Source organism: Tenrec ecaudatus, chromosome 16, assembly GCF_050624435.1.
Source record: "Tenrec ecaudatus isolate mTenEca1 chromosome 16, mTenEca1.hap1, whole genome shotgun sequence".
Classification (NCBI taxonomy): Eukaryota; Metazoa; Chordata; class Mammalia; order Afrosoricida; family Tenrecidae; genus Tenrec; species Tenrec ecaudatus.
This window is the reverse complement of record NC_134545.1, coordinates 8,790,495-8,860,545: the sequence shown is the minus strand read 5'-3', so window position 1 is coordinate 8,860,545 and position 70,051 is coordinate 8,790,495. Positions and strand designations below refer to the sequence as shown.

The window sequence follows — 70,051 nt, the reverse complement described above, 5'->3', positions numbered from 1 at the left end:
GGATTAATTAACATAACAAAGACACCCCAGTTCTAAATGGGATTCTATGTCCAGGCATAGAGGTTAGGATTGACAACACAGATTAAACATGACCCAATCCATAAGTTTCTTTCCTTTTAGGCAAGTAAAACCAATCATTGTATTTTAGATGGCTACTCCAAAGCTTTTAGGACTCAGAGACTGCTCACAAACTAGGATGTAGAACATTACCTTCATCAGCTACATTCTGCTGCTTGGCAGTGGTCGGTCCTAAGCCTTTGTACCCAGCAAACAATCCCACGAGGTACTTGGGGCGTCGCGGAAGTCTCCGTAGCTGTGCCCTCTATAGGCTTTATTACAGAAAGGACGACTTTGGCTTTTTTGAAATTCTTCCAAATTTCAACTTCTAGAATATTTCTCTCAAATATACTATTACTTCTATAATCCATCCAAAAAAAGTTTTTTTAAAGGGCTCAGGCTCTTCCATCTGGGAAGCCTTCACATACTCAACAACGCTGCACATAAAAATGGCTTCAGAGTTTAAATTCTGAGCACCTGGTTTGCAGAAAGCTATGAACAACGGTAACTACCCCAAATCCACTTGCAGAGTCCCATGTGTATTAGCCTTCACTGAATGCCTTCTGGTCCTTAAAGATGTAGATAATCTTGGCCTCAGACTGCCTCCATCCCTCTCCAGTGGTGATGGTGGAGTCCACTGACAGGAAGTATCAGCCCGCCCAAGGTGAGTGCACATGGGCCGGTTCATGAGTGGCGACCAGGCAGGCAGGAGGGAGCAGGGAGAGGGACATATTACTTAGGAGACACTGAGCTTCTGTTCTGGGTGATGGAAAAGTTTGGAAACGGATACTAGTGGTGCTTGCACAATGTAAGTGATAGGGAATGTCCTTGAACTGTGCATGTGAAGTGTGTTGAAATGGCAAATGTTTTGTTACATATTTATCACACACACATACACAAAAGGGGTGTCTTGCAGCAACACCTAGCCCCAAGTTCACTGCCAGCGAGTCAGTTCTGAAGCGCAGCGACTGCTGCTTTGGGTTTTAAGGCTATGTAAATCTCCAGGGGAAAAGAGAGCCTCCTCTTTCTCCCTTGGAGCAGCTGGTAGGTTTCAATCGCCGACCTTGGCGTTATCAGCCCAATGTGTAACCAATCATGCCACTAGGACTCCTTGCAGCAACGTGTGGGAAATATTAAAGTTAGAAGCAGTTGGACTGGGCAGGGCAAGGCTGTAGAGGGCAATGCAGGTCTGGCCGTGTCTCCACCCACTTCCTAGGGAACTGAGGAGCCCTGGTGGTGTCAATTGCTAAGTACTAGTCCTAAAAGGCTGGTGGTTCAAATCCGCCCAGAAGCTTGGCATCAGCCAGGAATCCCTATGGGCTGTTTCAATGTGGATGTGCCGGTCTGGCAGTCTCTCAGTGCAAAGAGCTGGCCCTTGGCAGGTCTACAAGTGCTTTCCTTACTGGATCCCAGCAAGCTACTGCTCAGCCTCCACTTCAATCGCACTACGCCAGCACTGAGGAGGGATGGCGTGGCAGGAGAACAGGTGTCTCCTATGTCATGTGGGGTTGGTAAGCCCACTCATGGAGTTATGTAACAGCACACAAAATGAACTCTGCCACACAACTTCTCTTCCATTCTGCCTAGACGTTTCTCAAAGTTGGGAGAGAACGTATTTCCACATTCTGTCTGACTTTAGGAGTACGCTCTCCCCCCACCCCCACACTTCCACTGGGGTTACTTTCAAAGGCCTTACCTGTTTTGTAGCCTTGAGCCTGGGCTTTCTTCTTTCCGACCTTGAGCATCTCCTTGTTGATGTCACAGACCATGACACGAGAACCACCCAGGGGGTCCTCGTCACTCTGGTATTTTTGGGCAATTTCTTCCCAGGATAAATTTTGTTGGGCTCTTAGCTGCTTCTTCTGCTTCCCCTTATACTGAGCCTGAATATACTTAAGGAACCGGAACGCAATATCACCTGCAAGAAGCCAACAGAGGAAGGATTCAAGACGGCAAAACCAAAACAACCGCACCTCCTAAACCCGAAGTGAGTGAAAGAGTAAAGGTAGTTGATGACCAGTGATCTCCTTTTTAAGGTGACTTGGGGAGATAATTTGAATTTAAGGTTTAAAGAGTATTTCACAGTGATAGTCTCACGGAGTCCTCTGTCTCAACTGGTCCACTAAACCTGGAATTTTATTTTTATTTTATTTTTTTTCTATTTTTTATTTTATTAAAAAAAATTTTTTTAAACCTGGAATTTTAAAAGAGAATTTAAGTTCTGTTTTGCTCCTGTTTTATCAGGGCCCATATTTTGTGGCCTTGATTGGAGGAGTCAACAGTGACAACAGGGCACCCTCTAGTTGTCCTGGTCTCCATGCAGATGGGGTAACAGCTCTCTAGCCAATCCTCTATTTTCCAGTCAGTGTCTATTTAAACACGTTGACATGCAATCATATGAAAACATTAAAAAAAATAAGCACGGATATTAATATTATGCAACTTTTTCTTCCTATTTTAATGTCTTTCCATCAGTTATTACAGGTTTTCCTCTTTCTTTTAAGCCAGTGGTTTTCAACCTTCCTTGCACCGCAACCCTGTCATATAGTTCATGTGGTGGGGACCCCCAACCATGAAGTTATTTTCATTGCTACTTCATAACTGTCATTTTGCAACTGTTATGAATCAGGCGACCCCTGTGCAAAGGCCATTCGACCCCCAAAGGGGTCACAACCCACAGGTTGAGAACCGCAGTTTTAAACGGTTCTATAGTACTTCAGGGTGTCCTCCCCACTGTTATCCGGGAGATTCTGACTCACAGAACACTCCTCAGGGTTTTTCAGGCTGTAAGTCTTCACGGGAGCAGGCAGTCTAGTCTCATCTTTCACCCTTGCAGCAATTAATGAGTTTAGCCACCCACCTTCCAGTTAGCTGCCCAAGCCATAACCAACTGTGCCAGGGTTCCTTAGTTCATGTATAAGCCACACTCACTGCCATCAAGTTAATTCTGACTCAGTGATTCTTTAGGAGAAGGCACTCTTGAGTTTCTGGAGCTGTAGATTTTTACTAGAGGAGAAAGCCTCCTCTTTCTCCTGGAGAGAGGTGGTGGGGTTCAAAGTGCTGGCCCCACCATGCTACCAGGTCTCCTTCACAGTATAGATAGGTCTTAATTTAAAAGGATGTTCCTTAATAAGGCAGAAATAAGTTGCTTTCAACTTTGAACGATTACTGAAAATGATGCCGTGAGCATGCATTTTCTTGCAAGTTATTCTTACCTAGAGTGGGAATTGCAGACTCAAAGACTAAATGCATTTTAGATTTGAGTGAACTTTGCTAAGTTGTCTTCCACAGGGCAAGGTGTCTTACTGCCCCTCCAAGATTGTTTGGGAAGAGGACCACACCAACAAGGCCACACAGAGACAAGTCTCAAAACATGGACTTCATTTCCGTGTCATTTACTCAGGGACTGGACATCACCAAGATGCATTTAGAAACCCACAGCATTCTTCTCACCAGGTAGCAACGGCCCATCCATAAAAAGATTCAGCCCCTGACAGTTGATGGTACAGCAGATTAGGCAGAGAAGGTTGCCTGGAGAGTTTGTTTGTATGGTAAGACCTCTCCCCAGATAAGAAGAAAAATGGGCTAAAAGTCATTTGAAGGCAAAAGAGCACTGGAGGTAAAAAATAAATAAAAATCAGTCTTATTTTATAATTCTATGAACTTTAGGAAAATGAAATGCACCAAGCTTGATATCCTGTCCTTTGGATGTGTACTTCAGTTCGTTCCACTGAGACAGTAAATTAGGCGAGAGAAGCTCAGTGGCCCCCTTGACGATGGAACAAAATTCTTACCTGTGCCTCCAGCCACGTCGAGCAGCTGGGTCCCAGGAAGTGGGTGCATCCTCCAGAGCAGCAAATCCTTCCAAAGACGGTGGATCCCAAGACTCATCATATCATTCATCACGTCATACTTCTTGGCCACACTCTCAAACACCTGGTAGACTGATGGGGAAGGGACCCCACACAGCTATGAATCGGGTGACACAAGGATAAGCCCTCCATGAAAAAGAGGGTGCTTTCAGGCGCAATGCCCAAGTTTACACCTTTAACACTACCCCTTCATGCAGACCTGAAGAGCACTTCAGGTGAGAAATCCTGCTCTGCTGCTGCTTCAGTTATCTTTAGGAAGCCCTGGGGTGCTGTTGCTAACCCAAAGGTTGGTGGTTCAAATCCACCAGCCGATCCACAGAAGGTAAGATGAAGCTGCCCTCCTCTTCCATGAGATCGACAGCTTTGGAAACCCTCTGTAAGACCACTATGAGTCAGAATCAACTGGACGGCAATGGCATGGATTTTTAGGCCTGCTAATTTGGTACTAGATAAGTGTTCTATTTCTTAGAGAGGGAAGATGAAGGGTGGATCGTTGGAATTCAGTCCTCTCATTGTATATGAACAATAAGCATCCTGCTAGATGGTGTACCCTGAAGTTGTTAAGGATTTTCATTTTACCCAGATCAACACGGAGCAGCCATGGAGGTAGCATTCGAGACACTAGATAGAGGTCTGCATTGGGCAAATCTGCTGCAACAGACCTGCCAAAAGTTCTCAAGAGCAAAGAAGTCGCTGTGATGACTGAAGTGCACCTGACCCAAGCCATCACATTCACCTGCCTGACATGGATGTGGATAATGAAACACGAATTAATTCATTTGAATTGAGGTGTTAGTGAAGAATACTGAATAGACCGTGGACTGCCGAAAAATGAACAAGAAAACCAAGTCTAAGAAGCAGGCAGAGCCAGGCGTCGAGAAGCCAGCGCCGAAGAGGAAACAGCAGCAGCAGGAGAGGAAAGAGAGCACAGCGGCCAGCAGACCCAACCTGGAGTCCAGCCAGGCGGTGGCGAAGGCCTGCAGCAGGACTACGAGTGGGCCAAGAGCTGGCAGCACAGCTGGGGAGCTGGCCTCGACCTCTCTTGCACCCCAAACAAAGTCTTTTATGTCGACAGACTGCTTCCACGTCCATCAAGTTTGAGGACTCAGCTCTTGTTGGAGAGAGAGGAAAATGAAAAAAAGAAAAAGAGCCAAAGTTGCTTTTACTTATTCACTTATGCAGATTATAGCCACTCAACATCTGTCACCAATGGAATGGCTGATTTAGGGCAACTATCTTGAAGTTCATTCCTTGTGTGACTTATTTCTCAAAATCCAGTGCTACGATCACTTTCCTCTTGTGGAGGAGAAAACTTGGGTTCAGGGAGTGTAATGTAAGTGCCCGGGGCCACTCGGCCAGGAAGTGAAAATGCAGTACTCTGGTAGCCCAAACCCTAGACCACCATTCACGTGACGTGGCCCCTCGGGGTCTCACACGTAAAACACCCCGAAGGTGGAGCAGGGCTGGACACCATTTTGCTCTGCGATACCCAAGTGTGCCATGAAGTGGAGCTGGCTCTAGGGCGGCCAACAGCAAAAGAGCAATGGTTGTTCAAAACAAAACAAAAAACACAACCTACAAAATCCAGTTGGAAGCCATTCGACCAATCAGAAGACCTAACTCTCCTCTGGCTACATCACGGAGAAGAACCTCAGGTACAACTCGGTGAGTAACAGACTGAGAGCAAGATATGGACCGCGGCCCATCGTATGTACACTCAAGTGATCTTCGTCACAGGAGCAAGAATGTGGCATCCAAAATGCTGAGAACCCCTTTCAAGCACAGCCTACATTTAACTTTCCACTTGTTTTTTCTCAATGATGAGCCTATCGGGGCCAGCCACCTAGCTCCCTGCAGTGAGGCTGAATTAAGAAACCAAAGATAGATGCTTTGCCTTCCTCGGATGAAGTGTGCTGCTTGGATCTGCTCTGAAACTAGCAAAGGGCAGACAGAGCTCAATCCTGCCTCCACTCTTGTCATCTCCAAGGTGTTTAATTTGGAATTGCTTCCAGGGTGTCTGAGAGACACTGTGTCGCAAACAAGCCACTTCCCGCAGGCCTCACTTTACACACCACAACGTGTGCAGCTTTCGGTTTAGTTGAGGAACACCAGGCCAGCAACTCCAACTTCACTTACATGGTGTATTTACCGACGACTTAGTAAGGAATACACTTCATCGCTAGTCCTTCAGGCCACAGATCACTATGGTATATCACAGATGCACATCACGATCAGTAACCAATCACATCACTTTTTTTTGGAAATCATTTTATTAGGGGCTCCTACAATTCTTATCACAATCCATACATACATCAATTATGTAAAGCACATCTGTACATTCATTGCCCTCATTATTCTCAAAACATTTGCTCTCCACCTAAGCCTCGGGCATCAGCTCCTCGTTTCCCCCCTCCCTCCCCACTCTCCTCTCCTTCATGAAACCCTTGATAATTTATAAGTAATTATTTTGTCACATCTTACACTGTCCGACATCTGCCTTCATACATTTTTCTGTTCTCTATCCCCCAGGGAGGAAGTTATATGTTGTAGATCCTTGTAATCGGTTCCCCCTTTCTACCCCACCCAATCACCATGATAGTGCAGAAAGGAAGTTAGAAGTGCTAATGCTGGTGGTGACATTTGAATCGAATGTCAATGGAGGTCTGCAACAGAGAGTCAGTCATGGGGGTGGCGCTGACACTGTGCCATTCCAGGGACAAAGCATGCACCAGTGAGATGAACTCACTGACATCAATGAGGCATGTGGTTGCTGACCAAGATGGGTGAAGACCGTCCCAGCAGGAGGGACAACAGCAAACAATTTCAAATGAGAGAAACTCTTTAGACACACCTTAGAATAATCAGCCATTTGAGATAGAAGGAGCAGCATTTACCCAAGGGCAAAGTTCCAAAGGGCTATGTATGAAAGGAGGACCGGAAATGGGAGACACAAGGGGGAAGTGGGATACTGACTTTCCATGGCAGGGATGGCCATCAATGATATGACATAAAATGTGTGTGAATGGGGAGAGGCGGGGTGGAGAAGAGGAGCCGATCCCAAGGGCTCAATGGAAAGTAAATGTCTAGAGAAGAATGATGGAATATATGTACGAATATGTCGGATACAATTGATGCATGGATTGTATAAAGAGTAGTAAGAGCCCCCAATAACGTGATTATAAAAATAAATAAATGTGGGGCAGGGAATGTATGGATGTGCTTTATACAATTGATGTATGTATATGTATGGATGGCGATAAGAGTTGTATGAGCCCCTAATAAAATGTAAAAAAAGAAAAGAGGAGAAAAAAATGATTAGGGCAGGGACTGTACAGATGTGCTTTATACAATTGATGTATGTATATGTATGAACTGTGATAAGAATTGTATGAGCCCCTAATAAATTGTTAAAATTAAAAAAAAAAAGAGTAAATTGTACTACACCTTAGATTCCCTTCTTCTAGCATTTTATAGTGGAAGGCAACCAGTAATGATTCAATTTAAAATAATTCATTTTTATAGAAAAACTTTTCAGGAACACTTTATGTTTTTCTAAACAATAATTGTAAATGATCTAGGCATTTATGCTAATAAATGAAAAATACCTCAAAAAAAAATAACCCCCCAAATCAAGCCCAGTGTCACTGAGCTGATTCTGGTTCATGGCAACCCTATTTAGGGTTTCTGGGACTGTAAATCTACCGGAGCAGATAGCCTCATCTTTCTCCTAAGAGTGGTGGTAAGTTTAAACCACTGACCTTGTGCTTAGCAGTCCCACATGTACCCAACAGCACCACCAGGGCTCAGCTTTACGATTTTAAACACTTCTTGAAAAGCCCTTGCTGTCAATGACTCCTTTCCAACTCAGAGAGAGTCTCTACGGCAGGGCAGTTATCGATCTATAAGACAGAGCAGAACTGCTCCTTAGGGTTGTTTTCATGGCTTGAAACCATTACATGGACAATCTGGTAGTTCTTCCGAAGACCTGCTAGTGGGTTTGAACCACCGACGATATGAGTAGTAGCCCAAAACTTAACCTTTTTGCCACCAGGGCTCCTTTGAGATATTGTTACTATTGCTGCTTTTAAGTAGCAAGTACCAGTACAAATTCTGGAAGCAACCCACTTGGATTCAAATTCCACTTGGGTAAGTGACTTTTAACTCTGTTTTACAGTTTAAGTTGTCCTTGGGTGGAGCAGGGGGTTAAGTGCTAGACCAGTGGTTCTCAACCTTCCTAATCCTGAGACCCTTTCATACAGTTCCTCATGTTGTGGTGACCCCCAAACATAACATTATTTTCACCTTCCTAATCCCGAGACCCTTTAATACAGTTCCTCATGTTGTGACCCCACCATAACATTATCTTCGCTGCTACTTCATAACTGTAAGTTTGCTACTGTGATGACTCGTAATGTAAATATTTGATATGCAGGATGTATTTTCATGGTTACAAATTGAACATAAACAAAATTAAAGCATAGTGATTAATCACAAAACAATATGTAATTATATATTGTGAAATATTTGTGTTTTCCAATGGTCTTAGGGGGCCCCTGTGAAAGCGTTGTTCAACCACTGTGCTAGACAGTACAAATGGGGTCCATTTCTTAAAGGTCACAACCTTGAAAACACAATGGAGTGGTTCTGCTCTGCATACATGGGGTTATCGTGAGTCAGAAACGACTCCAAAGCAACTCACATCGTTTCCTCAGCTACAAAACCAGACTAATAGTTCCTACCTCATTAGGTTATAAGACTCACTGCTCAAGGTTTAAAAAAGCTTCTAGGGCCTAAGTAAATGTTTGCTGTCACTGTACTTGGTATACCTTATTTCCGTCCACATGAAGTTATGAGCTGCTAATGTGTCAGACCTTGCCTCAGGCTTTGATGATAAATAAATAAATGAGCTATTGTTCTAGCTTGGGGATACACAGTCCAGTGAAACAAATAGCCATTTGAACTCGATGTTGAAAGTTGCATGAGAGCTGTGTGTTTAGTAAGGTTGAGGTGGGAGGCAATGCAATGTAATCTTTGAGGCCAGAGGAAACTGTGGGCGCATTATCTTGTCCCTATTCCTATTCTTATTTCCTAAGGCAAGTGACTGAAACTCAGCACCTCACCTTAGGCATCTATGAAATGGGCATATCTTTGCCATGATAAATGGAACAACAGTTGGAGTTTAAAAATAGTTATGTCCCTCCTGTCTGTGGCACAATGCTGGGCACAAAGAATTTCTCAATGGCATCTGACACTTATTGAACCACAATTAAGCACCAGGCACCGCTGAAGTGCCTCAATGGTTCAAGTCAGCTAATCCTGACAAGATCTCAAACTAAAGGGTTACTATTATTCCTACACCTGGAAGCTGAGACACATATTTTTAATGGTTTCTCCCTTTATCAAGAGAGCATCAGCAGGTGCCCTAGGGAACCAAACTGGACAAGAATACTGTTTCCACAATTTATTATTACCTACATGTGAAGCCAGGCATGCTCTTCCTTAAAATGGGGGTAGAAGTAGCCACCACCGGAAAGTTAAAATGAATATTAGAAATAACGTCCGCAAATGACGTCCCGCCGGGTGCCTGGCACACCTTGATAGTTCGATTGATGCGATTTAACGAACAATTTCTCGGCTTACAAAGAGCAGATCAGGGTGGAGGGGACCCTGTGGGGAGCTTAAATGCACCTGCTAAAGGGACGTCAAACAACCTTTAGTTGGGCGGAACAAACTAAGCTGAGGGCCCTCAGATCCACCCACCGCCTACCGCGCCCCTCACCTTTGCCTCCTTTCTCCTGCTCCGACACCGTCTCAAAGCCGAAGTGCGTTTCCGCTGCCGGCTTCTCTTGGGACAAGAGCCGCACACCGATCGGGCCCCTCGGCCAGGAGCTGCCAAGCCCGGGGAGCCGGCCCGCCAGCCTCGCCCGCGACCACCCCCGGCCGGGGGCGCTCCACAGAGCAGGGCTCCCGAGCGCGGCCATCTTCGGAGTCGTGTGTCAACGCCCGATGACGTCACGCTGGTGCCGACGTCGCTTGACGGCGGCCGACTGGAGACAACCTTAGTCGACGGCGTTTTGAAACCTGCTCTCTGGGAGCTCACAGTTGTGGAATGGGAGAGCTAGTTGTCTTTGGGTACCCAAAGCCCCTTCCTCTTCTCAAATTGAATTTAGGATTCATCAGGAATGAGTGGGGTCTGAGGTCCCCTCCCGGATCTCCCAAGCGCTTTCCAGGACCCTGTTTCACAGGCATACTATAGCCGGTACTGTTGCTGCTTTTCTTTTCAAGAGCATGTTTTCTGTTGCAGCAGAGGGAAACTGAGTGAGGGCCGGGGTCCTAGAGGTCGAATTCGCGATCAAATTGTTGCACACCATTAATTGATGTGCATTTGAATCACCCGATGTGATCTTTGAAATGCAGATCGCTGGCCTCTAAACACCACCGATTTTGAGATTTTGAATCACTCGGTATAGTCTGCATCGCAGTAAATCTTTAACAAGCTTCTCTGGTATATCTGGTGCAAGAGATGTACAGATCGGTTTTTGAAAAAATAGGCTAGACTACGACACTGGAAATTAAGCACACAACACTGCTCTTTCATCTTGTCTTTTTTTTATAACCTTAGGATGCCATAAAGGTGAATGGAACTCTGTAATCTATTTAGCAAGTCAGAATTCAACAGCACTCCTGCTGTCACTGACACTTTCGGCTCCAACTTGGCATAGCACAGGCGTTTTGCTTCAAGTCCAGATTTCCACAGTCTGTGTTCATGTCGAGGGGACTGAAAACCATCTTGTGCAAATGAAAGAAGGGAGGTGGGGCGTTGTGCTTGCATTTCTTTATGTTTCTGCTTTAATTTAAATGTATGTTTCCTATAAACGTTTGCCAAGGGGAAAAGTGCCAAAGGTCCCCCAAATGGAAAAATGCCATCTTCCTTTAATATAGTCTTACTGCTGTTGTTAGGGGTAGAGGGTGCGGGCCACTGCATCGGGATTTTTTTTTTCTCCACTATCTCACTATCTTTTTTTTTTCTTTACTTTGTTGCTGTTGAGATGATATACAGCAAAACAGACACCGATTTAACCATGTCTATACGCACAATTTAGTGATATTGACGACATTCTTTGAGCTTGGCCGCTGTTCTCACCTCCTTTTCTGGATTGTTCCTTCCACATTAGCACAAACTCACTGCCCAGTAAGGTTCTTGCCTAGTCATTCCAGTTGTCGTCAATTTGATTTATTTTTCAGGATGACAGAGAAAGGAATGGTTCGTTCTGATACTCAGAGTTCTCACATTTTTTTTGCTCATTGAAGGTGCATTAAAGAACTCAGTCTATCTTCTACACCTAAACCTGTGTTTGTATAAAAACAGACCACTTTGGGACAGCACATGGGGTTTTGAGGCTGTCATGTAGCTGTTCTCTCATTTCAGTATGACTTATGGGTAAGAAACTGTACAAGGTGAAGCAGGCCGTGAACTGGTGGAGCATGTTAATGAAAAAGAATTAAAAATACTGAGATTAGACTTGAAACCAGAGCAGCACTCCTGAAGAGGGGAATTAGTGGCAACCAGACAGTCAGAGTGTGGTGTTTTTAGGTGGCCTGGCCTAAGACAGGACCTCAGGTGTCTGGCAGCTCAGCATGACACCAAGTTAAATAATCAAATACATTGATAACCTGGTGAGCCTAAGAAGACTGGTATCACGATACAAAAGCAACACACACACACACACACACACACACACACACGGAGCCAAGAAGGGAACAATAAGAGTTCTTGGGGAAAAAAAGAGAAAAATATATAAATAAAATTTTTAAAGGAAAAAAAAGAGTTCTTGGGTTTTCTTTATTCTTTATGACTGTCTAAGAAACCCTGGTGGCACAGTGGTTAAGCAGAGTGCTGTGCTGCTGCTAATCCAAAGCCTGGCAGTTCAAATCCACTGGGAGAAAGATGGAACAATCCGCTTCCATGAAGAGTGTAGCCTTGGAAACCTTGTGGGGCAGTTCTATTCTGCCCCGGAGGGTGGATACAAATGTGACTTGACTCAAAGGCAGTGGGTTCCATTGGTTTGTTCCACAAGTTTTGAAATTCCACTTATTCTTCTATGCTCAGTTCAAGTGATGTCACCTTTGGGAAGCCTTCCTTTAGCCCTTGCAACTGTGTGTACTTCTTTCTTGAGGAACCTGTACTTTGTGGCTAGAGTCACACAGTGTTTTGTAGTTGATTTTCTTACAATTCTTCTTACATTTGAGTTCTAGTTTCTTACTAGCTCATCTAAGTCAAGATTCTGAGTTTATCAAAACCCTCAAACTTCACCTCTATTGGTATTACTTGCACCAGTACAATCCCTGGTACATAATGGGACTTCTAACTAAACAAGGGTGCCATCGAGTTGGTTCTGATCCATTGTGCAACCCCTTGTAGAACAGAACAAAATACTGCCTCATGCGGAGCAATCCTCACAACTTTTCCTGTGCTTGATTCTAACTGGAAAGCATTATTGGTTCCTCCCTTTAACAGTGTGTATGTGATCCTATGGACTCTCAAATTACTATGGTCAGAAGGAATCGTTTAGAATTTTCCTAGGTATGTATGGATGCGATTTCTAAAGTATAAGTGTGATGTTCTAAGTCTGTGCCCGTACCTCTCAAATGCGGAACTGGGATCTCACAGGTTGTTGTGACCATCCATCAGTTAATAACTACGTAACCTAGGTCCAGGACCGAAATCTGTTGCCTGGTCTTTCAAACTGAGTTATTGTAGAGATTGAATGTGACATTTATGCATGCAAGCAACACAACACAATGTGTGCTGATAGTAAGCACTGGGTGATAACTATGATTTTTGGCGATGGAATGGTGTACTCACAATTTATGGGAGTAAAGGGATGAAAATAGAGTGAGGTATTGTATGAGGACGACATGTAAGAGAATATTTAAATAAGGCATAGTCATCAATGAGAATAATTGATGAGAATTATTGAGAATTATATGAGAATAATATGAGAAATAAATCTCATATTATTTCTAATATGAGACTGAATAAGAGCCACAAAATTAATATTAAGAATTCAAATCATAGATCAGAAAGCGAGTTCACAAGAAATTCTGCGGGTATTCTAATGTTAAGCTGTATCATCATTAGCAGAAAATACTATTATTTATGCACTATGACTAAAATGGTTTTTGGAAGGAACGACAAGTCCCATCATTCCTCGCGCCCTCTCCGTGGGGGAGGAAGTCACGGGAGCCAGATGCAGGCAGAAAACTACATTTCCCAGAGCCCTCCACGCCCACCCAGGCACTATATATACTGCATCCGGGTTCTTTGAAATGCTGTTTGGCGACTCGTCGCCATTCCCGGAGCTGCTCGGCCTCGGCCTAGAGGCGGGTGTCGGTTGCAGTGTCGGAGACCGAGGTCCCCGGCACCAAGACAACCAGCCCTCTCCCCTGCCCCGCGGCGGGAGAGCGTGTCCGGCCGGCCGGCGGGGCCCGCCTGCCCACACTCGCCTCCCCGTCCCCCGCAGCCTCCGCCCCGCCAGGCCCGGCCCGGACCTCCGAGCCCCGGCCTTCTCCTCCCGCGCCGTCACCGCCGCCGCTGGGCCCCGCAGCCCCGCCCGCCGCTTCTCCGACCCGTTTGAGAAGCCCAGGAAGGAAACCAGGAAAAATGTCGCCATGAAGGCTGAGTACCGCTGCCGCCGCCGACCCCCGCCGGCCCCGAACGCCATGAGCCTGGGTCCCCGCCGCGCCCGCTCCGCTCCGACCGCCGCCGCCCCCGAGGCCCCCGTTGATGCCGCAGAGCTCGCCCAGCGCCGCCGCCACCGCCTCCGACATGGACAAGAGCAGCGGCTCCGGCAGCTCCTCCGCCTCCTCGGGCAGCAGCAAAGGGCAGCAGCCGCCCCGCTCCGCCTCGGCGGGCTCGGCTGGCGAGTCTAAACCCAAGAGCGGTAAGGGCCGCGGCGCTGCAGATGGGGACAGAGCCTGCTCTTGACCCCCGGGGGACCCAGGTTCTCTGCCTCCCGGGGCCCTCTGCATTCGTGGCGCCAGCACTCTTTACAGCTCGCAGAAGTAGGCGCTGCGCGTCTCCCTATTTTGCAGATGAGGACACAGGTGCAAAAAGGGCAAGGCCGGCCTGTAGGTAGCCTGGGCCTCCCAGCAGGAGGGCTGGCGCATCTGGCCGCCTCATTGTACCTTGAATTCCAGGGTAGACGGCATGGTGGGGCCCACGGGCATCCTCTGGCCCTAGACCCACACCTCCGTTGAAGAGGACACATCCCTAAGTGTTCAGTCTGGCCTCTGGTTGAGAGCACGACTCAGCATCCCCTCCTACCTCCCACAAGTGTGCCTAGTGCCTTTACCTGTAGAGGTGGATTTTATAGTGGGAAAGATAAGAGCTACAAAAATGAAAGACGTAGGGCTTTGTATGTGACTTTGGAGATAACAAAAAAAAGCAAAGGCGGGCCACCCAGGTGGTTCCTTAAGTCCCTACCCTATGTAGGGTTTCCGAGAAGGTACATTTATGGGAGCAGACAGCTTCATGTTTTTCTCGTGTGCTAATTTGCGTTTAGCAGCCCAGAGTTTAACCCACATTACCACCAGGGGCTCCTTAACTAAATTTGTAAGGGGGCTTCAAAAGGTTGATCGGAAAATAAATGCCCTTATCTTTTAATTCCATGTTTGTTTATTTTTAAGCCCCCTGGTACATTATGTTGATTGCCTGTATGTGAGACTCTAATATCAGCCTTTTAACTGGGAAGATATTGCCATATTTGTAGTCATGCCTCTGAATATTACATTTTAATCATAACGATGATCCCTCAAACCAAACCAGACCCGATATAGGATGTCCAAGATTGTAAAGCTTTCTGGGAGCAGACAGCCTCATCTTTCCCGTGCCGTGTGGCTGGTGGGTGTGAACGGCCAATGGTAATGTTAGCAGCCCAATACTTAACTCACAGCACCACCAAGGCTCCATTTAATAATAGCTATGTTTTTTTGTTGTTGGTTTTTTTTTTTTTTTAAGGACTTAACTATATGTCAGGGACTTGGCTAGGTTTTTCTCTCTTGTTTACCTTTAATATGATCCTCAGCACTAACCTGTCCAGCCAGTTGAAGTGATTCAAAGACTAATAATCTGAAAAAGACTAATCTGAGAGGCTGTGAGGTAACCAGTTGACTGAGTCTGGAATCCGGTATTTTCTAACTTCAAAGGCCATCTTTGTGATTCAGACGAATCTTGGTTATTATTCATAGCCAGAACATGGTGTTTTCAGTGGCGCTTAAGGGTCTGTAGAGAGGAAACATCCAGTCACCCAATACAGCCCTGATTCTGTCAAAAAATGTTAAGGTCACAAGTGGTAGGCCTGACTTTTTCAGAGTTTACCTGGTGGGCATAGCAAACTTGCGGCACCAGTATGCCCCTGACCCTGTAGAGATTGCTGTGTATTTTAGTGGAGACCAGTTGTGTCAAGAATGCCCTTCAGGGTCCATGTAGGGATTCGTGTGGGCGCCCAGGCCATGCCAGAAAGTAGTGTGTAGATTAGTTCTGGGGTCTTGCACATACACAGATTTATCAAGGATTTTAAGTAGATTGATCCCTTTGGGGCCCTCTTGTCCAGCATTGGTAACTGGTTAACATTGTGGTTGGTAACTGGTTTATAATGATGTATTTCCTAGTGTAGTTGATAACTAACATTTTTCTACACCCTTTCCAGATGAAATGCTAAAAACCTTGCTCTGCGACCATATGAATTCTCAACTAATTGTTCTGGGGCTCCTGTTTGAGCCATTCATGCACATTCACGAGTTAGCTGCTATCAAGGCAGTTAATGCCTGCAATGATAGCTTAACTATCTCACCGAGGCAGTCAAGTGAACGGTATGACACCCTGAACAAAATAACACAGACACAAAAATGAAGGGATTTTACTCACATGTTCCTAGTTTTCGATGTACTAGCTAAGGTGGAACTTAATCTACCCACGAGAACAATGCAGAATCCTTTTGTCCTTCGGTCAAAGCAAATATTTGTCAGTAGTCATATTTCAGACAGACAGACATAGAATAAATATTAAGTTCTGAGTTCACTCTGACTACTGAAAGTATCTTCAGTTTGTACTGTTTTTCCTTCTCAGCCCTCTTTGGATGGGGAGAAGCCAAGAGCTGCATTGTAGCTATGGCCACCTGTTAGCTTTGGTACCCCTTTTCTTTTCTCCCACCTCACATGAGGGAAGGAAAACAGAAAAATCCCCAAACAATGAAAACCTTTGATCTGTTTTCTCTAGCTATGTCTGTTAAAAATTATTTACTCCCTAACTACATAGTTAATACACTCAAGTATATTAACTTTGTTCGTGTGGCTGGCTTAAGTTGGCTTTTCATTTGTACTCAGGAAATAGGTCAACTGAGCTCTAGTACTTTCTTGATCTTTCTTGCCTGAATAGCATACCACAGCTTCTTTACCTGAGTCCATTGCTACAGACATTCATTCCAGCTCTTGGGGATATTCCTACAGCTTCTTTCCAGTGAGGTCAAGGTGCACTTCTCAGAGCTGTCAACAGTGACTATCCCGTGAATAGAACCCAGAGGGAGAGAGGTGGTCTAGGGGTGTAGGGAAAGTCATTTTGAAAGAACAAAGACCATAAAAGAGGCAAGAGAGAGGCCGGGCAGTGTCTGAGCCAAACAGTGGGGCCTGGCTCAGGCTCAGGCTCAAGCTCTTGCCCCATCTCCCTGTCCCAGGGGGTGGTGTTGCTGCGGAGGTTAAGGGGAAGGTCAGGTATTAGGAAGCACTTAATTTGAGGTTATTGGTAGGAAGCACTGCCCTGACTCTCTTCCGGTACCAGAAGCCAGATAGCTATTGGTAATCGGCCTTGAAGGATGCTTGGAGCTGCAAATGGACCTGGGACTTTTAGTGGCATTGGAAATGGAGGGGACTTGGAGTCTTCAATCCAAACCACTTATGGCAGTTGCAAGAGTGCCCCACTTGATGGCTGGGGTCCAGTGTCACTCTTGACCGAATGATGTGAATCAGTAATTGGCTTTCAAACCATAGCAACTAGGTGCCCCCCACCCCAAGGCTGGATATTTACCAGGAGCTTTTGCTTCAGCCTCACATCCCTGTGAGGAGGGAGGGTCGAATTAGCTTAGCTTGAAAAGAAAACCCTGGCTTAGGATTGGAGTCCCAAGTAAATTTGTACCACTCATTGGCCATTTTATTTTAACACTTGGTGAAAATTCCTTTAGCAAACAGTCTCGGGCACACACGCCCTTGTTTATTTGCTCTCTTCCTTTCATTCATAATTAGCTAGTTTCAGCCGCATTCACTTTGTTGTCAGTTGATACTTGTAAAGTCACATTGATTATTAAATCAGACCCTTCTGGAGGTGCTTGTCAGCTACTTTTGATGACTGGTAAGCAACGTGCTTGTGATTACAGCATGAATCAGCAGCAGAAACTTCTGGGCTGGCATTCTGACCCCTGGGCTGTGCCACCTGTTAGAGCTAGAAGAAATGTTGATGCCAGGTGATTTAACCGGGAAGACAGACGGCTGACTCTTAGCTTGGCGATGGGGCAAAGAGATGGAGGTATCAGAGGGGCCTTTGAAAAGTATAAGAAACTTTCATGGTCTTTCTTTCAGTAACATTTCCCATGGGCTTTCTGAAGCCCCTCAGCTGCCTGCTGTTACCTAGTGGAGGCCTTTCATTTAGCATGATGGGAACAGTTGAGATTCGATTAAGTTTTTAAGTCTCCTCATGCCTCCAGGCTTCTTGAGTTTTGGATATGAGCCATTTAACTAATGGTCTTTCCCCCTTTGGAATGTGCCCAGACAGTAGCGCTTGGCAGTTGTCCTGGGGCCTGGTTGGGCATCAGTCCCTTGAGGATCTTTTTAAAAATAGAGGGCTGCTGACCTGCCCTAGCCCTAGTCCTAGCTGGCCTTTGATTCTGTAAGTCTGTCCTGGGCCCCCATTGTTGTTTAAAATGTCTGCAGGTGATTTGGCATATAGCCAGGATTGGAAGGCCTGACTCAGATTACAAACTTTAGTAATTCGTTTCTCCAGGAATTTGCCTTTTTTGGGTCTGCTTCCCCAAATTGAAAGCAGAGCATCTCACTTGGTCATGTGGCTATCTCCTGCCCAAGAAAGAAGGGCAGAGTCACTCACATGTCTGCCCTGGCAACTTGTCTACAAAACATCTCAAAAATAGTATTCAGACTTTTATCTTTGGGCCCCAGGCCTGACCGGGTTGGGCTCTTGAGCTGCCCATGGTCTGTGCCTGGAGATAAGAGCGGTTGAGAGAGGTAGGGCTTCATGCCCTGAGGTAAGCAGGACAGGATTGGGTAGTTGATTGCAGCCCCTAATGTCCCCAGCGTGTAAAGTGGCTGGTTGTCATCTCTTTCAGAGAGGGGCCAGCAGTTCTGTCAGCATTGTGAAAGGCTTCCGGGCCGGTGTGGCAAGGAGTGAAGAAATGGACTCAGCCCTCTTGCTGAGTGCCAGCCTGTCCCTTTAAGCGTCTGCACTGCCAAATCTGCAAACCAGGAGCGCTGCTGCTCCTGCTGAGTCATAGCTGAATTCTCTGTCAGAAAGCAAGTTAGGGCCCCTCTGGGGTCCTGGGATGGAGGTGGGTGTGTTGCTGAGCATGCCCATTCTTTTCCTAGACCTCCCAGCCGCTCCCGGAGGGTGGGAGTGGAGTGGAAAAAGTAAAGCAAGGATCTGGTGCTAAGGCTAGTTTTCAGGGGAAAAGTTAAACCAGTTCTGTATCCCATTATTTTCCATTTCTTTGAAATCTTTTTTACCAAAAAATGATTGTGTAAAGGGGCCATTTCAACTTTTTACATGCTTAAATCTTATAAATAATCCCCTGGGCTGGGGACTAGGCAGCAGTTGCATAAGACTGTATAATTTTATAGTTTGTTACCACTTATAGTCAGCTAGGTGCTTCATTGTTGCTGAGTAGTACTGAGAAGGGGAGTTCTAAACGCTTACTTCTGGTGAGATGCCAGTCATAGCCTGGGGCTGGGATTCAGAGCTGGCTGGTAGGATTGCAGGGCTGTGGGAAAGTCTGGCCCTAACCCACTCCTCAAAGGAGAAAGGGGAGGCCATCCACTCCCATAAAGATTTCTGATCTGTTGCTTTGAATCAGAATTGACTTGATGGCAGTGGGTTTGGTGTTGGGAGTTTCAGTTACTTAGTTGTGTCTGATTTGCGGATAGGTATTATTTGATTATTTTGAGCTTGTATCATTTGGCACATGCTATGAGTTTCAGATCAGGATTCAATTTGGGATCAAAAAACCTCCCCCCAAATCCATGCAGATCATTTGAGCCAGCCAGGAGGAACAAATGAACAAGGAGCACAAACAGGCGCTGTACACAACCAGCAAATGGTTTGCAGATAGAAAGGATGTTTGCTATTAGAGAAATTCCACTCTAAATCGAACCTTCTGACCCATCAACTGAACAGTTAATTAAACTTAATGTTAGTAGTAGTGAAGTAGACATTTTTTCCTATTTTGAACATTTTTTTAAATTGGGGGCTCGTACAACTCATCATCATCCATCCATCCATCCATCCATCCATCCATGTGTCAAGCCCATTTGTACTTTTGTTGCCATGTGAAGTAAACATTTTAAGGCTCTTTCTCGGCACAAATAAATGGGTATACTAGTTCTAAAAACTAACTTGGGAACATGTAAAAGGTTTAAATGCCCATACATTACTTTCGGAATCAATGTTGAGAATGTTACAGAACAAAATAATCACAGACACAGGTCACTAGTACTATATATTAAACTAACAAAAACTAGAAGCACAAATAAGAAATTGGTTACATAGTCTGGCATAAGCATTTGGTAAGATAGTACAATTTCTAATCCTAGGTTGAAGACGTAGGTATGCAAGCAGATGACAACATCTCTGTGCTTGTAATTCTGGGTCAAATGTGCTCTTTGTTAGGAGCCATTGAGATGGCTCTGAATCACAGTGACCCTGTGTCGGGCAAATGAAACACTCCTGGTTTTCCATCATCCATACAGTTCTTGCTGTGTCGAGCCCATTGTCAGTCCATCTCCTTGATGGCCCCAAGACTGCCACGCGTGTCTTTCTCCAGGGACTGGTCCCTTGGGATACCAGGCCTACCGTGCATGAGACGAAGCTTTGCTTTTAAGCGCCCTTTCATCTGTTTCTTCCAAGGCAGATTTGTTTGCTCTTCTGACAGTAAATGGTATATTTAATATTCTTTGTCATTAACAAATTTGTTTTTGTTTTTTATCTTTTTATTGGGGCTCATAAGGCTCTTATCACAATCTGTACATGCATCAATTGAGCAAAGCACCATTATACATTCGTTGCACTCGTCATTCTCATAATTCACCTTCCACTTGGGTTCCTGGAATCAGCTCGGTTTCCCTTTTTTTGCCCCCGGCCCCCTCCCTCCCCGATCCCACCCCTGGTCCCTTGATAGTTTATAAATAATTATTATATCATATCTTACACTCCCCGACGTCTCCCCTCACCCGCCTCCCCATTGCCCATCTCCCAGAGAGGAGTTACACATAGATCTCCGAGATCGGTTCTCCCTTTATACACCCCCTTCCCTCCTGATGTCGCCACTCCCACCGCTGGTGTTGAGGGGTTCGTCTGTCCTAGATTCCCTGTGTTTCCAGATCCCTACTGCACCGCTGTACATCCTCTGGTATAACCAGGTCTGCAAGGCAAGGTAGAATTGGGGTCATGATAATTGGGAGGGGAGGAAATGTTTAGGAACTAGAGGAAGGTTTTTAGTTTCATTGTTGCTACACTGAACCCTGAGTGACTCATCTCCCCACTACCCCTCTGGAAGTGATGTCCAGCTGTCTACAGATGGGCATTGGGTCCCCATCATGTACTCCCCCTCTTTCACGGTGATGTGATTCTCACCACCACCCCACCTTTGTTGTTGGAGACCTAGTCTCCTCTGCCCTTCACAATCATCTATGTTGGTGTTCTGCTTCCGTGTGGGCTTGATTGCTTCTGGGCTAGATGGCCGCTTGTTTGCTTTCAAGCCTTTAAGTCCCCAGACGCTATATCTCTCAGTAGCCGGGCACCATCAGCCTTCTTCACCACACTTGCTTATGCACACTTTCGTCTTCAACGATTATGTGAGGAAGGTGATCACACAATGATTGTTTTTGTTCCTTGGTGTCTGCTACATGGTCCATTCAACACCTTGTATTCGCTTAGGCCGTGTGCTTCTTCTCTGTGGGCTTTGTTGCTTCTGAGCTAGATGGCCGCTTATTTGCCTTCAAGCCTTTAAGACCCCAGACGCTATATCTTTTTGATAGCCGGGCACCATCAGCTTTCTTCACCACGTTTGCTTATACACACGTCTGTCTTCAGTGATCATGTTTGGGAGGGAAGGTGGGTATCCTGCAATGACTGTTTAGCAGGGCGAGGTGCTATTGTATTGGGGGATTATGCATGAGGATGCCCAATGTCCATCTGCTACCCTACTACTGAACCTATAAATATATGCACATAAGTCTATTGCCCCATAATCATAAATATATTTACATATGTACATGTCTGTATTTAGGCTTCTCTGTATGCACTTTGCCTCCTACTCCTTTCCTCTATTTCCTTTTGCTTTCCTCCCGTCCCATCACCATGTTTAGCCTTCATTCTGGTTTCAGTAATTCCTCTCAGTTACCTTGCTCTTGATCACATCCTACCAGTCCTCCCCTCCCCTCCCTCCTCTGGTTTTGAATCACTCGCTGTTCCCTTGTCCCTGTGTTGGGCGACACCTCCTCCCTTCCCCTACCTCCCATGCGCTCATGTCCCTCCGGGACCGTTGGTCCTGTTGTTTTCGTCTCTCATTGTTTGTCCAGCCTATCTTGTCTAGCTGGACACAAATTTGCTTTTATAACAAATTCTAAAGTGCACCAATTCTGCATCTTCCTTTATTCACTCCAGCTTTCTCATGTATATAAGGTGTTTGGTAATACCATTGTTTAGTCTTCAAAGTGCTCTCCCTGATTTTTAACACTTTGTAGCAGATTTGCCCAATACTCTTGTTTGATTTCCTAATCACCCCTGCCGTGGCATTGATTGTAGATCAAAATAAAATTACATCCTTGACAACTTTAATCTTTTTTCTGGATAGTCTTGATTGGCCTGTGGTGAGGACTTCTGTTCTCCTATGTAGCAGTATAAACCATATTGAAGGCTGCAGTCTTTGGTCTTTATCACTTAGCTCTTCAGACCCTCTTCACTCCCAGCAAGCGAGGGTGTCATCTGTGGATCCTCGGTTTCTAACTAGCTCTCTGAATGTTTCATAACGCCTCATCTTGTCTTCTTGAGCTGCCCTTTGAAGTCCCAAGTTCTTTCACCTTGAATGGTATCTGCGTTCTGGACCTCCATTTGGTCTTTTTAACCACTTGTCTGTTTCCTTGTCTCTCACAACTTGTCTGGACTTCAGGCACTACTTCTGAGGCATCAGATCTAGATTGTTTCTAAGTTCACGTGAAATGCACTCAAGATTGTATTGTGGTATTTGCGCACTTGCCTTAATTTTCTTGTTTCAATTTCAACTTGAGTATGAGCAATTGATGGTCTCTTCCCCAGTGAGCTGCTGGCCTTGTTATGACTGATATTTAGCTGCAGATGTGTAGTCAGTTTGATTTCTGTGCAGTCCACATGTACAGCGGCCATGCATGTTGTTGAGAAAAGGTATTTGTAATGAAAAGCTGTTGGTTTTGCAAAATTCCACCGTGCAGTGCCTGGACTTGTTTCTATTACTAAGGCCATGCTTTCCATCTGAGTATCTTTTTTTGCTTCCAACTTTGACACCAGTCACCAGAACTTATCAGTGCTTCGTGGTTGCATGTTTGATTAACTACAGACTGACAGATAAAACATGGTAAATGAGATAAATGAAGGTTAAAAGGTAGTGATTGCTGTTCTTGAATACTGGCAACTCTAAATTTATTCTTCTCAGAGTAAAACAAAATGGACCTATATCTTCTAATTGGACCAGAAAAGCAAGAAACATTTTTTGTTTGTTTTAAGAAGTGAACCTCCTTCTTTAGTTTATTTATAACTATTTCATTGGTACTTCTACATATCCTATTAATCAGTAGTTCGGTCATGTCAAGGAGAGTTGTACAATCCTTACCACAATCAAGTTTAGCACATGTTCTTCTTCCTTGTACTCTTAGTGCAATTATTTTTTTTTTACCTTGGGGGAAAAATACAACAAAAACCTCCATTTCAACACCTTCTAGATGTATTTGTCAGTGCCATTGAGTATACTTGGTTATGCAACCATTCCGTCACCATTAACATTAACACAATGCCCCCCTAAGCAAAAACTCTTCTTCCTTCACCCATGGTAACTTTGGGTTTTTGTTTGTTTCTTTGGTTGTTTTTAAAAAAAAAAAATTTTTGTGATATAAAATTCACATATCATACATTACCATTGTTGTCACTTTTTAAATTTATTAAGTCACTTTTAAAAATAGTATACCCTTCATCACAATCAATTCTGGTGCTTTCTTCCCTCCTCCTGCATTCTTTGATTGCCCCTCCATTCTGCCACCCACCCCATAAACCCTTGCATGGGCTGTTGTCTCTGCTCATCCATTTCTTCTGTTTTTCATAAACTGGGAAACACAATAAAAAGCAAAAGAAGAAAGTAATGTTATAGAGATAATTATATAGAGTACAAATGAAAAGACCACCAACAGTATGACAATATTAAACAAGAAACAAGACGTCTTTGTCGTGGAACAAGTGGCCAAGTGGCATGCCGTAGTTTGAGCTACCATAATCAAGTGTGCACTGCTCTGTCAGGTGTTTAAGCTGCTCAAGTCCCTCGCCTATGGTCAGAGGGATATGTCAGAGGCTTAATCTGACTAGATACTCTGCACATGGATTTTGGGTTCCCACTGCTCTCCATAGCCTTCTATAAATTGGGTGTTAACAATTTAAGCTCAAATAATTTCCCCTTGTCATATTTGGATTTTGTTTTCGTCATCTTTGGATCACACAGGATGTATGCTTCTTCCATGTGGACTTAGTTGATGCCTCCCTTAGATGCCTGACAAGCTTGTAAGTCCCCAGACACTGTTTCAGTTGATAGCCGGGCACCAACTGCTTTCTTCACCACACTTTGCTGTAGCACCCTTACCTTCAGTGATCTCTTCTTACAGGCGAAGATCAAGCAGGGCCAAGTTATAAGAACTGACTCTTTTAGGATTGAGGGTAGAATTAAGTGTGAGCTCAGAATCCATCTCCTGGTCCATAGATTATGAACAACTCTGGTTTACTTTGGTGGTCATATTATGACAAAAACAAAAACTAACAAGAATGACAACCAAAGAAAACAAAAAGGGGAGAAAAAAATGAAAGGAAAAACATTGTCCATCATCTTGAGATACAAGGTGATTGCATTGATAACAATAATTTATGTATATAAATTAGAGTTTAAGGTGCTGTTGATATGAGTTTATCTGACTATAGTACAGATGCAAGCTGCAATCCCTGAGATAACTTTGTACTTTGTATTACTTTGATTTCTTAATTGATTGAGCTGTTGACCTTGAGCATGGGGCTTGGTGGCAAGGGAAAATTTACTGCATCATTTCTTACAAGGGAAGACCCCTGACTCTCAGACTTACATCTGTCACATTATTCCAAGGGGAGCATTGAGGTACTAAGTATATGGTGGACCTGGGTCTCCTTTCATTGGGCGCCCACTAAGCCCGGGGTCCCACCCAAGGTCCAACAACTGCCCTTCCCACAATCTTGGGGTGACCATCTATTAACTCCTCTACCAACAGGAAGAAGAAACTTTTTTTAAAAAGACAAGATAACACATGTCAACTTAAAATGCTTATCAGCCTTAATTTTTTTTGCCTGTCAGTTTTAAAGCTTCTCAGTTGTCTAGAAATCACAGTAATCCTGTTGTATTCTATGCCTGTTGGTTGTACCTGGTCTGACTGAGCCAAGCCCTGGCAGTATTAATTGATGCTGTGCTGCAGTAATTTACAGGGCAGTGATGTTTTCTGTCTACCTCTAAATACACTTAGGTAATGGCTACCCTCTGTCATTTCATCTGAGTTTTATATAAGCAATAAGTGAAGAAAGCTGGGGGGAGGAGGGCGCAGAGACTCTGGGCTGAACACTCACTATGCTGTGTAATAGAACCCCTAGGTTTCATCAGTTACAAACTAACAAAAATTAAAACCTGGTCGTTGTGGTATTTTGCCTAAAGTGTTGATGCACTGGGTAAACTTAGATTTCCTGAATGGTAGGGAAGGGCCTGTTTTGCTGGAAGTGGAAGAAAATTGGCTAGGTGTATGGATCATTTCTTAATTCTTCCTTTTTTGTTTTTTGCTTTCAGATGGAAAGAACTCAAATGGATCCAAGCGTTTTAACCGTAAACGTGAACCTTCCTACCCCAAAAATGAAACTTTTAGCAACCAGCCCCGTCGCTCCAGTTCACAGAAAAGCAAGACTTTTAATAAGATGCCTCTTCAAAGGGGCGGCAGCAGCAGCAGACCCTTTAGCTCTTCTTTTAATGGTGGAAGACGAGATGAGGTACGACCTTTGAGAATGTGTTTCGTGGCGCGTAAGAGCGCAAGGTCAGGTTCCCACTTCTGGTTTATTGGTACTTGGGGAGTGGGGAGCAGGAGGTGGCAGAGTAAGATGGCTGAAGTAGAGAATTAATTTGGTTTGGAACTTTGCCTCTTTCTTTCCCTTGAAGGTGTAAATACTTTTCTAGTGGAAGAAGCTAATCAGATAGTCGTGGATTATGAAAGATTATTGCAAGTATGCAGCTAGTTCTGTATTTTTATCAGTCTTGAAGAACAAGTACTTTTGAAATAAAAAATGAAATTAATGATATTTGCCCATTAGAATCTAGAAAAATGTAAAATGCTCAGATCTTTAGTGTTTGTTTACTCTTGGTTTCTTACGTGTTTCTCTAAGCTTCCAAAGATTAATATAGAAGGATGCTTATGGCAGTGTTTGTGGTTACAGAATCTAGGAAATGACTTTAATCATTAAGGGACTGGCTAAATCAGTTAGCCTGGTTTGAATGTACGTCTCCTGTGTCTTAGCATAAAAGACCTCTCTATGGAACCATTCATGCAGCAATGGACCATTCTGCTCAAATATACTCCTTACTTACTATGTGGCAATAATCACGTAGGAATTTGGACCACATCACTGAACCAGATATTGTCTTAGGTGGTTAAGGAGGTTATTTTCTTAATGAAACAAACTATTATGTAAGCCAGGCAGCAAGTGCTTATTGGAACTACAGAGGAGAGGTTGGAGGAGTGAGCTCAGAGTTGGGGTGTTAAGGAACCAGCAAAAGACCGCAGAAGTGGCAGTGTGTGGTCCATGAGTGGTCTAGGTATAGTTTAATTTCTGAGTAGCCCGTGTGTGGCTAGTGCACAGCTCGTGTGAGATCGTTGGGTGGTCCTGCAGGCCAAGGGAGAGACTGTAAGGAGATGTAGAGATGAGCCTTTCGCCTTGTGGTGTGATGAGGCCTGCTCCCATGGCAGGCATTCATTCCAGGGAGAATGGGAGGTGGGAAGGAGCGTAAGAGAGGCAAGACTTTTCAGTGTCTCTGAAGGGGAAGTGAGAAGTAAGTGAGGCAGTTCCTTGGAATGTGAGGTCAAGGGATTTAAAAGGCGAAGAAATTGCAGCATGTTTTTGTTGCTAGGACTGGTCCGGTGAGAGCAGAACAATTGAAGGAAAGGGGAGAGAATTGCTGCTACAGGGTCCTTGAGTAAGAGAGGCATTGGGACCCAGGGCACCAGGGGAGAAGCTGGTAGTGTTGGTCGGTGGACAGTAAGTGTTCTTTTCTGGTGGTTGTTCTTTTCTCAGTGAACCGTGCACAAGGGTAAGGAGAAAGTGCTATCGTAGGACTTCAGTTCACCCATATGTGGGTAGATGTCACACAAACATGTGGACAACAGTGTCTCTGTGGTGGGTGGATGGCTGCAGTCAAGTTCTCTCAGTAATGCATTTGTCTTAGTCTCTGTGGGGTGACTTAAAACAGAAGATCGAATTGAAACAGTGACTTCAAGGTGACCTGAAATTCAAGACAAAGAGGCCAAGTTCAAGGTTATGGCAGTTAGTTTTTGGAATTTCTAAGAGGTTATCTTGATAGATTTTCATGAAGGACATAGGATAATCATTGGGGCTTATAAGCAGGAAGTTTTAGGAAAATTCCATCGAATGTTTTCCTCCATCACAATAATACACCTGTTCATCTTCTAGGGTAGCAAGGGCTGTCCTGCAAGAATTAAATTGGGAAACTTTACCTTGTCCACCTTACAGCCTTGATCTTGTCCCTTCAGACTTTTTGTTCCCAAAACTCAACATTTCAAAGGAACAAAATTGCTGTTTTGACATGTAAATCAAAGCATACAGAAGTTTTTCAAGGAAGGGTTAGAGACATGGAAACTGCCTTCAAAGTGCATAGAATTCGGTGCTGAGGACAGTAGCTTCCCATACTGATGCTCAAAACTACCAGCTTCTAAGTCACAGCCTTAGAAACCCACAGGGGCAGAGCTGCTACCCTGCTGTACAGTGTCACTGTGAGTCAGCATCAGCTGGCTGTGAGCGGAAAGTGAGGAGGAACTGTTGGACTTGGGAACGACCTGGAAAAGGCGAATTGCTGGTTGCAGAGGGAAATGCTCCAAATTACGCTGGAAGAAGAGCCGTCTAGACCGAGCAGCATGGTCTGGTAGAAATGCAACCCGAGCCACGGGTCGTTAAAAACTTGCGCATTTAAAAAGGTGAAAAAGAAGCGAGTGAAATTAGTTGTAATGTTTGCTTGGTCTATTTACAGTGTTATTTCATTATGTGACATTGGCCACGCTTCATGTGCTGCCTAGGTGCATCAATCAGGCTAGTGGTGCCTGTTTGGGGCAGAAAAACCATGAAAGTGTGGCCGCGTTGTGTAGGTGGTGAGGAATTGTGCTGGGACAGAGATAGTGGGGGAGCCCCACACCTGGGTGAAGAAGGTACAAGGTTGAGGATGTAGCGGAGTATGGTGAGTGAACACAAGCTCTTAATCTAAGTTGGGGGTTTTGAAGATGAAGGGATGGGCTGTCTGGTTGGGGCACTTACTGAGCCAGGAAGAGATTGAGACTCTAGGAGATTCTTAGCTAAGGGACCTGGGAGCCTGGGCTTCTGTGGTGACTTGCGGCATGGTGGGGTTATTGCTCAGATACCTTAAGATGAAAGTAAGATGTGCAGCCGTAGAATTCCTATTGTTGATTTTTGTAGGATGTGTAATGTCTTTTACCACATTCCTTTTCATACCATTAGCTTCATCACATATGTGACAAGAACTTTAACTTAACCTAAAATCTCCACAGCAGCCTGTCTTGAATTTGCATTTCTTTTGACCAGTAACTATACATTTAAAGGAAAGGTGCTTATCAAGCATTATTTTATGCCAGTGGAAAAGCTGCAGACCGTTGTTGTCCTACAGTGGTATGCCCAGGGAATGCAATGGGATATAACCATTTAAAGTGCCGATAACATTAAATAGGAAAGAAGGTGAAGAAGTGCACGCGCATCGTGCCACTCCAGCTTGGCGATGTTGCTCGAGCTCTCTGTTGGCTCCGACTCCCAGGGGCCCTGACTGCACAACAGAATGAGACACTGCCTGCTCCGGGCCCCCCTCACAGCTCTTGCTTTGTTTGACCCCATGGTTGCAGTCACAGGGACAGTCCACCTCCTAGAAGGTATTCCTCTTTTTCGCTGACCCCATGTTTCCTCTAGGAACTGGTTGCTTTCTCCGGGAACGGGTCCCTCCTGACCACGCCTCTCTGAAGAGCATTCTGCATATACTTTCAGCACAGATGTGTTCATTCTTATATGTTTACATGATATATTTTCATCACTAACGCCACGATTCAAAAGCATTGGTTCATCTTGGATCTTCCTTATGCACTGCCTTGCCCAACTGACACATACTTATGTAGCAACTGTAACTACGGTGACTTGCATCCAGGGCATCTGTGTTCTGAAAGTGACCTTTTTGCTCTTTGGCACGTTAAAGAGATCTGGTGCAGTGATACATGGTTTGATTCCTTGACGGCTGCTGTCATGGGCATTGACTGTGGACTTCAGCAAAATGAGATGTTTGGCAGCTTCAATGTTTTTCTGTATCGTGATCTTATTCATTGGTCCAGTTATGAAGATTTTTGTTGTCTTTATGGTGAGATGTAATCCATATTAAAGAGAAAAGTATTTGCAGATTGGGGACCCAAAGCCCATTTGTAGGTAACGGGACATCCCTTTACAGAAGGGTCGTGGGGAGGAGATGAGCCAGTCAGGGTGCAGTGTAGCGACAATGAAACACACAACTTTCCTCTAGTTCTTAAATGCTTCTCCCTCCTACCTTACCCTCCCACCCGCTCTACTGTCATGATCCCAATTTCACCTAACAAATCCAGCTAGACCAGAGCATGTACACTGCTACAGATAGGAACCGGAAACACAGGGAATCCAGGACAGATGATCCCTTCAGGACCTGTGCTGAGAGTGGCGATACCGGGAAGGTGGAGGGGGCGTGGGGTAGGAAGGGAGAACCGATTACAAGGATCTACATATAACCGCCTCCTTGGGGGATAGACAACAGAAAAGTGGGTGAAGGGAGATGTCAGACAGTGTAAGATATGACAAAATAATAATTTTTAAATTATCAAAGGTTCATGACGGAGGGGGGAGAAGGGAGGGAGTTTAAGTGGCGAGCAAATGTTGTGAATGATGAGGGCAACGAATGTCCAGATGTGCTTGACACAATAGGTGCATGTATGGATTGTGATAAGGGTTATACGAGCTCCCAATAAAATGATTTTTTTTTTAAAGTAAAGTTTGGGATCTTCAGAAGTAAAACCTTCAAGTCCTCTTCACTTTTGGCAAGCAGGTTGTGTCACCCGCATGTCTCAGGTTAACAAGTCTTCCTCCAGTTCCAGTGCCCTGTCCATCACATCTTCGGGCTTCTTGGATTCTTTACACAGCGCAGACAAGCTGAATAAGGCTATAGCCCTGGGGCACAGCGTTCCCTATTTGAAATCACGTGGTTTTCCCTTGCTCTGTTCACACAGCTGCCCCTTGATCTGGAATTCCCATTCTTCTCCAAGCTTTCCTAGTTTGTTATGCTGTATGTATGTAGTCAAATGCCTTTGCATAGTTGATAAAACACCGGCAAACATCTGTCTGGCATTCTTTGCTTTCAGCCAAAACCCATGTGACATCAGCAGTGGCAGCTCTCAGCTCTTGTTCCACCTCTTCTTGAATTCCTGCAAGCTTCAGCTCCTTGCGGGTCACTGTTAATGTACTGGTGCAACAGTTTTTTAATGATCTTCAGTAAAATTTTATTTACATGTGATATTAATCATAGTCGGTAATTTTCTTGCTCTCTTGGGTTATCGTTCTTTGAAGTGGGTACAGATAAGGATCTCTTCCAAATAGTTGGTCAAGTATTTGCCTTCCAGATTTCTTGGATGAATGAGTGCTTCGGCTCTGTATCGATTTGTTGAAACATTTTGATTGGTGTCATTCATTCCTGGAGCCTTGTTTTGGGCTAAAACCTTCAGTACAGCTTGGTCTTCTTCCTTCGGTACTAAAAGCTCTTGGCCATATTGAGACTGCTAAGAGGACTGAAATACTTAGACGCTGGCACGATTTCTCTTCCATGGTTGTGGGCAGTGGTATTTCAAATATGAATGTCATTTGTTGCTGGGTTTTTTTTTTAATCACTGCTTTTGACACTGCTGCTGGGGTTTATTTCTGCTTACAGAGATGGCCTGCTTACCTGCTCTAGTTCTGTCACTGCCAATTAACAGTGAGTAGCAGTGTACGTCTTTGACAGGCTATTGCTAGCAGGACCCGTAAGCCTGTGACAGTGAGGAGTGCTCGCAAGCTGCCTCCAGGGGGTGGCTCCACAGACTGCCAGAAGCAAGCTCCCAAAAGTAATTTACCAGAGTGAAGACGACTGTTGAAAGTTTATGTGGTCAGGAAATCTTCACCACCACCTTCCTGACAATTGTACTGTGGTGACTTGCATGTTGCTATGGTGGTAGAAACTGCGACCTGTATTGAAATTAGCGGAGCCGCTTATGGTGGACAGATGTCAGTGGAACTTTAGAGTGATATTAGGAAGAAAGACCTGGCAGTCTGCTTCTGAAGATTAGCCAGTCACAATGTCATCGTGAGTCAGAGCTGAGTTGACAAAACAACAAGAGATGTATTTTTTCACTTCTGGACAGTTAGAGGAATTCCTGCTGAGCTTTGTTATTTAGTGGCTAATTGCCACTCAGGGCAGACTAAACAGCTTAAGTCATTGTGTACTAGGGCACTTTCCTTCCCCTGTGCTGCCATCCTACCTTGGGTAGAGGAAGATTGGGGGTTGCATTTCAGCCTGTGTTTTCTGTCGTTCCATTCTAAGCTATGTGGAAGGGAGAGCTGTGCCCAAGCCTGCTCTAAGTCAGGACTTGTCCTAATCGTCATTGTCCTCTTCCTCCTCTAGGTAGCAGAGGCTCAGCGGGCAGAGTTTAGCCCTGCCCAGTTCTCTGGTCCTAAGAAGATCAACCTCAACCACTTGCTGAATTTCACATTTGAACCCCGTGGCCAGGCAGGTCACTTTGAAAGCAGTGGACATGGCAGCTGGGGAAAAAGAAACAAGTGGGGACATAAGCCTTTTAACAAGGAACTCTTTTTACAGGCCAAGTGAGTATGGCTGTTCTTGAGAGGAAAGTGACTTTGAGCGTGTCTGGGCAGTTGACAGCTGTGGGGAGGTTTTGTTTAAGCAGCTGGGTGTTTGAGATAAGGCTCTCGTCTGTATTTGGTGAGCACTGAAAGCTTGGTTAGATGCTCTTGGTGCTTAAAAGAATATAATGGGAAGTAAATTGGTAACTTTCTTGACAGATTGAGTCCTCTGGAATTGATCCCAGACTGGATCTTGTTTTGGCTTTTGACCTTGGCTAATTTACCTAACCACTATCAAGCCGAGGAAATCATTCACCAGTGAATTGAATCACAGTGAATTGAAGTGCTGTGCTTGAGTTTGCTCAAATAGTGGTTCCCTTTTGTACGGAACTGTCCTTACATAAAACTTGCCCTTGTCGCTAAACTGACGTAACTCTATTGTACCTTACCTAAACCAATCTGGAAGGGATTGCATGGGCACCATTCTGGAGACTAGCCAGCTTCCAACGAGAATGGAAGTCTAGCTTCCTGCTGGCTAATGGGGTTCATCTTGGTTAATTATAGTTCTAGGGAGGCCTCCGGAGGACTTGGCTGGGCTTACAAGCAAAAGAAATCAAGCTCATGCATTTAGATTTCTACCGGTCGAGTCTTTGGATTTCATTCAGTGCCAGGAGTCTGCTGAGGCTGAAGTCTCTGAGCACAGTGCCCCACGAACCAGGGCTGCTAAGGGCCTGTGTTCCACTTCCGAGTGCTGGGATGAAGAGTGTCTGCTGAGGATTCAGGGTGGCAGCTCGTAGCCTACCTCTGCCCTGCTTCTCTCGTTCTAGCTGCCAGTTTGTGGTGTCTGAAAACCAAGACTACACAGCGCATTTTGCTGATCCTGATACCTTAGTCAACTGGGACTTTGTGGAACAAGTGGTGAGTAGCTCCGTTTATAAGCATTGGTGGGAGAGAGAACTATGGGGAGTGCTGGTGCCCCCGCAGCTGTGGATTCTTCTTTCGGCTGCTGCCCTGTTTTGTGTGTGGCTCTCACTGGCTTTGGCCTGCGGGACAGGGTGTCGGGAGGTTCTGAGCAGAGTTGTCCACTATTCCTTTCTGCTGGGAAGTCAGTGACCAGGGGACTGGTTATCCTCTTGACCCAGCATGGGCTGTGCATGGGCAGTGCTTCATTGTCGGCCAGTGGAAATAATGATACATTGGGCTACGCGATAGGAAAGCAAGTAGGTCACAGAGGTAGGCTTTTGTCAAAGGCACGGTTTTCTGTTGAAGTCATGACTCCTGGTACCCCCTTTGCAGATCCTGACAGGATGTCTGCTGTAGACTACCTTTCATGAGAGCAAACTTTGCTTTTCCTTTGACCGCAAAGCCTGGATTCCTGTTAATAGGAGCATTCAGAACGTCATCGAGGAGTGCTATTTAACGACTCAAGTTTACTTTGGTGGCTGTTAAACTTTGGTTCTACTAAAATCTTAGGTTTCATGTGCTTCGGTTGAGAAACAACGAAACACAACACAGAATCAGATCCACCCACTTCTCACTCTCCGATCAACGTGACTGATCCAAAGAATGAGTTGTTAGGCAGAAATGGAGGGCGACTAAATCGGATCACAAACGGGAGCATTCTTACATCATTACACACTTGCTAAACTTCATCATAATGTAACTGTCAGAAACACTGAGAACCATGGCATACCCCTAACCAGCAAAGCCAGCATTGCTTTCAGCTTATTCCTCGGCGTTGGTTACTGCCAGTTGTGTGTCATTAGTGTGCCAAGCAGTATTGAGGTAGCGCTTATTTTCTCTTCAACTCTTTTGCACGTCAGTCAGAACAAGACCACACCTTTTTTCGTAGAGCAGCTGGTGGGTCCTAACCACCACTTGTGGTTAGCTGCGAGATGCTTACCCACTGCTCCACCAGAGCTGCTCTCCACTGAGAGCTCCCCTGGGTGGGGTTTCTGAGGCTGCACATTTCCGCAGGAGCAGACAGCCTGGCCGTCGTACTGCACTCAGCCACTGTTACCGTTACCGTAACGCCACGGATAAGGTGCCGTCCTACACGGCTGCCCAGTGCTGAGTTGAGATGTGCGGGCACGGGGTGGGAGAGGCTAGGCTGTAGCCTTGACAATCCTTCGTCGATTCTACGAGCAGTAGAACTTTGGTGATGTTCTGTTTTAGCGCATATGTAGCCATGAAGTGCCATCTTGCCCAATATGCCTGTATCCACCTACTGCGGCCAAGATAACTCGTTGTGGACACATCTTCTGCTGGGCGTGCATCTTGCACTACCTCTCCCTGAGTGAGAAGACCTGGAGTAAGTGCCCCATCTGTTACAGTTCTGTGCATAAGAAGGATCTCAAGAGGTGAGCTGAAGGCCTGGGCTGCAGGAGGGTAACCACCAGTCTGGTCGCTCTGGCTCTTGCTATGTCTAACTGTCCGTGTTGCAGTGTTGTTGCCACAGAGTCGCGCCAGTATGTAGTGGGTGACACCATCACGATGCAGCTGATGAAGAGGGAGAAGGGCGTGTTGGTGGCCTTGCCCAAATCCAAATGGATGAATGTTGACCATCCCATTCATCTAGGAGGTCAGTGCTATTTGGGGGGGCAGGTCCAAAAGTTAATCTTGGGGAAAGTCAGTGTCACCATTTCCCAATGGGCTTGTTGGGGTGGAAGTTGGCAGCGGGTGGCTTGACTGTTGGTTTCAAGCATGGTCGGCCGTGCGGGCGTCTCGAGCACTCCATTGTGTAGGGCGTTGTTGGACAGTGGCTGGCATTGTGCCTCGTCTTGGAAGGTCTGCTTGCTAAATGTTCCCTTCTTACAAAACCATTTGTAGTGTCTGTAGAGGTTCTATTTAATGAGCGTACCAGCACGTAATTAGGCATTTGTTGGTTGGATTAACTGGCTAGTTTCACCTTTTCTGGTGTCACAGGCAATGCTTTTAATTAATGGACATTCTTTGGCTGCCTGGCCACCTCAGGCTAGATTGCTTGTGTCCCAGGGTCAGAGTTACACATTTTACTGTAAGGTCTCTGCTAGACTGTGCTTTGGACAGTGGCTGGGTTGCTGTCTTTGCCACCCGGATACTTGGAGGACTGCCCTTCTGAACTTGCTGCTCTCATGTAGATGACCAGCACAGTCAGTACTCCAAGCTGCTGCTGGCCTCCAAGAAGCAGGTGCTGCGCCGTGTTGTCCTGGAGGAGAAGGTGGCACTGGAGCGGCAGCTGGGGGAGGAGAAGCACACACCAGAGTCCTGCTTCATCGAGGCCGCCATCCAGGAGCTCAAGGTGAGGCCCACACAGAGGGGCAGGCGGGACACCCACAGGTCAGAGGAGCAGTTTGGAGCTGGGAAAGGAAGGGGTTAGGCTCACTTCTTGGTTTCTGGAGCTTTTGCTCTGAAAGCAACACGTGGGAATGATTAATTTTGTAGCGACTTGTGACACTATGGAATTACTAAGATCAGCTCTAGCAAAGTGGGGTTTTTGCTTTCTGGGACGCCATTTAGACCTATGTTGTTGTTGTTTGACAGAGTGTGTGGATAAAGGATCAGGGCCAGCGGGCAGGTCTGGCAGTGCCTGCTGAGACGGGGGAGCAGTCGGAAGCGCCCACAGACAGGAAGGAGTCTGTGAAGCAGGACGTCCCCAGGTCCGCAGCCTCAGCAGCAGGAGGTCTTGAATTGTGACCAAGAGCCAGCTGGGGGGGATTGTTGCCCCCCAAAGTGGACTCAGCGAGTTGGGCTTAGGCTCAGTGTATTAGGCAGGGTTCCCTAGAGAAACACAACCAGGACACTTACGATCATATGTATACATATATGTATGTATATATGGAGAGATTGATACAGCGAGAAGGAATCTAACAGCCAATCAGTGCAACTCACTTTCATGGAGCAGTTAACATTCTGGGAGTTCTTCAGCTCACACGTGGGCTGTCGGTCCAGAATCAAGGAAGCAGAGTCTGCCTGCCGGCAGTAGGGTGAGTCAGCAACAGTCAGTAGCTCCAGAGCTCCGCCCAGTAGGCCAAGAAGGGATCTTGAACTCGAGCAATGCACCAGCCTGGATCCACCAGCCTCAAGCGCACACTATGTAAGCACCAGCAGTGTGGCGAAGCAGGTCTCAAGGGAGCCTCGAGCTCTAGCAACAGCATTGTGGGTTGATTGGGCCCACAGGTGGTGTAGCACACAGGTTGAGGCAGAGAACCAGCTAAAGCAGCAGCACGCTGGTCCAAGGAGAGACAGGGTGGGCTTTGCAGAGCCATTTATCTCTCTGTTCTCCTATCAGGCTGCAGCATGGTTACTCCCGCACGTTCCTGTTGGCTATCACACTCAGTAACTTCCTCCGAGGGTGGCTGGGCTGCTGCTCCTCTCCAGCGCCCACGGACCCAGAGCAGGACAGGCAGAGTCCTCGGGGCTTGTGTGACGAGCAGCACGTGGCAGGGCCTGTCCTAAGCACTATTTAAGGAGACTCCAAAATGTTTGTAGAAAATGGAATTTAAAGTGACTGGAATTTTCCCGTTAACTTTTTTTAAAAAAAATTTTTCCTACAAACTCTTTGAAACCCTCATGTACTTCAGTGTATCGCATTTGAGTTTCATACCTCATTGTGGAAGTACACATAACTGCCCCTGTGAGCTGAAGCCATGGAGTCTGGTGAGATTAAGACTCCTAGGAAGTGAGCTGGTGCCAGAGTCCCTACCTCTCTGATCCCCAGAGAAATCACTGTTGGGTAGGCTCCTGTGTGTACTTTCTACTTTCTACTCTACAACTGTTTCAGATACAAGAAAAGTTACAAAGCCATAGGTCTGTCCAGGCAGGCCTGAGGGCTAAGCGGGGCCAGCCAGACCTCTTGCCTCCTAAACTGAGGCCCTCTTTGAGCATAGTGTGTCAGACCAATGGATCTGGTTAATTTAAAAATTGTGCTTCTGGGGAAAATGAGGAGCTGACACCAAGGGCTCAAGTAGAAAGCAAATGTTTTGAGAATGATGATGGCAACAACTGTACAAATGAGCTTGACACAATGGATGGATGATGTATGGCTTGTGATAATTGTACGAGCCCCCAATAAAATGATTCTTTTTAATGTGCTTCTGTTTAAAAAGGCCATTTTAAGTCCTTGTCCCTAAAATCCACGTGTTTCTGGAAACCCGACTTTCTGTTCCTCTCTCTGGGTGGCGTTAGGCTCGGGAGGAGGCTCTGTCAGGATTGGCTGAAGGCAGAAGAGACGTCACCGGAGTGGTGGCTTCCCTGGAACAACTGGTGCTGGTGGCTCCCTTGGCGAAGGAGTCTGCTTTCCCACCCAGGAAGGTGAGTGCTTCTGGTGGAGCTTCGGTGGGCGCCAGTGCCCTCTCCACACTGTTGTTGAGTCGGGAGGGGCCTACCAGTATTCCCATCGCCTTCATCCTTCCTTCCCCAGGCGCGCAAGGTCAGGATCGGGACTGCTGAGGCAAACATCCAGAGAGCTTGGTTCCTGGGCCAGCCCTTGCCACGTTGCCTCCTAAATCCAGGACGCATGCTTTCTGTTAACGTGGAATTTGTTCCAACAGGGTGTTCTGGGCTATTTGTCTGCTTTCGAAGAAGAAACCACAGCAGTTTGTTCTCTGGACTCGTCTCTCCCTCTGGTGGAGGAAGAGCAAGCAGCATCTGAACTGGAGCCTGAGGGCTTGCCGGAGGCCTGTGCTGACCCAGAGTTCGCAGATGACAATCTTGGGGAAGGGACCAATTATACTGAGTCTGGCCAGCAGGAACCCATCACCCAGCCAGTGTCTGCACACCTCAGCAGTTCTCCCTGCTACTACTTTTACCAAGGTGAGGGGTCCCGGGGAGGAGGAGGAGGAGGGCTGGGGTTTTGTGGAGAAGCTTCAGAGAGCAGACCTGGGTCTTAAGCAGGGGCAGACCTTGCTTAAAGGAGGGGTGCTGTCCTAAGTGCCAGCTGAGGCTGTTGTGTGACTGAAGCGCTTGTCTCCAGCGGAGGACGGGCAGCACATGTTCCTGCACCCCGTGAACGTGCGCTGCCTGGTGCGGGAATACGGCAGCCTGGAGCAGAGCCCCGAGAAGATCTCGGCGACTGTGGTGGAGATCGACGGGCACTCCATGTCGGAGGTAGGCGCCTGCAGGGGGCCAACCAGTGGTGTTGACACTGTACTTCCTAATCAAGCCAGTCAAAGGCCAGTCTTCGGTGTGTGGATTTTCTCATGCATTTTTAGCAGTGATGTCACCCATGCCTTTTAACGAGGTGGATGGTGCCCTCAGACCAGGCCAGAAAATTCTCCTGGGCAGTTCAGTGGGTTACCTCTGAGCGTTGCTTCTCAGCATCATTTCTTGTCTGTAGGGAGTTTCACTCAGGGTGGAACTTGCTCAGGAGAAGTAAATTAGGAGAAATGTACCCATCGATGCTGTGCTCATTATTGTGTCATTGTAAAACTCTTTGAAGCTGGGTTATACAGGCTTGAATCAGTAGTTCAGCCAATACCTATAGATCACTGTCGTCTAATGTGTGAATGCTCCACTGGGTGGAGCTTTCAGTACACATTTTCCCGCTAGGCAAGTATTGAGCCACTCGCTCTGAATTAGTGCACCCAATGGTGTCGCCTGGGAAGGTTCTCTGGTTACAGTGAATTTTTTCATGAAAGCAGTTTCTCTTGAACCTCATTTTTTTATGATGGCCAACTAAGAGAACAGTGTGTGGCTGTGAAATTTTGTTTCCTGCTGGGGGAAAATACCACAGAAACTGTTAGGATGTTGAACACAGCTTACAAAGTGCAATGGGGAAAACGCAAGTACACGAGTGGGTTTCTCGTTTCAAAATGGTGACCTGTCGATTGGTGACAAACTTCATCTGGATGTCAACTTCCTGAACAGATGAAATGTCGACAACATTCCTGCACTCGTGCTCAAAGAACGACAGCGGGCCGTTGATGGGATGGGAACTATCTGGAACCTCTTAGAGTCGGCTCAGCACATTTCAGTGGGACATTTGGGAAGGAGAAGGGTCCCTGCAAAGTGTGTGCCTTGGGTTCTGACTGACGAGGAAAAAGAGCGTCCTGTGGAAACGTGCCCACGCGCTTGGAGAGAACAGCTCTGAAGCAGCGCAGACTTGTTTTCCAAGGTCATTCGTTACTGGGGACATGGTGCTCTTCTTCCTACCCCAAAGCCAACATCAATTAAGCCAGTGGAAGACGCCATCATCCCCTCGTCCCCCAAAACCTTGTCAAGTGAAATCAAAGATCAAGATGATGCTCATTTGTTCTTTTTTGGATACCAGGTGGATAGTGCACTTGGAGTTTGTTCCACCAGGTTAGACTGTTAATCACACTTTCTATTTAGAGGTTCTGAAAAGATTGTGCAACAAAAGAGGCCTGCATTGTGACAGACGGGACTGGGTTTGCCACCACGACAGTGCACCTGCTCACACAGCCATCTCTGGGCCAGTATTTGGCAAAAGAGAGCATGCCTCTCTTGCCCCATGCACCTTGCTCACCTGACCTTGCTCTCTGCCACTTCTTTTTGTTTCCTCAATTGAAGAGGGACATGACAGGTGCGGTCAGCCATCCAAACAGATGACTTTGAAAAATGGTTCCAAGAATGGAATCACAGATTATTAAGTGTCATGAAGAGTGCTTTGCAGGCGATAAGGTTCTTTTGTAAAAAAAAAATGTAAATACATAGCTTTGGGGGAAGATTACTTTTTTGTGTTTTGTTTTTGATACCCCTTCTTATAGGTGGGAGGCTTCAAATAACTGGTGGAACATTTTCCAAACTTTGTGAAGATTCCTCATGAATTTTAGCTTTGGAGATTGTCCCAATATCGATCACAGATTTGTTGATAATCTCAAAATTGCAATTCTTTGAGTCATGTGACTTTTCAATCAAAACACTTTAAATTGATAGGTAGTTCAACTTCCTGTTAGAGTCCACGCTTCATTCACTTGGGAACTTGGTTTCTCTTCTTTCCCAGTTAGCACGAGTCCTGTTTGTGAGCTCCATACATTTTGCCGATAAATACGCGTCTATATCCTGTTCTCCTCACTCAGCTGTGGACCCCAGAAAACCAGAAGCACTTCATTAATTAGCTGGAGTCATTCTTTACCAGACTCAGTTCACTTGTTGGCAGTACAAACCAAAAATCTGGTTTGAGTTGCTAGGTCTGTCTTGTGAGTTATTCAGCAGTTGCTGTCTGTCTCTGCAAAATGGTGCTAACTTAAGCCCGTTGAGTCCAGGGCTGGCTGTGGGTGATGATGGGGTTGGGAAGCTCTGCTCCCAGTTTGGCTTGATCTCAGTTTTGGGTGGTCCCCTTCCCACCTAGGATGTTCGCCAGCGTCACCGGTATCTCTCTCATTTGCCGCTCACCTGTGAGTTCAGCATCTGCGAACTGGCTTTGCAGCCTCCTGTCGTCTCAAAGGAGACCCTGGAGATGTTCTCAGGTGAGCAGAAGATAACCCTGCCTTTGTCTCTGCTGGGCTTCAGAGATGTTTGTGGCTAGACCCCAAGGTGGGCAGAAACCTGCAGTGGGCGCTGTACTACTGGTCTCACCTAATGTGCCGTCCATTCTGCTTGGCCTGCCCACGTTCACGGGGAAGAGTCCATGTACACGTTGTCTTGGGCCCTCCTCACACTCTGACCAATCCACAGATGACATTGAGAAGAGGAAGCGTCAGCGCCAGAAGAAGGCTCGGGAAGAACGCCGCCGAGAACGCAGGATCGAGATGGAGGAGAACAAGAAACAGGGCAAGTGTAAGTTCTGGAACTCCCTCCCCCCCTCTCTGGAGGACAAGGTTGTCACCTCCACCTCTTGCTTTCTCTAGTCCCAGATGGGACTCATGAGAAGGCCTCTCTCAGAGACTTGGTGCCAAAGTTAAGTAAGTTAGTGTGGGTCCAGTGCATAGAACCAAGAGTTCCTATTAAACGGATCCTGCGGGTGCTGCCTAACGACCCTGCTCTGAGGAAGGAAAGTAGAGATCAGTCGAGAACTCGGGCTGGGTTGGGCTGAGATTGTCCCAAGGTGTTTGATGGTGTGGAAACGTTGTAGTAGCGAGCCCTGACTCTCCTCAGCTGGTGTGCCACGCAAGCATCAGTGTGCCTAGGAAATAGGAGCAACGCGCGGTCTCTAGCACACAACAAGCACAGGCCCTGGACCGCTGGGGGAAGGCAGTAGCGATGTGGCTATGCAGCATAAAGTGTGATGCTTTCTCTAAACATTCCAGAACTGGACTCAGGCTGGAGCCAGGACATTCCTTGGGATCCAACACAAGGAAGCCATTGTCCACATTTAATGCACTTTGAGAAAATCATTTTCAGAATCAAGATTTTTGTTGCTGTGGTTTTAACTTTATATCACAGAAATAGGCAAACACAGGAGAACTGTAGAGTTACTCCTCATGCTTGTTCCCCACTTTCAATTATGACACTTTAATTAAGAGTCCTGATGGTGAAGTGGTTACGCAGTCGGGCTGCCATCTGCATGGTCAGCAGTTTGAAACCACCAGCCCCTTCTAGGGAGAGACGAGGCACTTTGAACAAGGTTTTAACACGATAACCGACATCAAAGAGCTGCTGTTCCAGGTTTGGGTTTTCAGACTTCTCTCTGCATCCTACCCTGATCTAGCATACGTCCTACCCTGAACTGGCCAAGGATCTCAGGGAAACGCGGTCCATGGATCAACCTGATCTTCTGTTTCCTTTGCAGACCCAGAAGTCCACATTCCCCTAGAGAATCTCCAGCAGTTTCCTGCCTTCAATTCCTACAGTGGCTCCTCCAGTTCAGCTGTGGGTCTAACCAGCACTGAGGACCCTGGGCCACTCTCCCTTCCTTCTCTTAGCAGGAGTCCCGGGTCCTGTGCAGGTGAGTAGATGGGAGAAGCCAAGCCACCAGCCACAGACCTTAAGCAAAGCCTTCGTGTCTGAATTCACAAAACTAGCCTCGTGTGGTCCACAGACGATAACTTGATAGTTGTATTCTTGAGAGTACAACACATGGTTAGCATTTGATCACTTCTCTGATTGGCTGCTGTATGCCCTGCCAGCTTCCCCCAAACCTCCAGAAGGGTTAAGCCTAGCTCCAAGCTAGAACTTTCCAGTGACCCAAGTTGTTTTATTTCTAGTTGTTGCCTTTGAGATCTCTGTATGTCTCCCAGCATCACAAACAACTTGAGGACAGCCTGCAAAATCGGCCATCAGGTTCATGGCTAAATCTGAGTTTTTGTGCCGTGAACTATGTCACATCCATTGGAGGATAACATAACTACGTACTTTTTGAACTAAGGGAAAGTCTTTTAAGGTAAAAGGAAGCTATAGATCAAGTCAAATCTGATACCACTTGTGGATTAAGAAACAACCTTCCAAAAACAAGATTTCTGAATGGGTTGACTGGGATAGGCGTGGTAGAAATGTGAGCTCCCCTCCAGTGCACAGGAAGATCAGGGTCCAGAGAGGGCTCAAAGGAGCATGGAGCTTTCTGAATTGTGTCTTTAGACCAGGGGTGTCAAACTGGTGGCCCGCGATGCTCTGAAATAAAATGAAAATGGAAAAAATTGTTATGAAGAAAATCGCGCTTAGGGGAGATCGAGGCAATCCCATACACACAATTCCCTTGTTACATTTTATTTCAGAGCATCGTGGGCCACAAACAATTACCTCAGGGGCTGCATGCAGCCCTTGGACCGCCAGTGTGACACCCCTGCTCTAGAGGAAGGGTGAAATGAAACAGTTACTGGCTTTAATTTTGCTACTCTCTTTGTTGATCTTCATCAGTCTGGGAGATACTTTTTGGTAGTCATTTCAGGTTTCTTTGCCTAACATTTTTAGCCTGATGTCCAAGGCCAGAAGACTCTTGGTCAGTCATGTGATCCTGTGCCTGTCCCTGTAGGTTAGAGACCAGAGGCAGAGGCAGGGTCAATGGTGGGGTCTGGAATGGAACCGAGACTCAAGACTGTAGACCCCGGTGCTTTTCCATTTCAGCCAGCAGGAACAAGGCAGGTTGTCTGATAGGCTCTCCATGAGGTAGAGCGTTTCCATGAATTAGCTTCTCTGAAATCGCAGGAGTGGACTTCCATGTGTAATTGGGTGATCCCATGAGCAACAGTCTAATCCGCCCTGGCTGACTTCGGAAGGGCCAGCTGTTAGGAGAGGGGCCAGGCCTTCCTCTCCTGGCGGCGAGCAGGGCAGTGAGTGGACAGATGGGGCTGAGGCTTCGCTGCTAGGTCAGGAGGCGTGGAGAGCAGTGGTGCATATATACGGCTCCTGAGGAGCTCTGGGAGGAAGCTTGCATCTTCGTGTTGGCAGTGATGGTTCAGTTCTCAGGGGATCCTCGCATGGTCAGAGAACCCTCCTGGTGGAGCGCAAAGGCTGACCTTTTTCCTAGGGCTTGTCCATCAGATAGACCCAACTGTGACAAAACACTAGAGCCTGCAGAGCCAGCCTATGTGGATAGGGCTTTTCTTAATGTAGAGAAGAGACCCCACCATGACTTTGGTTGCGGGGGATTGGAACTGTAGCACTTGTGTCTCCTTATACTGTAGGGAGGTCTGGATTCAGAGATTGAATGGGCTGTAGCCTTACTTCCATGATCACTATAGCAGGCCACCTCCTTGGCTTTATCAGAAGGTGGCAGAGTTGAAGGTTTGGTCAAGGTTGATTGGGGTGGGCCGGGGGCAGGGAGTTATCTAGGCCTGACCCCGAGTTCATAGCTAATGCGAAGAGGTTACTAGCTCTTTGGAACTTGACTCATGTAATTAGGTCTCTGGTTCCCTTTCAGACTTTCTGCTGACCCCTCTGTCACCCACTGCCAGTCAGGGCAGTCCCTCACTCTGCGTTGGGAGTCTGGAAGAAGACTCTCCCTTCCCTTCTTTTGCCCAGGTAAATCTTTTGCTTCTCAGCAGCCCCAGGCCAGTGAAGAGGCGCGCTGTTGGGTTTTCTGGACCCCTCACCTAGAAGTGGTTCCCTGAGTTCCAATATAGGGGACAGTCTGAGTCAGCTGGTCGGTTGGAGGGGATTCACTGAAGTTCAAGGCAGCAGAGCCAGCTGAGGGCAGGTGGGGCTCCTGAGTGTTCTTGTAACTTTACAGGTCTCAGATACAACCCTAGACTTGCCAGGGAAGAGGTCAGGAGGAGCTGAGGAGGAAGTCAGATGCCACTTGTTGAGTAAATCCTGGGCTGCGTGTCTCTCACTGTTTTAACGGGTGTAGGATCTCTGGCCTGTTACTACTAGTGAACCACGGTGAAGGCAAGACTGTAGTGCTTCGCTTCCAACTAGCCATGCCAGTCTCGTGGAAGGTGACTGAGAACAATGGGAGGCTTGCAGATAGCTGCAGAAGAGAGCCACTTGCCAAGAGCCCACCCGGAACACGAGCTTCCCCAGTTCTGGAGCGCAGTTCCTGTGGGTGGCTTCTCACATAGAAATGGTGGTTCTTTTGGAAAATTGAACAGGAACTGAACCTTGGTAAAGAGGATCCTAAGGCCGAGAATGAAGACACACAGTGAAAGCTGTGGTAGCCTGCACCCGTCAGAGACGGGAAACACAAATGTTACCTCCCCCCAAAATGAGGAGTAGACACGGAATCCAGGAACAGGAATGGGAGTAGCGATACCAGAAGGGTAGAGGGAAGGTGGGGAGGAAAGGGGAACTGATAGAAACGATCAACACATAACCACACACACACACGGTGTAAGATAGGAAAATAATCATGTATAATTTATCAAAGCGTCTCGAGGGTCGGGGGAAGAATGGGAAAAATGAGCTGACACCAAGGGCTCAACAGAAAGTAAATGTCTAGAAAATAATGGCAGCATGTCCAAATGTGCTCGACACAATCGGTGTGTGCATTGTAAGAGCCCCCAGTAAAATAATCTTTTAATTGAAACCAAAAATGAGCAATAGAAAAGTGGTCAGATTGCATCCTGTCAGAGGTGGGAAACTTGGAAAACCCAGAAAAACCAAGGCCGAGGTGTCAAGTCCCAGTTCTCAGTGCCGTGATGGTAGAGCAGTCCTGGGGTAGTTAGTGTGGGAACAAGGGGCTCCTGGGAGTTCAGCCAAGTGCCGAGTGGGTTTCTTGTGTTTTACACTGTTTATTGTCTTTTTTAACCTTAAAATGTTATTTAGCAAAACATCAGACTCAAAGAGGAGAAACAACAGTATAAAGCACAATCAACAGTCACCTTAATTCACCAATTTTTAACAGTTTGCTAATTTGCCCCCTGCTGTAGTACTGCTAAGTTGGGGCCTTAATGATTGGCACTTCACCCCTAAATATGTAAAAGAAATGGACCAGAGGACTTTCTCCCACAGGACCACAGTACGGTGTCACACACAGGATGCTTATCTGCTCTCGTTCCTGATCCAGCCAAAACATCGCGTCACTGAATTGAGTTACCAGGATTCTTTAGCTTGTTACTAATATAACAGTTCATCTTACGTCCCCCACTTGGCTGGAGGGGAATGTCCTTTTTTTTTTTTTGTTAGCATCCAGACCAGCTTTATAGATTATTTTATCATTTGAATTTGTTTTATGTGGGGTACCAGTCCCCACAGTCAAATGAGTTCAAGGGGCGGTTGTGCAATTGAGGGGTAAAATTAAAGCGACAGCAGATGAGATAAAGCAAGCATTCACCTCCAGGACCAACATGACTTCAGGAGCCAGGTCCAAACAGAGAGAGTATATTTCTAAGACTTACATACAAGTCTTATAGATACTTACAAGACTCTTACATACACTCTAGGGGCACGCAAGCCCCCCTTAGTTACAGGTAACCACATGCGTAATAGGAAGGTGTTGTACAACAGGCATACACATAACAGAAGGGGGATGAGCTAGGGGGGGGTAGATGCAATAGGAAGGAAGGTACTAGGTGTACACATGTGTCAAGATGGGCAGACCCTAGATTCAAGATGGCCACCTAACCTTGGTCCTCACGTTTTTTTTTGACCTTGTCTCTGGGTTCTCCTTCAGGGAATCAATCCACTGTCCTTATCAGCAAGGAGTGGGCCCTACTTAGGGCGGGGCAGACTATATAGAGTCTGATTGCTCTAGTTCAATGGTTCACAACCTGTGGGTTGAGACTCCTTTGGGGGTCGGATGACCCTTTCACAGGGGTCGTCCAATTTAAAGCAGTAGCAAAATTATAGTTATGAAGTAGCAACAGAAATAATTTTATGGTTGGGGGTCACCACAGCATGCACTGTATGAAAGGGTCGTGGCATTAGGAAGGTTGAGAACCACTGCTCTAGATGGCTGATACCCTCTGGGAGCTAACCTTTAAGCAGCTGACCCCCAAGTGTACAGGCATTGACCATGGGTTAGCAAGCAGCAGATAATATGGGGGAGACAACGGGGGCGGGGGGAATCTTTATCCCACCATCTGATTGTTGTCTCATGCCTGGATTCAGGCTAGGCCTTTGTGGGGAGGGAACATTTTATTTTTCATTTGCCTTTGGATTGACTTGGGGGCCGATTGTTTGGACCCACACTCCAGGGTGCAGGGAGATCACAATGTACACGAGGAAGCGCCGGAGAAAATCAATGTTTGCCCATCCAGACCTCCTTCAAAGTGCCTGGATTGGTGGGGCAGGTTTCTGTGTATTCGCGGGAGTAACGACTTCCCTGCTTCATGGTGAGGGGACTCATCCTCAGTTACCAAGCTGACCTGGGCCACGTGGCAGAGGGGGGGGTTTGTTCAAATTGAAACACGAGCTTGTCCCAATAGCTTGATGTTTCTAGGGGTCCGGAAGAGGCTGCAAGCAGAGGAAGAGTCAAGCTAATGGAGGAGATTCGTACCCAGAAACTCTTTATGTTGCCCTAAGTGTTAGGGAACAAGGCAGCAGTGGTTTTACCCTGTGGGCAGGGCAGGGGGGACAGGCCAGGGCAGTGTGTCTGCTGGTCTTATCTCAGGTGGCAGTTGATTCTGTCCAAGGCAGGAGTCTGGAAAAGCAGCGGAAACACTGACTTCCTTTGTCCCCTTTCCCACTTTGGTAGATGCTACGAGTTGGAAAAGCAAAAGCAGATGCGTGGCCCAAGACGGCTCCAAAGAAAAGTGAGACAGCCCTCTGGTGCTGGCGTGGGAGGAGGTGGTTTGTCGCATGGCTCCCAATGTCTGACAACAGCATTTTTCAGATGAGAACAGCCTCGTGCCTCCTGCCCCTGTGGACAGTGATGGGGAGAGTGACAACTCAGACCGGGTCCCTGTGCCCAGTTTCCAGAACTCCTTTAGCCAGGCCATGGAAGCAGCCTTCCTGAAACTGGACACAGCAGCTACTGCCGACCCCCTCTCAGGTATGGCCTGCCAGCTTCCCCACAGGCCCCATCCCTGCTGGGAACCCTAACAGGCACCTTCCCCTCAGAACCTGCGTTTCGTTGGCTCATGAGAACAGCTGGCCATCATGGCACATGAGGCTTGGGTGACATTCCCAGAGCAAGCCCCTTCTCTTCGTAGACAGCAGAGGGGGGGGTGGTTAATGGACAGGAGTGTCTGGCTTAGAGCCCACCTCAGCCCAAGGCATTTGTAGGAACCAGGAAAACAGTTAATGTTCAAGTTGTGCGTTCTGTGGGCTCAGCATGTGCCAGTCTCACTGTCCCAGCCACCTTAGGGGCGGCCAAGGCGGTGCTAGCTAGGGAGTCAGCCAGTGGGCTTGAACCACCGACCTTTAGGTTGCTGGCTGAGCCTGGCCACTACCTCCCGGGTTCACTGTAGGTGCTGGTGTTTGAACCCAGGGATCCTGCCCTCTAAGCTGCCACCTGTGACAGGGGCTCCCAGTCTAAGCTGAGGACCTTTGTGTTTCCATGTAGAGGAGCGAGGAGGGAAGAAAAGGAAGAAGCAGAAACAGAAGCTCCTGTTCAGCACCTCGGTCGTTCACACCAAGTGACACTACTGGCCCACGCCGCCCTCTCCATCGGGCTCACCGCCTTCTCCATTGGGTTCTCCCTTTCCCTTGCTTTGTTTTGCTGCTGTAATTTTTAAGTATTTGAGTTTGAACAGATTAGCTCTAAGGAGGGTGGGGGGTGTTCCACATGATGGGGAACCAAGCAAATTTTAAATACAGTGTATTTTCCAGCTTCCTGTCTTTACACCAAAATAAAGTATTGACACGCACGAGATCTCTTCCTGCCAAGGTTTTTAGTTTGTTGCTAGGTTAGACGTTTTTGACCCAGTTTCTTTGCTTTTCTGACCTCACTCGGGATACAGCCAGGCCCCTGCAACAGCCCAGGGGAGCAGCCGTGAGGTATCGTGGTGGGCACTGTGGTGTCAGCACCACCCATTTATCCTTTAAGAAACGCGTGAGCTCTTTCCTACCTCTTTAGTTCTCTCTTGGGTTGGGAATAAAGTGGCTTTAGGACACCCATCTTGAACTGCAATGTTTCTTTGGACACATGGCCAGGATGTGGACTAGACATACCCACACCCACCCCTGCCCTTTATGCCAGCTCCCAGGGGCGGGCTGCCCCTGGCACATGCCTGAGTAGGTATGGCCTCTGGACTTGGGCCTGTTTGGTAGTCCATGAAGGACAGCTGTAACTGTCTCTGAGGAAGCACCCTTGGGACAGTGGCCCGAGTTGTATGAGGTCCCTGGAGGCAGAGGGCTGGCAGCAGGTTGCCCGCCACCTCCCTGTCCTCCAGTGCCACCATTGCATCCCCTGGTGTAAGCGATATGAATTGTTTTGCTGCATAATAAAGTGATCTTTTACGTGTACTAGAATGTGAAGGTAGAGTTTTAATAAATCACCTGCACGAGCAATGTGAGCTTTTTTGTTTTTTTCTTTAAGTTCAATACAGTCAGGTAGTTGTTACCAAGGTTGGCATGGTGCCACTGGGGTTCCTGGTCCAGGCCCAAGGTGCCTACCTCCCCATCTCAGAGGGCGAGGCTCAAGAGCACTAGGCTCAAGAGTATCTAAAGATGATCCATCTAGAAATATCAGTAGTGAGCAGCCAACCAAATCTGGTGTCTCATATGCCCAATTCCTGTCCAGTGAGTGTGGTGGCATTCTCTTGCTTCAGATGGCAGGCAGGTGGGATGCCACAGGGATGGGCCAGAACTTCAGAAAGGGCCCACAACTGGGCAGCTGCTTAACTGGCTCTATAGGAGAAAGATCAGTTGAGGCCAGATTTTTTGTTTTTTTCTCAGAAAAGTATAAATATTTTTATTCTAAGTGACCTGCTTTGCTTAGGACTCACCCGAGAGACTTTGGAAGTGAAAACCCAACTGTTCACACTTCATCTAGTATCAAAGGGGCCGTTTTTCCGTGTGTGCGCACACGTGCACACATGGGGGAAAATAGGGATGACCAGTTGGGTGTGCAGAGAACAACGGACTTTGACCAAAGGATGCAAAAATGCTTCAGAAGTCAGACCTCTCAGATAACTAGGTACAAAACTGCCTAAAATGGCAGGGCTGCTTTTCCCAGACGGCTGGGCACAGCCTGGCGTCGATGGCTTCGGTTTGTTTCCAATCAGTTATTTGGATCTGTGGTGGAAGTTGCTGCCTCTGGAAAGCTGGGCAGCACAGGCTCACTCGGGGGCCACCGCCGGCTCCTCACTGCCACTGTCAGAAAGCTCGTCGTCTGGCTCCTCCAACAAACAGCTTCGTGCGAAAGATTTCTGGATGGCTTCCCGCTCTCCTGGAGAGCAAAATGAAGGAGGCCCAGGGAGATGAAGGCTACCTCTTGGGGTACCCTATCCTAGTGGGGGGAGGGGAAGTTGCTAGTTGCTTACCTTTGTCCGTGCAGTTCTGCAACAAGACCAGCAGCTGTCTCCTGTTGTACTGAATCAGGAACTTCTGGCATGTTCTAATTGTTCCTGGCACCGGAAGAGGCTTTGTAGTTAAGAAATTACAAAAGACACCCCCCAACACCCTCCTCTTCATGGCTGGGGACAAATGACTTCCTCAGGACAACCAGAAGACCCACTTACCCAGCCACCCTTCGGAACAACCTGTTACCTGCTGAAAAGCAAGCACTCAATGGACCACCTCAGAGCCCTACCTCCCACATGCAAAGTGTTGAAAAAACAGGGGTAACGGTGCCCTTTGTTCTCCAAGTAGGTGATGAAGGGAAGAGCCGACCAGACCAGCTGGTAGAAGTCTTTCCGGCACCGGAGCAGCACCACTCCTGTGTAGGCGTTGAGGTATCTCACTACAGCGGGGTGTAAAGGAAAAATCAGGAAGACTGGATTTACAGGAGCAGGTTCCAACCCTTGGCATAACTCAGAGGCTGAGTGCCAGACCTGGGGTGCCTTCGAAGGTATTAAACAAACTGACCAGGGCGACCTTGTAGAAGGAAAATAACACCTAGTACCTTGCATTCTGCTCAGAAGTACTGAGGGAATTTCAAGTGCACCTCTTAATGCACCTACTGGCAAGTCACTGTGGAAGGCACCGGGTGCTCCTGAAAAACTGGCTGTTCATTGCAAGTGCGCTCTGTCCCCAGCAGGGGAGGTGTGCCTGGAATGGGGGTTCAATTCTCCAGGATTCCATTTCAAGCAGGTCAGAGGGGGTTCAAGTTGTGTAGCTACCCGAGCCTGGACTCTAAGCTCTTCTTGCAGTTCATACATGTGACAATCCTGACACACACACCCCATCCTTGTCCATACAGCCTGTCAAACTACTGCCTCTGAACGATACGCGGCTTCCCTCATTGAATCCCGTCCTGTGAGGCTCATTCACTGCCCAATTTACGGATGTCAGACACAATCATGTACAGAGGCTGCGTCGGACTTGGCCGTCAGTGGGTCTGTCGTGCCCCTCCTGTCCCTTCTCCGGCCCCTGGGGTCCTCCCGGACTCCCCTCGGCCCTCGCACCCGCAAAGCCGATGGAGCAGGCGGCCGCGCCGAACGTCCCGTGCACCCGCGTGATGGTGTCCCGTACGAGGCCGTCCAGCATTCGGTCCTCCAGGCTCAGGCGGCAACGGGGGTCGTCGGACACGAGTTCGCATAGCAGGTACCTGTGGCGGGAGGGAGGTGAGCGCGGGGCCGGGGGCAGGGGGCAGGGGGCCGGGGGCCAGGCCGACTCACCTATGCTTGAATCGCACCATGGCTGCCTGCGTGCACGCATGCCCGGAGCGCAAACCGGATGTGGGCGTTCCAGTCCTCTTCGGCCAATGGGAAGTTAGTTTCCTTAGCCTTGCAGCCACTCAGAGAGGGAGGCAGGGCAGGGGGCGGGAATAGAGAGTTGAGAGGGCGAGCTCTGCGTCGGTCAACTTTGAGCCCCGCCCACCGACCCGTCGGCCGGAGCGAGTGCTGCCCGCGGAGCGCCCCCCGGAGGCCAATTGCCGAACTGAAGGTTCGCCGGGGTGAGTCGAGCTGGGCTGTGGGTGCGCTGGCTGGCCGCTGTGGGTGCAGGACTGGACTCCACGGCCTGAGCGGCCGCTTCCCACAGTGTTCGGGACCCTGGAGACGTTTGCTTTGTATTTCCCCAAATTGGAAGGTGGAACTTCCTTTTGAAACGCCACTCCCTTGTGAATTGAGCGAAGGTTTTGCGGGGCCCATCCGTTTCCCACTCAGCACTCACGCACATTTTGTCTCTCGTCACAGCACGCGGCTCCACAAAGGTACCATCCCTTACCCCACTTCCTCCCGCGTTCCCCGTGTCCATTCCTCCTCCTCTCCGAAGCCATCTGAAGTTTGTCCCCTCGAGTCCTAAATGGTTCTCCCTAAAGTGTGCGTCCCTTCCTAGTGTAATTGTTCCCCTAATAGGCCTGTCTCGTGGCAGAAAATTGAGCCCCGGGATAAGTTCATTTCCAGAGCTGAAATCCAAGTTCATTTCCAGTCCTTGGAGGCAGGCCCCACCAGTCTCTATCTGACTAATAAGCCCAATCTTTCCGATGCTTTTGAGTTTTGTTTCCTATCTTCCTTATTTTTGTTTTTCCTTCGGCTCTGTGGCTAGTGTTCTAGGGGACAAAAGAGACCTCAAATTCAATTAAAATTAAGTCTTAATCAAGTCTTAAACCTGACAGACAAACCACCTGGAGGAGGGAGACCTTCAGTCGGAGGGCATAATGGTGTCCAAGGAACAAACTGACCTTCAATGAGGTGGAGGGACTCAGGGGCTCCAACAATGGGCTGAAACAACACTTGCAAGGTTGGCACAGGACTGAGAGACGTTTCCTTCTGTAGCTATGAATCGGAACTGACTAGAGGCTACCAATCAATATAATAAAAACATTAAATTTTTATTGTTTTTAAATGAGAGCACAGTGCCAGCAGTGGCTGGTGGGTTTGGACCCAGCAACTTGTGGTTAGCAGTTCAATGCTGACCTTATAGCTCCATGAGGGCTCCTCTACTCCAAATTCCGTCAACCCTAAGGCTCGGCTGCCCCAGCCTGGGTGGGTTAGAGGAGTGACTGCAATCTGCTTTCAAACACGCCGCCTGAGGCAACGCTTTTTCACATTTCTAGTCAATGGCTGGAAGAATTCAGTTGAGGCTGAGTTTATGTGGAGATTACAAGATCGATTTAGGCTTCTCATTGTAAATCATAGCCTCCAGCAAACCTAGTACTCAGATTTTTTTCCCCCACTATATTTTTGGGGGCTCTTATAGCTCTTATAAAATTCCATATATCAATTGTATCTAGCATATTTGGACGTATGTTGTCATCATCATTTCCAAGATTTTTCTGCTTGAGCCCTTGATATAAGCTCTTTTTTTCCCTTCCCTCCCCCATCCTCCCGCCCTCTTGCATCCTTGATCAACTAGATATTGTTATTTCATATCTTACGCTACCTATATATCCAATCCTGTGATGGGTTCCCTTTTTCTCACTCTTCCACCCCTGGCCGTCCCCCTACCCTTATGGAGATATCCCTACTCCCCTTACTGTTCCTGAGGGCTTATCTTTACTGAATTCCCTGTGTCTACAGCTCTTATCTGTACCCATGTGTGTTCTCCAGTCCAGCCAGATTTGTAAGTTAGAACTGGGTCATGGTAGTGGGGGTGGGGGAGTATTCGGGAACTAGAGGAATGATGGTGATTTGTCAGTGCTATACCACACCTTGTGTGGAGGGACAGCCAATTATCTATAGATGGGCTTTGGGTCTCCACTCCAACCCCACCCCTCTTTCACATCGATATGGCTGTTTGTTTTGGATCTTTTGATACCTGTTGCCTTAGCACTCAGAATTTGAGCTATAATGAAACAGTTATAGCTGGATACGAGATCTAGTTCTTCTGACCTCTGCTGGGTGGAGGCTGATGTTCAAGGGATTCATTGGAATCCTTGTTTCCATGTGTCTGATCTCCTTTACTTTCCCCTGCTCCTCATGGCAACCCCTCACAAGCTCTGAAGACCGCAGTGGCTTATCTGGATGATGGAAATTTTTGAGGTCAAGAATGGATCTCAATTCCCAATGCAGGCATTGATGGGGGAAACTGTATTCATAGTTTCAGGTTAGAACTTGGTTTAATTTTTCCATATAGTTAAATAGACTATTACTATTGGGACCTTTCAACATTACAGTGATATTTTCCAAACTTTGGACAGAAACGCAAAAGTAGATAAAAGTCAATTATAAACAAATAATATATGTGAATGCCAGCACAGAGACCTGGTGATGTGGTGGTTACACATTGGACTGAGTCAGCAGTTCAAAACGACCAGCCTTTCCAAGAGAAAAAGATAAGGCTTTCTATACTGCACCCTGACTGGCTCATCTCTTTCCTGTGACCCCTCTGTGAGGGATGTCCAATTGTCTACAGATGGGCATTGGGTCTCCACTCCATGCCCCCCACCTCCCATTTACCTTGGGTATGGTTTTATTCTGTGTCTTAGTTGCCTGATACTTGATCCTATCGACACCCCATGATCACACAGGCTGGTGGGCTTCTTCCACGCGGGCTTTGTTGCTTCTCAGCAAGATGGCTGCTAGTTTATCTTCAAGCCTTTAAGACCCCAGACACTATCTCTTGTGATAACCGGCTACTATCAGCTTTCTTCAACACGTTTGCTTATGCACCCATTTTGTCTTCAGTGATCCTGTGGGGAAGGTGAGCATCACAGAATGCCAATTGTTAGAACAAAGTGTTCTTGTGTTAAGGGAGTACTTGAGTCGAGGCCCAATGTCCATCAACAAGTTTCCTCTAGCTATTGGGTGCTTCTTTCCCCCACTATCATGACCTCAGCTCTACCTTACAAATCAGATTAGACCAGAACATGCACACTGCTACAGATAAGAGCCCGCAACACAGGGAATCAGGATAGATAAACCCCTCAGGGCCAACAAGGAAAGTAGAGATACCAGGAGGATTAGAGGAGAGTGGGGGGAGAAAAGGGAATCAATCACAAGGCTCAACCTAGAACTCTCTCCCAGGGGGACAAATAACGATATGGAAATAATAATCTATAACCTATCAAGAGTTCAAGAGAGAGGGTAGGTGGGGGAAACAGGGGGAGGAAATGGGGAGCTGATATGAGAGGCTCAAGTGGGAAGAGAATGCTTTGAAAATGATGATGGCGGCATATGTGCAAGTGTGCTTGACACCCTGGGGGAAAGTATGGACTGTGATAAGAGATGTAAGAGCCCCCAGCAGAAGGTTTTTGTTTTTTTTAAGTTAGTCTTGGAAACTCACAGGGCCAGCTCTACCACTGACTGGATGGCAGTGAGCTTTGTTTGCATGAGGATGACTTATGGAGTGTTTAGCAGCTTCCTCCTCCATGCCAGTGGTTCTCAAAGTGTGATCTGGGAATTCCAAGAGATCAGAATTCCTTTCAGAATAACACTGCTGCTCTTTGCCTTTTCCCACACTCTCAGAGTTCACTTTGGAATTTTCCCAAGTGACATCACCACTCAGCTGTACATTGGAATCATGTGTCCTTTGGCTTTTAAAAATGTCTGTTTTCACAGTTTATGGTAAATACCAATAAGGCCCCCCAAAACCAAAGCTCTCTGGGGTCCTCAATAATTTAGGAGTAGAAAGGGGTAGAAGCAAAAATGTGAGAATTTTGCTGCCTTATGCAAAAATACATATACATTTCCTTTTTTTTTTTTAAAGAATTGAGGGTCGAGGTCAGACTGCTGAGTGAGCTTTTTTTTTTTCAGAATTAAAAAAACTCTTAATGTTAGATATAGTCTGCATAAAGTGCACATGTATTCTGAAGTACATAAAGCAATGACTTTCTACTTCCATGTAGACTTGCGTAAGCACCACCCTCAGATTAAGACAGTGAAGAAGCTTCCCTTAGAGTCTCCTGCCCATACCCTCCCTAGAGATCACTACTCTTCTTTTTCTTCTTTAAAATAGTTTATTGGGAGCTCTTACATCTATCATAATATTCCATCAACCACATAAAACGGTATTGTACAATTGCTACCACAGTCGGTTTCAAAACAGTTTCTTTTTTTTACATAGATGGCACATAATATTTTTAAAGTACCATTAAACAATGTATTATTTAAGGTTAAGTATGATATGAGGGGATTTTTTTCAAGTGTAGGGAAAAAATGAATTAAAATATAATGGCATCTTCCCACTTTCCCCCACTTTTTAAAAATCATTTTATTAGGGACTCATACACCACCCATCTCGATCCATACATACATCAATTGTGTAAAGCACATTTGTACATTCATTGCCCTCATCATTCTCAAAACTTTTGCTCTCCACCCAAGCCCCTGGAATCAGGTCATTTTTTCCCTTCCCTTCCCCCTCCCTAATTTTTTCCCTTCCGTCCCCCCTCCCTCATGAACCCCTGATAATTTATAAATTGTTATTTTGTCATATCTGGCTCTGTCCCACGTCTCCCTTCCCCCACTTTTCTGTTGTATGTCCCCCAGGGAGGAGGTCAAATTCAGGTCCTTTCCAACCCACCCTCTCTATTCCTGGTATCGCCACTCACTCCACTGGACCTGAAGGGGTCATCTGTCCTGGATTCCCTGTGTTTCCAGTTCCTATCTGTACCAGTGTACATCCTCTGGTCTAGCCAGATTTGTAAGGTAGAATTGGGATCATGATAGTGGGGGAGGGAGAAAAAGAAGTATTTAGGAACTAGAGGAAAGTTGTATGTTTCATCTGTGCTACACTGCGCCCTGACAGGCTCGTCTCCTCCCCTTGACCCTTCTGTAAGGGGATGTCCAATTGCCTACAGATGGGCTTTGGGTCCCCAATCTGTACTCCCCCTCATTCACAATGATTTTTTGTTCTTTGATGCCTGATACCTGATCCCTTCGACACCTCCTGATCACACAGGCTGGTGTGCTTCTTCCATGTGGGCTTTGTTGCTGTCTTGTTTAACTTCACGCCTTTAAGACCCCAGACGCTATCTCTTTTGAGATCACTACTTTTCTTTCTTCTCTTGCCACACACGAATTTTGCCTCCACTTGTACCTTTGCAGTGTCTGGTGGCTCGTCTGCAGGATTAGTACTACCTTTGAGCTTCACAGGACATTGGATGTACCCTGGTGACGTTGGTCGGTATCTCCATGGCGACGATTTAGATTCTATCCAGTTTTTTTCTTGTTTCACACCAGCACTTGGATGCAAGTTCCCTGCCCATCCCTGGTGGCTTGTAGAATTGCCTTGATCTTGGGGGTGGGGGGGGCATGTCCTAGGAAGCCCATGGAGACTAGAGAGGCAGGTTTCAAAACTAGTTCTTGGCAGGATGTGGGATGAGATCTCAATAGTCCCAGCTACCACTCTTCGACTGAAAGGAAGGAGTGGGGGCGCCCCCCCTCCCATGGCCCAGTGCCTTGCAGAAGGAGGGACCAAGGACGACTTTGTCCTGCTCATCCCGCCAGCTTCCTCCCTGCCCAGCAGAGGGCGCCAGAGCCCACAGCGCACGTGGAGAAGGAGCAGGCACCCGGGAAGACCGAGTAGAACTTGGCCCGTGGCGGGTTCCCGAACTGTCAACTCTTTATGGGAGTAGAAAGCCTCATCTTTCTTCCCGGGAGCGCTGGCGGTTTCGAGCTGCTGACCGGGAGACGAGCAACCCAAATGAACCCACTCCGCAAGCCCAGTCCCTGAAAGCTAAAGCACACTCCGAACACGCTTCACCGCCATCGGTGTCACGGAAACCCCAAGGCAGAATGGGGCTCCCATCAAAGTCGTGCTTTTCACCAAGAAGCAAGGTTCCAAGCTCTCGCCCGGCGACTCCAAGGACCCCTCGCCCGTCCCTGTGCGCAGCGCAGCCTGTGACATGGAGCGGCTGAGTGTTGGGCTTGCACCCCCCTCCGTCTGGTACCGGGCAGGTGAATCCCCGCCGCCGGTCTGGACCATTCCTGGGGGGCAGCAGTGCGGCCTAACCGGGGCTCCGCGTGCAGCGCGCTGCACGGTCCCCGTGGCTGCGAGTGAATGGTGTCCTGCGCCGGCACCCTCTGCCCGGCCCCCGGAGGAAGCGCAGGCAAGCGGGGCGCACCCAGGTCGGAGCAGGTCCCCCCACTCCCGAGGAGGGTTCCGCCGCCACGGCGAGCCGGGCTGGTGGGTGGCTGCGGCGCAGCCGGCTCCCCGCGGTAATTAGCCCGCGCACCTCGGGCCTAACCAGCCGCTAATTACAGGTCTCCTAATGAGGCCGGCGGCTGTTGGCAATCACCCGGGTCCCTGCCGCTCTCGGCGTGGGCGGCCGCCGGGGACTCCTCCCGCGGGGGGCGTGGAGGGGCGGCGGCCCCCTGCTGAGTGCCGGCCTCCGCTGCCCTGTGATGGGTGTGTGGTCCCAGCCAGGGCGGAGCCGGGGTGCATCTGGCCCGCGGAACCCTGATGATCCCCCGCCTTCCACGGAGAGCAGCCCCTGGGTGAGACCGGTAGTGAAAGTAGGGCTGCTAACTGGAAGATTGGAGCTTTGAGTTCACCCAGGGGTGCCTCCGAAGAAAGGCCTGGCCGCCAGCTTCTGAAAAGCCAACCCCAGAAAACAGCACCCTCCGAGCACACCTCCTCTTTTCCGCTCCTCCCAGCCCGGGACCCGTGCGCGTCATCCCCCGGGGCGGGCGGAGGCGCGGTGGTGAGTGCCATCTTTTCCTTCTTTTTATGCCTTGTGAGTCAGGGGACGCTTTCCAGAGCGGGTCGCCCCCAGGTCTTCAATCCACGTTTTGTTTCAACTCCTTGATGGCAAGCCCTTCATTCTCCCCACTTCCTTCCTGCATTTCCTCCTTTCCCAGCCCTCTGCCCTGGGTCCTGGACTCCCTCCGTGTGGCCCATTTGATCACCAGTGGTTTGGCTGATTATTCATGTGGGAGTGAGCTCAGGGCCAGACCTGAAGGGCAGGGAACTTCCCACCACTCACTATCCGACCACTCAGCCTGGCCTCTTTCGTAATTGGGAGTCCTGGTCCACATTTTTCTCCCAGTCTGTCCAGGACCCTCTCATGCAGTGCTTCTCAACCTTCCTAATGCCGTGACGCTTTCATGCATGCAGCTCCTCGTGTGGTGGTGACCCCCTCAACCATCACATTATTTTCATTGCTACTTCATCCCTGTCATTTTGCTGCTCTTATGAATCGCCATGTAAAAATCTGATAGGCAGGATGTATTTTCATTGTTACAAATTGAACATCATGAAAGCATAGGGATGAATCACAAAAACAACATGTCATTATATATGGTGAACTATTTATTTCTAATGACAAGTCAATGAGATTTTGTCTTGAAGCCTGGTGTACCATGGGTAGCAGTCTTCATGCCAGGTACTCATAGGTGGGCGGACCCACCTGGAGACAGAGGAGCGGTGTCTCGGTTTCTAAGACCATGGGAAACGAGTTTTCCCATGGTCTTAGGCAACCCCTGTGAAAGGGTCGTTTGACCCCCAAAGGGGTCTTGACCCACAAGTTGAGAACCACTGCTCTTTCCTTTCAGAGCAGTTGGTAGCGGTCACTGGGCACTATCCACTTCCTCTGGTCTCAGGGTTGTAGAGACTGGTGTCTTCCACGGTTCATCAGTCCCTTGGACTCTGTCCAGTTTCATCTCTCTTTCTTCCTCTGGATAGGGCTCGTGTTCATCGGGAACTTCCCAGTGGAGCAGATCCTAGACTAGACCAGGCAAGTTGGGAGGGGCATTGGGGAACTTCCTAACTCAAGGGTCCCCACCTCAATTCTCTGCCTTATGGTGTCGGACACAAAAACCACACAGAGGGTCATCGAAGACTAGCTCCAGCCAGACACCCAAACTGATTTGGGGACATAAGCCAGAGGTCCCATGCTACAGATTGGGAACTGTGGCACGTCCTGGGTTCTCAGAGCTGCTGGGGCAGAAGCCAGAGTTGTGGTTTAATTGATGCTGACTCTTGTTGCTATCTCCCCACGTGGGCCGAGCAGACCGCACTTTGTCGTAGCATGTTCAAGGCTGTGACCTTTCAGAAACAGACCACTAAGGCCTTACTTCGAAGGCCCCTCTGGGTGGGTTTGAACCCTGCATCTTTGCATCTCTCAGCTGGGAAGTCCAGGGCTTAACCACTCATACCACCAGGTCCTCCAGGCGCTCTCTCTGTGCCTTCTGGGTCAGCGGTTAACGTGTTCAACCCCCTAATCCAATGTCTACCCACAGGTACCTCAGAAGCAGGTCCTGGCCACCTCCTTCCAAATCAGGAGCGATTGAAAACCCTATGGAGCACAGTAGGCCCCTGAGTGGTGCCCGCACTTTGTCTCCTGTTGGAAACTGAAAACCCCTAGCCATCTGCTTCACTAAAGATTGTTCTTGCTAGATGCCGCTGAGTGGGCGGTGACTCAGCAGCCCTACATACAACAGAAGGAAACACCGCCTGGTCCTGCTGTCCTCACGGTTGCTAGGTTTGAGATGACTGTTGCAGTCGCTGTCCACGTAGCTGGTGGCGGTCTTCCTCTTTTTCACGGCCCCCTCTTGGTTGACTGGGCACGCTGTCCTTTCCCAGGGACTGGGGTCAGGGAAGCCAGCCTCTAATACATCATCACAGGTCCAGTAGGCACTATTGGCCAGCGATAATAAGTAGATTATAGTAAAGTCATAGAGAGCATGAGAGATAGAAGACAGGTTGAAGTAATGGAGTCAGACACATTTCTTGGTAGCATGCTCACCTCAATTTCACTTGATGGGCCGCGTGGAGAGAGTGAGAGATCTTTATTGCTAATCAAGGCTTTTATATTTTCTGGGGACATGCAAACCCCCTAATTACAGGTGAATACATAGGTCACAGAAAGGTTTGTGCTATAGGTAATACAGTAATGGGAGGGGGGTGATCTCAGGGTATCCATGCAATAGGAAGAGGAGGGATTAGGGGCACACATGTGACAAGATGGGTGGATCCTAGATTCAGGATGGCAGCCTAACTTTGGATGTCACTGAGCCAGTTTAACCTGTTCTCTGGCTCACTATAGAAACCATTATCAGTAGGGTGTAAATGCACCCTGCAGGGACCAAACCAATGACTGCAAGCCTTTAGGGAGAAGTAGCCCATTGTCCTGAACAGCAGGGAGCAGGCCCTACCTGTGGTGGGCCCAGACAGTAGTCTGGCAACTGATGGCCTTCAGGGAGGATGTTTCTAAGCATCTGACCTCCCACCATGTGCTGGCAAACATCCTCTAATGTTTGACATGTCTTTGGGGGAGGCAAAGCTGGGGAAGAGTCTCTTTATAATCCCACAGACTGGTCCCTCCTGATACCATGTCCAATGTACATCAGACACGGGGTCTCCATCCTGGCTTCTAAGGAACATTGCAATGGTTCTTCTTCCAAGGCAGAGTCGTTTGTCCTTCTGGCAGCCCACAGTCCTTTCAGTATTCTTCAGTCACACCATCATCCACTCTTCCCACACTCACTGTCCCACTCTCGCACACACAGAAGGCGATGGGAAATACTTCATGGCGTGGGTCGGGAGGACCCCAGTCTTCAACATGACGACCTTGCTCTTCATCACTAGAAAGAGGTCTGGGGCAGCAGATTTACCCAGTACAACATGCCGTCTGCTTTCTTGACTCCTGCTTCCATGAGCATTGATTGTGAACCCAAGCAAGATGAGCTCCTTGACAACATCCAAAAACAAACAACAAAAAATTGGTTTTCTTTAGAGTGCGTTGTAATCCATACTGAAGCTACGGCCATGAAAACCCTAAGGAGCCAACCCAATGCAGTCCTTGAGAAGGTTGGCCATTGAGAAAATACCATGAATGTCCTTGAACAACTTGGTGGGAATTGCCAAAGGAGGAACATGGTTTGCTGTGGACACTTGGACTGAAAAGGCAGTAGAGTATTCAAGACAAAACTAAACAAAGGATCCTCATGAGTCTAATCGACACATCGCATGTCAACCTGGGGCACCATTCTATCCTGATAAACACGGGACTGCCATGAATCTGTTAGGCAAATTAGCGCAGGGATGGGAATGTCCGTTAATGCATGCCCAGAGAGCCAAGCACGGGAACAAAGGGAGGCGCACTGCACATGCTCAGAGGCTCAGGTTTCCCGGCATTGGGCATGGGTGGGCGCTAAACTTGGATTGGCCCACCTGGGCCAGGTGAATTCAATTCAGTCAATGGGATCGATCAGGGGTCGTCCACCACACCTCCCCGTGGAATCCTTGAAAAGGCAGGAGCCTGGAGTCGAGGGCGGAAGATCTAACGTAGAGTTGCAGGGAAGAAGTTGGTCTCTGTGACGCTGAGCAGTTTCCGCCAGGCTGCATGGTCGGGAGGAGTCCTATAGGTGCCGTGTAAACCTGAAACAACTTCTAACTCTCATAAAACTCACCTGGATCACGAACCAGGCTTCGGCGTGGTTCCAGTTGCTCAATGGCAACTTGAAAAATACCCTCAGACCCTGAACGCAGATCTGTCTTTGCTTGACTTCATTCAGTCCCATAGCAACCCCATGAGGTTAAGTCTCATATTCCTGAAGGCTCCGGGAGGGCCAACGACGCGCTCAAGGTCATGCCATAATTCGAGCCATTATCCGTCTGCCCTCAAAACCTGTGCTCCTAACTAACTCCTGGCATGCTTCTCTTTATGCTGGGGCGTCTGGGGCCTAGCAAGGACGTTTGGGGAAGGAGAGGCCACTTTTGGACCCATCCTGGGGGCCTTGGGCAGTCAGGGGTCCCAGTTATCAGAGCCTGGGTGTCCTCCTGGCTGGCAGTGGCAGCAAAGGAAATTGTGTCTGCTTCAGTATTTTGTTAAGCAGCTGCTGCTCATTATTGTTTCCTGCTCCTTTAATCCTATCATCCAATTCCCTGAAAACCCTTATGGGGACAATCTGGATGAAATTAACCTCTCCATCTGCCTGGCCAGGGCCCCCAGGAGCTGTAGCATCCTCCAGGTTGCTGGGGCAAGTCTGCCCTGGTTGGGCCTTGCAGACAGACCCTGCACCTCATGCCTCCCTCTTCCCTGCTGTCCCAGGGACCTCTTTCCCTCCTGGCTATGAGGATCCGCTCATCCAAAAAGTAATTGAAATTACAAGGGCACTGCCGTTTGACCCAGCAATTTCCCTGCCCAGAATCTACCCCACAGAGTCCTACCCTTGTGCCAAATGACAGGTGAGCAAGGATTCCTCCAGCAGCCTAGTTTGTGGCAGCGAAAGGCCACCTCTGTGACACAAGTGTGTCTTTATTTACGGTCCCATTATGTGCCAGGCAAAAGCACCCTGGTGGCTTCGTGGGCTACATACTGAGTTGCTAAACACAAAGTCAGCAGTTCCAATCCACCAGCTGTTCCTTGGGAGAAAGATGAGGCTTTCTGTTCCTGTAAAGCTATAAAGTCTCAGAATCTCCAAGAGGCAGTTCTACTCTGTGCTGCAGGGCTGCCTAAGATTCAGAATTGACTCGAGGGCAGGGTTTTTGTTCTGGGTTGTTGTACTGTTAGATCTCTCAGGGGGAGAGATAGACCTCAGTCCTTGGCTCCGCACGAGAAAGAATCCACACCGAAGCCTGGTTTGTGATCCAAGTGAGTTTTATGAGCGTTAGAGGAAGTTTCAGGTTTACACAGGCACCTGCAGGGCTCCTCAGGAAAGTGCAGCCTGCCCGGAAACTGCTTGTAGAGTCACGTGGTCAACTCCAGGCTTCTGCCTTTTCAAATATTCCGTGGGGAGGCGTGGTGGATGACCCTGGTGGACCCCATTGGCTAAATTGAATTCACCTGGCCTAGGTGGGCCAATTCAGGTGCAGCACCCACCCACAAGTACCTGGCGGGAAACCTGAACCTCTGAGCATGTGCAGTGTGCCACTCCTTTGTTTCCATAGTTCGGACCTCTGGGCATGCGTAATGGAGGCCCCATCCCCTAAGCTAAGCTCCCTAACAGTACCAGGCAGTGTACTAAGCACTGTCCTTCAAGAGACTTTTTTGCTCCTCACAGCTTCTCTAGACAGACCAGTGGTGGTTGAACTCTCCCCTTCTCTGTGGGAGACCCAGGTTTGAGCCTTGACCAGTTCCCCCCAAGGCCAGCGGTCACCCATGTGTCCACGGGGAGGCCAGCATGGTGCTATGAAGCTGAACATGTCTCGGTGGACTAACATGGCCTCAGAAGACAGGCCTGATGATCCACTTCCCAAAATCAGTTAGTGCAAACCCTCTGGATCAAAGTAATCCAATCCCATTGTGCATGGTGCTGCCCTGAGCTGGGGGTGGCCCCAATCGTAGATAACAAGGACCATCCTAGAGCAGGGGTCCTCCACCTTCTTCACACCGCCACCCTTTCATACAGTTCCTCATGTGGGGGTGACCCCCCAGCCATAACATTATTTTCATTGCTACTTCACTGTCGTTTTGCTAGTGTGATGAATCGTCATGTAAGTATCTGATAGGCGAGATGCAGTTTCATGGTTATAAACTGAACATCATGAAAGCCTAGTGATGAATCACAAAAGCAATATGTCATTCTATATTGTGAACTATTGATTTCTAATGACAAATCAATGACATGTTGCCTTGAAGCACGGTGTAGCATGGGTAACAGTCTTCATGCTGGGTACTCGTAGGTGGGGTATCTGCATGTGAGTGGAGCCGCCTGGAGATGGATAGAGGAGCGGTGTCTCAGTTCCTAAGATGATCATTTGACCCCTGAAGGGGTTACGACCCACAGGTGGAAAACCGTGATGCTATAGCGTTGCTGTTATTCCAACTCACAGTGAGCCCGCGTGTTGTCCGACAGAGCCGAACACCGCCGTCTCCTCCCAAGTGTTCTTGTATGGGAGCCTTCATCGCAGCCACTGTGAAGTCCATCTTGTCCAGGGCCTTTCTCCTTTCCACTGTCCCTCTGCTCTGCCATGCAGGAGGGCCTTCTTCCGGACTCTCACCTGACAACAGTATGTCCAAAATACCTGAGACAAAGTCTCCCTGTCCTTGCTTCAAAGGAGCATTCTGACGCAGCTCACACACAGACAGACAGACGTGTGCTCCTGGCAATCCACGGTCCTTTCAACATTCTCCGTCGGCCTCATGATGCAGATGCATCCGGTCTTCCTTAGTCAGCATCCAACTTCCACATGCATGCGGGTGATGGAAAAGGCCAGGGCTCGGGTCAGGTGCACCTTCGTCCTCAAAGTAGCATCCTTGTGTTTCAGTGCTTTAAAGCCGTCTCGCGCACCAGATCTGCCCAGTGTCACAAGTCATCGATCCCTTGCCTGCTGCTTCCATGATTATTGATGGAAGACCTAAGCAAGATGAAATCCTTGGCGACTTAGCCTTTTCTCAGGTGGCCTGGATGTTCCCTAACGGTCCACTTGTGAGGACTTGGGTTGTCATCCCCACTGAAGGCTGCAATCCTGGCTCTTCATCAGCAAGGGCTTCACGTCCTCCCAGGCTCTGCCAACTGCACAGTGCAGGCTATGAATCGGCCTCGCACCCATCCCGGTGCCGAGTTCTTTTCCTAGAGGCTAGCTTCTCGGATGATGTGCTCGGCTGACAGACTGAATAAGTCTGGCATGTGATACAACCCCGAAGCACATTTTTCTTGATCTTAAACCTGGTGAATCACCACCACGAAGCCCCCTCCTGCTAATGGGGTGTTCTTCTGAGTTGGAATGGACTTGATGGTGGCAGCAGGGAGTGCTCTGGTTATTGGTCCAAGATCACCTAGGAGATTCCTGATCAAAAGGGGAAGAAATGCCGAACAGAATTTCAAGTTTGCGTGGAGCCATGGAGGCTGGATGAACCCCTGAAGCTATTGACCTGAGGTCATCTTTAAACCTGAAACCAGAAATCACCTCTGAAATCTTCTTCACACCATACAGTAGATGAGCTTAGCTGCTCTGGGAGGCCAGCCTGGAGTCTGGCACCCTTTGAAGATCTATCTACACAGGCCCAAGCGGGCCACGGGCTCGGAGGGTGAGAGAGGACCCTCTGTGGGCAGTGTGTGTGTGTTCCGGGGGAAGGAACCACTTGCAAAAGGAGGGTGCAGCTTGAGGCACGGAATGAGTGTCACCGAGCTTCGGTCTGCATACAAACAGCTGAATCCGTTTATGGTTTATTCATATTCTCAACAAGTTTAAAAAAAGACACGTCAGAGCCAGTTGAGGTTTGAGTCAATTCCCAATCCTGGCGAGACCCCTCCTGTGTCAGAGTAGCACTGTGGTCCACGGGCAGGGTTCTCTGTGGCTGATCGTGGTGGCAGCGAGGGGTAGGTGTTGGGCTGCTAACCACCAGGTGAGCAGTTCAAAACCACCAGCCACTCATTGGGAGAAGGATGAGGCTTTCTATTCCCATGCAGAGTTACAGTTTGGGAAACCAAGAGTAGTGTAGGGTCTCTGAGCTGGAATCAGTACTAGGGGCAGTGAGAGCCTGCCCCCTGTTACTTTCTCATGAGGCGCCATTGGATGGATTTGAACTCTGAACTCTGTTAACAGTAGAAGGTGGTCAATGTCTGCACTGCCAAGGGGCTCCTAAGGAGAGTTAGGATGCTTTATCATACCGTCACGGACTCGGACTTCTTCCCTTTCCGAGCTGGCTGCTCCAGCCCTCTCCTCGAAGGGCAGGGTCCCCCCTGAGCCCGCCCTTCCCCACCCCTCCGTATGTGTGCCAGCCTTCAGCAGTGCCCCTTGGAATCCGTTCTCCCAGGTTATATCAGTGTGGTGTCCAGGATCAGACCCAAACACACCTCCAGAGGTGGGAAAAGAGGCCAAGTCACAGGCCCGGTGTGGCCCAGGTCCAAGACGAGGCTGCAGGGACAGCCTCCCAGTTCGGGATGTTCCCGGCGCCTTCCCACCACTCACACTTGGAGGGAGAAGGGCCTCAAAATAGCTGCTGCTTCCCCAGCACGGCGCTAGGCCAAGACAGGAATAGATGTCTGGGGGTGGCCGCCGCAGCCTGCCTCGGGGGGCCTGGGGAGGGCTGGGAAGAGGCAGAGGCCAGTCCCCCACCCCCCGTGCCAATGCAGGGGAGGGGCTGGAGCTGGCATGTGGGGTGATGTACCTGTGTCAGTCCAGCCGGGGCAAAGTGGCGCCCCTGCTTCGGCTGGCTTGGTGGGCAGCCAGACACCCGGCTTCTTACACTCGGACGCCAAGCAAGCCTGGCTCCTACAGCCCTCTCTTGGTTGCTGGGGACACTGAGGTCCAGAGAGAGGCTCAGGTGACGGAGACCACAGGGCTGGCGAGATGCCAAGCTGACAGGACAGGCAGGGCTTGGGGTTTTGAGAAGCTCTCAGCCGCTGACCGAAAGCTAGGTCAGCTTCTCCACGGGAGAAGCGACCTGGCAATTGGTCTCCAATGACAGCCCAGCAAGCGCCAAGGGGCAGTTCTGCTTGGTCACATGGGCTGCTCTTCTGCGGTGGAGTCAGCTTGAAGGCACCCAGGGCAAACAGCAACACAAGGCGGCGATTAAAAGGTTCGAGAAGCCAGCCTCCACGACCTCTGACCTGCATGCCCTTGGCCCTCCGCTCCACGGCCTGTCAGCTCTCACCCCCCGCCCCCCTAGTCAGTCCGACTCATTGTGACCCTACAGGACAGGGTAGAACCGTCCTGTGGGTTTCTGAGGCTGAACCTCCTTACCGGAGCAGAGAAACCCATCTTTCTCCCATGGAGCAGTTGGCGGCTTTGAACTGCTGACCTTGGCGATGGCAGCCACCAGGGCTCCTGTATGAGCCGTCAAGGGGGCATCATAGCTGCACCCACTTCCTGTGGTGGCTGTGGCGATAGGATGGGTTAGTCCTGCCAGCTTTCTAGTGGCGGTTTCTTCCCCCGTGTCCTGATCATTCATTATGAAAGCATCGGATGAGCATGTATGTGCTGGGGGTGGGGGCGGGCGGAGGGGAAGGGGCCATCAGAGCAACTTGAAGTGTGACAAAAAGAAACCTTGTTGGTTCCTTCTGGAGGGGCTTGCCCCACAATAGTCCCTGTGACACCAGCTCCCTGCTTCCTCAGGACACCCTCCTAAGGGGCATGACGGGTCCAACTTGACAGGGGAGAGCGATGAGGCTCAGAGAGGTAAAGGCACTCCCCCACGGTCACACAGCCGGGAGGGAGCAAGCTGGGATTTGCAGCCCAGCCTGCCCACTGGTCTAGCCCAGTAACTACTGCAGGGCATTGCCTTAGGAGTGGCCGATGGGCTGGTCCTTGCGTGTTTCCATCCTGGGCTCAAGCGGCGTGTGTTGGGAGATCAGAGGTGGGCTCCAGCCTTCACCATGGTCACCCAGGCCCCAGGGGCCCTTCCCCTGGGCGCTGCTCCAGGGTTTCGGTTGGCAAGACTGCAGGATGAGGGAGGTCAGAGGAAGTCCTCCCAGGTGTAGTGTGAGAGACCTGTGGCTAAAAGCGCACGAGTCAGACAGGGAGGAAGAGCCTGTGTGAAGAGGGAAGCACAGGGGCAAGTGGGTGAGGCCAAGGAGGGCTTCCTGGAGGTGGTGATTCTGAGTGGAGATCCAAAGGTGAGGAAGCCAGAACAGTTCAAGTGCGGAGTCTCAGGAGCTGTGAGCAGAAGGGGTTAGAAGTATGAGGAGGGACACCGAAACTGGGCAGAGGCAGGGCGCCCGGCCCTTGCTGTCCACGCCAAAGGGCTTCCCGAGGGCTGAGAGAGGAGGAGAGAGTTAGGACAGCCCTTGATACACCAGGAATGAGCAGGTGTCTTCTACTGGGGAAACAATGCTTGGTACAATTCTGCTGACCTTTGTCCCACCTGTGCAGTTTTCAGTCTTAAAACTTCTTAATAAGCATCTGTGACCACCCTGTGTCCTTCAAGAAAGACGACTCTTGGACTTGCAAAACACAGTGGCCATGGCCTTCTGAGCTGGCAGCTCCCTTAGATGACACTGGCCCCGCAGATCCCCTAGGAATCCATTGTTTGGATTCCCAGATAGTACCGGTAAATCGAAGCCTCGTCTCTGGTTATGAAACTGTCTCCATGAGCTTCCATCGTGCTTAAAGGACGGATGGAAAGACCAGCTCTTTGAGCCCTCGCTTCAAGATCTTTGGGTGATGCTCTTGGAGCCCATCGCACCGAAATCTTGCAGAGGCCCCAATGCTCCCTAAAATAGAGAATGCTGACCCGCTTGAGACACCCCACCCCCGCCTTAGTAGCTAGGGGTATTCTTGCCCCAGTTTCTTACCGTTAACCACCGTGTCTTCACCCATCGAGGTTGACAGGCGTCCCTGGCTTGGTTCATCTTTGAGTCTTTCTGACTGCCTTTCAAACACTTGATCCATCAGAATGGCTGGTCTGTGTGGGCAGCTTTCCTACTGAGATGATGTCCACTTGAGTAGTTTTGTTCCATTTTTTTTAATAGCTCTGTCCTCAAACTCATCGTCGTTGTCATTGTCATCGTTGAAGGTGCCCCAGTGGAACGAAGACGAGCGTATTGCAGAAGGAACTTGTCTGCCAGCTCCAGGGGTCACCGAGACACATTCACGTATGTTTCCTTTGGAATAAACCCATGCGTGTGCTAGCTGAAAGGTCGGAGGTTCAAACCCGCCATCCCCTCCTTGGGAGAAAGATGAGACAGGCTGCTTACAGAAAGATTCACCGCCCACAGGAGCTGTTCTACTCTGACCTCTAGGTTGCCACATGTGTGAATCAACTCATCTTACATACTTTGGACATGTCAGGAGAGACCAGTCCCTGCAGAAGGACATCCTGCTTGGTGAAGTAGGGGGCAGCGAAACAGAGGAAGGCCCTCAAGGAGATGGATGGACACTGGCCACAACCATGAACTTGGGCATAGGAATGGTTGTGAGGACCGTGCAGGCCTGGGAGATGTTTCTTTCTACTGTGAGTGTGGTCACTGTGGGTCAGAAGGGGCTCCATGACGCCTCACGACAACTACAAACTCTAGATCCCTGGGTGGTGCCATTAGGTACTCCCTCTGCAGCTATTCGGCAGGGTTGTGGCAGGAAGTCCTGGCCATCTGTCTCTGTAAAGATTATCCAAGAATCCCTTCTGGAGCAGATCCATTCCACAGTCCATGGAGGTCACCTGAGTTAGAAATGACTTGATGGCAGCAGGTTAAATCCTACCAGCAGCTCTAAGTGTGCTCCTCTGATAGAACACCTACCGGGCAACGGCCCTCACCGACAGAAATGGAGTCTCAGCTGACAATGCTGGATGTTCAAGGTCAGGGCCCAGCTCTCGGGGAAGGCGCATTCTCTGTGGGCTCTGCGAGAGGGTCCTGGTCTCCTTTCAATATCTGTCTCCTTTCAACATCTGTCTGTGGGCCCTCAGTCCTGCAGGGATCTCCCTGTGCTGTGGGCACCAGCCTCCCCTAGGCAGTTCCCAAATGGCAGGCCCAGAGACTGTGCTTTCTCCATGGGACTGGCTCTTTCTCAGTGGGATTCAGGTCCCTCAGAGCTCTGCTCACTTGCTTAATCTTGTTTGTATGTCCGAAGAGATTGATTCAAGACGTCGCCAAGTCCTGTAGCTGGCATCCTGTCTTAACATAACTGCTTCTAATCTTGCTTGATCAACACACACACACCCCTTCTTTTCTCCCCTTTTCTATCCCCACTGCCATCAAGTTGATTATGACAACTGGTTGTGGAGACCCTGGTTTCCAAGGCCGTACATCTTTTTCACGCATTTTCAAATTGTAAATCAGATGGCGGCTTTACATTTCAAATGAGGCTGTGATTCTTGGCAGGAGCAGAAAGCCACAACTTTCTCCCTCGGAACGGCTGGTGGTTTTGAACAGGTGACCTTGCAGTCAGCAGCCCAGTGGATACTCAGCACACCATCAGGGCTCCTGTAAGAACAGAGAGGTGAGGATTCACGTGGAGGATCATTACATAATACCGAGAGTCCTGGCCCAGGCAAGTGGATGCATATTTTTGTGGGGAGATGACGCAGTCCACGACACTAGCCAACATTTATGTGGTGCTCACCATGTGACACGGAGTCCTGGTGTTGCAGTGCATGAAGCGTTGGGCGACACGTGTAGTAGTTCAAACCCACCGGCTATTGGAAAGAGGAAGATGAGGCAGTCAGGTCCTGTGGAGATTTGCAGCCTTGAAACCCGGAGGAGCAGCTTTGCTTTGTCCTGTAGGGTTCTTATGAGTTGGAATTGACTTGATGGTGGCGGGGGTACCAGCACCGTGTGCCTGTCTTTGGCCCTTTGTGAAAAAAGTTGAGGTAGGACATCCATGAAGTGAAATGCGTCTGCGT

General features: G+C 48.2%; 3 protein-coding genes across 4 annotated transcripts in view; 1 reads left to right on the top strand and 2 right to left on the bottom strand.

Annotated features, from left to right (window-relative positions):
• Positions 1 to 9,919, bottom strand: part of COQ5 (coenzyme Q5, methyltransferase) — a 14,711-nt gene extending 4,792 nt beyond the window's left edge. Inside the window, exons 1-3 of the mRNA XM_075533654.1 lie at positions 9,709 to 9,919; positions 3,852 to 4,001; positions 1,754 to 1,975 (exon numbers count right to left, since the gene is read on the bottom strand). Of these exons, the coding sequence (XP_075389769.1) occupies positions 1,754 to 1,975; positions 3,852 to 4,001; positions 9,709 to 9,910 (574 nt within the window). The 5' untranslated portion in view covers positions 9,911 to 9,919. The remainder of the gene's footprint in view (positions 1 to 1,753; positions 1,976 to 3,851; positions 4,002 to 9,708) is intronic.
• A 3,652-nt stretch (positions 9,920 to 13,571) lies between these two features.
• RNF10 (ring finger protein 10) lies at positions 13,572 to 47,707 on the top strand. Its single transcript, XM_075534698.1, has 17 exons — positions 13,572 to 13,873; positions 25,301 to 25,497; positions 31,460 to 31,659; positions 32,466 to 32,556; positions 33,814 to 33,998; positions 34,083 to 34,219; positions 34,758 to 34,918; positions 36,805 to 36,930; positions 37,170 to 37,431; positions 37,592 to 37,725; positions 39,929 to 40,046; positions 40,255 to 40,356; positions 41,309 to 41,464; positions 43,376 to 43,476; positions 46,589 to 46,646; positions 46,727 to 46,885; positions 47,399 to 47,707. The coding sequence occupies exons 1-17, from the start codon at positions 13,717 to 13,719 to the stop codon at positions 47,473 to 47,475; spliced, it is 2,421 nt and encodes an 806-aa protein (XP_075390813.1). The 5' UTR covers positions 13,572 to 13,716; the 3' UTR covers positions 47,476 to 47,707.
• Positions 44,314 to 50,682, bottom strand: POP5 (POP5 ribonuclease P/MRP subunit). Of its 2 annotated transcripts, XR_012780431.1 has the most exons (6): positions 50,616 to 50,682; positions 50,403 to 50,545; positions 49,589 to 49,738; positions 49,320 to 49,403; positions 48,783 to 49,225; positions 44,314 to 48,684 (listed from the first exon to the last, which is right to left on the bottom strand). XR_012780431.1 is itself a non-coding variant. In XM_075534699.1 (5 exons), the coding sequence occupies exons 1-5, from the start codon at positions 50,633 to 50,635 to the stop codon at positions 49,116 to 49,118; spliced, it is 507 nt and encodes a 168-aa protein (XP_075390814.1). In that variant the 5' UTR covers positions 50,636 to 50,682; the 3' UTR covers positions 44,314 to 49,115. The 2 variants fall into 2 exon arrangements, 1 of the variants encoding a protein (XP_075390814.1); XM_075534699.1 differs by having other exon boundaries at positions 44,314 to 49,225.
• Positions 50,683 to 70,051: the final 19,369 nt, after the last annotated feature.

Bases quoted from the DNA above. Each gene is read 5' to 3' on its own strand.
- POP5 (XM_075534699.1), bottom strand. From the start codon at position 50,635: ATGGTGCGATTCAAGCATAG. The intron at 49,404-49,588 runs GTAGGGCTCTGA...TTCCGGTGCCAG, and splicing joins CAACACTTTGCATGTGGGAG to GAACAATTAGAACATGCCAG. The intron at 49,226-49,319 runs GTAAGCAACTAG...TTTGCTCTCCAG, and splicing joins GCAGAACTGCACGGACAAAG to GAGAGCGGGAAGCCATCCAG.
- RNF10 (XM_075534698.1), top strand. From the start codon at position 13,717: ATGCCGCAGAGCTCGCCCAGCGCCGCCGCCACCGCCTCCGACATGGAC. The intron at 33,999-34,082 runs GTGAGCTGAAGG...TCCGTGTTGCAG, and splicing joins CATAAGAAGGATCTCAAGAG to TGTTGTTGCCACAGAGTCGC. The intron at 36,931-37,169 runs GTGAGTGCTTCT...TTGTTCCAACAG, and splicing joins CTGCTTTCCCACCCAGGAAG to GGTGTTCTGGGCTATTTGTC.